The following is a 71,938-nucleotide window of genomic DNA, read 5'->3' as shown; positions in this document are numbered from 1 at the left end:
TTTTTTCAAACATTCTATTTTTTAATAGCCAAACGTTCTTTCTTATTCAGATTGTTTATTTTACACCGTTTCTCATTTAATGGATAAGATGTCTTCTCCTGTTTCTCTATGGGTATGAACTATGCTATTTTTGAAGTTTCGTTCGTTGTTTCCTCTGTTTGGGTCTTTTTCCTTCATGTTATAACTTTCCACAAACATTTGACGACCCTCGGCTGTCTGTTAAGATTTCATCATGAAGCATCAACAAAGCTGGTTGATGGTTTTGGGTACATGAAAGCAGCTTATCCACTGGGAGTTCTCAAGGGTGATCTGGCAGAGAACCAGCTGATTCACTGAGGAGAGATTCCCTAGTGTCTGAACCTGTGACCATCCCCCTTCCTTTTTTCCCCCCAAAAAAGAATTGTTTCCTGACTGCCAGTGTTCTGGAAACAGGGTATAGTAATTAGCCTGAGCATCCCACTCATGGGTGTGCAGTTTCTGAATCCTTAACCCCCTTGTTTTCATCCTCTTTAACTTACGGCCCACGATGACTCTCAAATGTCACAACCAACCCATTTTAACATGAGAAAATATTAAGAGGATTTCAGTCATTCACCTGCTGGTATGAATTCATAATTTCTGAATCCTTAACCCCCTTGTTTTCATCCTCTTTAACTTACGGCCCACGATGACTCTCAAATGTCACAACCAACCCATTTTAACATGAGAAAATATTAAGAGGATTTCAGTCATTCACCTGCTGGTATGAATTCATACCTGCTCCGTTTACTTTTCCTCTAGCCCTTAGCCGTTATCAGCTGCTCTGAGGAAATGGAAGTCTGACCGATCAGGAAGTGGAAACAAGTAGGTAATTTAGGGTCACGGAGTCCCTCAGCCGAGCAGCCTAGAGCACATAAGGCAGATTGTGAGCCATGAGATTCGGGCCCCGGGACCTGGATGCCACAAGGGAGGTGAGAGGATAAAAAAGAAAATGCACTTACATTTAAATTGTGCTGGGCTGGGGCTACACTAGCGAGAGTTGACTTGTTTCCTCCCTCTGGCACTGCAGACAGCTTGCCTTCAAAGACCCAGCACCGGGTACTCTACAGGTTGGGGAGTCCCGTGCAAGGGGAACTTGAGTGCCCAGTCACCCTGGGAAAGATAGATTTTTAGGGAAAATGCATTCTGCGTTCCAAACAAGCAACTTATAAACGATCTTTTGGACCAAGTCCTGCTTGCTAACTGAGGCTCGGTTTGCCTGTCCTTGGCCAGCTCGGATAGTGCCAAGTTGGGGAGGCCATTAGCAGAAATGAAAAGCAAGAGATCTTTTAGTCCATTAGGTTAAAAGAGGACTTTTCTATCTTTTATTATTTATGATTTGTGACTTCAGTTACTGTTTCCCGGAACAAATAAAAGGTTACAGTTCTACTTCGACTTACTGGAGCAAATAGATGCTTATCATCAATCACGTAGAAATTGCTAGGCAGTCTGAAGGCCTTTGCTGCTGTGGTCTCTTTGCAAGTCTTTGATGTCTTGTCAGGCAAGTTATTTTCTGTGCCTCAGACAGTTTCCAAAAGCTACCACAATCTGGGGTGTCTGTGTGTGTGTGTGTGTGTGTGTGTATAAACACACACACATGTGTGTTAGCTATATCTGCCTTGCAAATGAATATAGTCAACCCAATGAAATGAACAAAAACAGATCTAGGTTTTCCTTTAAGGATGCTGCTCCCTGAAAAATAGGACTCAGGGTTCCAAGGATCTCCCGTAAGCATTTAGGAGTGCTTGGGCGGGAGCCATGGAAGTTAGTGGGAGGGCAGGGAGAAAGGCTAGGTCAAGGGGGGCCTCATGACCTCTGGAGGGTGCCACCCCCCCACCCCCGGTGACTTCCACAGACCACCCCCACCCCCACGGCGGTCTCCAGCATCACAGCTACATCTGAGATGTTCAGTTTTCTTTCCCCTTCCGCTTTGTTCCCCTTTTTCAGTCTCCAAGCAGGGAGGGGGGTTGGGGGGCGGGGGGATGGGAGGAAGCCCGAACGAGACACAAACGAAAGAGGAAGTGTCTCGGCACTAACCAAACATCAAACAGCCCACTCAATCAGTGACCTCTATGGAAAGACTGAAGACATCCTCTGCGTCCTTTCTGACCTGCTGGGGGAGGGGACAGCCGACGCCCCAAAGCAGCTAGCTTCCCTCTGGCCAGGTCACAGTGGGGACCCCCAGGGAGACTGGAGACAGAAGGGGCACCTCCAGGCTTCCGAGGCGCGCTTTGAGGCAGGAAAGGTCTCCTTGCTCTCGTGTGTCCTTCAGGGCCTCTTCCTCACAAGCACAACCCACTTAGCTCACAACCCGGAGATGCCCAGCAAGTGTGAAACGCAGGTGCCACCTGAGGGGGCCTCCCCCAGGACCCTCCCTGAGCCCTTACCTCCGTTTCACGCTCCAAGGGAGTCAGCAACCACACACCCCCCCCCACTGACGCCTGCGGGGCCCCACTGGTGCTGCCTGAGGCACACGACGGAGGGCCTGACAGGCCTCTGAGGGAAAGAAAGGACGCGAAGACAGATGACAAAGTGGCGATTGATAGAATCAAGCGTGGGCACAGGAAACAGAAGGGAGAATGTCGCCAGAGGTGCCCCTTGAGGCGGTTAAAAAAACGCACACTTCTGGGGTGCCCGGTGGCTCCGTCGATTGAGGCTCCAACTTCGGCTCAGGTCACGGTCTCAAAGTTCGTGGGTTCGAGGCCCACATGGGGCTCCTCACTGGCAGTGCAGAGCCGGTTTGTTTGGGATTCTAAATAAATAAACAAACAGAAACACACACTTCTGTGCAACGTAAAAACACATCTGCTTGAGTCAACATGATGAAAGACAGTAGTGGGGCACCTGGGTGGCTCAGTTGGTTAAGCTGCTGACTTTGGCTCAGGTCATGGTCTCCCCGTTCGTGAGTTCGAGCCCCGCGTCGGGCTCTGTGCCGACAGCTCAGAGCCTGGGGCCTGCTTCGGATTCTGTGTCTCCCTCCCTCCCTCTCTCTCTCTCTCTCTCTCTCTCCCCCTCCCCCACTCACGCTCTGTCTCTCAAAAATAAATAAAAACATTTAAAAAATTAAAAATTCTTTTAAAGCTCACTTATTTTTGAGAGAGAGAGAGAGAGAAAGAGCATGGGCGGGGGAGGGGCAGAGAGAGGGAGAGGGAGACACAGAATCCGAAGCAGGCCCCGGGCTCTGAGCTGTCAGGACAGAGCCCGATGCGGGGCTCGAACTCACAAACTGCGAGATCATGACCTGAGCCGAAGTCGGAAGCTTAACCAACTGAGCCACCCAGCTGCCCCTAAAAAAATTTTTTTTTAAAAGAAAGACAGCAGTAAGACATACATAAAATAGAAAAAGGTCTTCAAACCAGAATCTACAACTTGAGCCTATTTATGTAACAGCATGAGTATATGTGTGTCAAGTCAAAGCCAAAATGTTAACGATGGTTCTCTCTGGAAGGAGGGCTTTCTGTGCTGTTTACTTCCTTTTTTATATCTTTTGGTACTCTAGATATTTATTGCGATGAGCACTTACTAGTTTTATATTTATTAAATATTCATACTCAAATATAAATCTTATGTAAATCAGTACTTATTGATGATATGAAATAGATCCATTATAAGGTGAATGGAAATGAGTTATAAAACCCATACGTAGTATGATTCCACTGTGAGAGTTTACATTTGTATACAAATGTGCATATTTTATACGTAAAATGTACAAACACAAAAATGTAGACATTTTTATTTTTTATTCAGTATAAATATTAAGTATCAAATTCACATATACATGTTAAATGTGTGCATTTAAAGACAAGTTAAAAAAATGTGTTCCCTTGTGCTTGCTTTTTAAAATAAGGAGGCTGTGTTACATTTTAAGCAATAATGATGTTTCCACTGTGTAGACAAAGAAGCAATACTTGGGGCTGAGTCTTGGAGGTGTAGGGACTGGCCAGTTCAGGACAGTCCAGGCAGAGGGAACAGCATGTACTGAAGGCACAAAGTCACAACAAAGCATGGCACGTTGTGGGCCGTTATCACCCCTGGCATCTGACTCCACGGAGCATTCCTGCCTGGAAACTCTCCTCCTTGCCTTTCTGAGTCACTCTTCTCTCTGGGCCGTCCAGTGGCAGCAGTCAGCCCAGCAGGCACGGGGGTGGGGGAGGCTGAGGAAAACGAAGCTCAGCCTAATACCCTTGGCGTGGTGGTGTGGACAGTTCCGTAGAGATCGTGAGGGTTAAACTGAGCTACTTCAGGGGCACCTGGGTGGCTCAGTCGGTTAAGTGTCCAACTTCGGCTCAGGTCACCATCTCATGGTTTGTGGGTTTGAGCCCTGCATTGGGCTCTGGGCTGACAGCCCAGAGCCTGGATGGAGCCTGCTTCAGATTCTGTGTCTCCCTCTCTCTCTGCCCCCTCCCCTGCTCACTCTAAAAATAAACATTAAAACATTAAAAAAAAAAAACAAAAAAAACAACTATTCTGGAAGCTCAGGCCTGGGCACCACAGGCAGAGACTCTAGAATCCATGGTCAGTGGACTTGGTTTTAAGTTGAGGCACCCCCCCCCCCCCGCCCCCTCAGTGGCCCCTCTCGGACAAAATACTTTACCTCCCTGAGCTTCAGTGCCTTTATCCACAAAACGGGACAGTAAGAACCTGTACCCGTAGGGTGGCTGAGCGGATGAAATAAGACTTGGGAAAGCCCCTTCCAACTGTTTGTGATCAGAAGAAGCTGACCACATTACGGACAGCGTGACAAAACCCCAAAGGCAAAAACGCAAAGCCCTAACATTTTAGCAGCCCGTCTCTGCTAAGAGACCGGCGCTCACGACAAGTCCTTGTGATACATCCTCGTGGTTGGACATGTCGGTCACAAGTTCTGATTACGGAAATGCTCTCTGACCAAACAGCCTGTTGGTGTGAGTCACCAGGGGTGGTTGAACTCTGCGGGCCCAGGACTCTCCTGGGAAGGGTTTGGGGGTATGTATATTCAAATGAAAGGAGAGCAGTGATTTATAATCCTTTTCATCCAGGGGATTGATTTACAGCCCTGACAGTGACAGGCTTCTGAAACAGCAGGTGTCCACATAACTGGCAAGGGGGGGGGGGTCTCCCCCCTGGGCTGCCTTCTAGACCCTTCCCTTTCCTGTTTAGAGTCTGTGGTTTTCTATACATACACACCTCAGTTGATTCAGGATCCAGCCTAGTAACCTGGGTAAAGCCTCTTAAACGGTAATTCAAATAACTTCGGCCCTCTCACAAAGCACAAAACACGAAAAGATTCTTAGTGTGGATGGCTGTGCAGTGGCTTTAAAACTGACTAGGCTTTTATTGGTGGCCTTGGATGTGATAGGGCTTGAGGCTGTTTCTTTTCAAGGCTGAGTATTTCTTACTCCTTAATATTTGGATTTCACCTCTGGAGTCTTCTTGAGCTTGTTTTTTTGAGTTGTCAAAGTCTCTGTTAACATGTAAAGCTCTACTCTGCGTGATTCTACGGCATGGCAGTTGGGACCACATACACGGAGGGATGTCCCCCAGATCTTGCTGAATTAAAAAGGTTCAAAACAGTGCATATAACTTGAGCCTATTCATATAAAAACATGGGTATCTGTGTGTGTAAAGAAAGATGCTTGAGGGGCGCTTGGGTGGCTCAGTCGGTTGAGCGGCCGACTTCGGCTCAGGTCACGATCTCGCGGTCCGTGAGTTCGAGCCCCGCGTCGGGCTCTGTGCTGACAGCTCAGAGCCTGGAGCCTGTTTCAGAATCTGTGTCTCCCTCTCTCTGACCCTCACCCATTCATGCTCTGTCTCTCTCTGTCTCAAAAATAAATAAACGTTAAAAAAAAATTAAAAAAAAAAGAAAGATGCTTGCAACTTTGCCAATAATGGTTAATAATCATAGGAAGAATCCACGGGTTTGAGTCCCAGTTGGGCCACGTATTGGGCGCGTGACCTGGGACAAGGTGTTGTTAAACCTCTCTTCTTGATCTCTAAATCTGAGATCGAGTTATTCTAAGGATTCTGGAAGAGATAGGAAGCACTTAATAAATGCTACTTATGGGGTGCCGGGGTGGCTCAGTCCGTTGAGCATCTGACTTCGGCTCAGGTCATGATCTCGTGGTTCATGAGTTCGAGCCCTGCCATCGGGCTCTGTGCTGACAGCTCAAAGCCTGGAGCCTGCTTTGGATTTTGTGTCTCCCTCTCTCTCTCTCTCTCTGACCCTCCCCTGCTCACACTCTGTCTCTCTCTCTCAAAAATAAACATCAAAAAAAAAAAATTAAAAATAAATAAATAAATAAATAATAAATAAATAAACAAACGCTACTTACTATGGCCCTGCACTTAGACCCTGAAGAAATGGATTCTGGGGGCGCCTGAGTGGCTCAGTTGGTTAAGCGTCAGACGCTTGATTTCCATTCAGGTCATGATCTCACAGTCCGCGAGATCGAGCCCGGCATCAGGTTCTGTACTGACGGTGTGGAGCCTGCTTGGGATTCTCTCTCTCTCCCTCTCTCTCTCTGCCCTTCCCCTGATCTCGCACATGTGCACGAGCGTACTCTCTCTCTCTCAAAATAAATAAACATTAAAAAAAAAAAAAGAAAGAAAAGAAACGTATTCTGCCATTTGCTGTAGCAGACAGCCCGCAAAACAGAGTGCAGTAGTTGAGATAAAACACAACTTACTGACCCTGGGTGTCACCTGGGGGTTCCAGCACGGAGAAAATGGTGTAAAAAGTCCCTGAGGCCATTTAACTGTTACCCTCAGAAGGCTGAATATAAATACATCCATTCTCAGACCAGAACATTCACTCCTGGGAGGGATGGGACTCCAGATTCTAACAAGTTTTCCCGGTAAACATGGGGACTTCGGGGTGACCCCAGTGGCCATGCAAAGGCCTGGTAAGTCTATCTCCACAATGAGCTCAGAGCACCCTCCATTTTCCATTGTGGGCCAACCCCCTTCCTGACTGGCACATTCTTGATATGTCACAATAGAAGGTTTGAAGTGTTTCTGTAAATACGCTTTCCTTAGATTCTCCAATTATAGTCAAGTCTTGCTGAAGGACCCATTCTGACTTCCTAATGTGACTTCACATTTCTTTTTTTTTTTTTTTCTTTTTTCTTTTAATGTTTATTTATTTTTGAGAGAGAGACAGAGCACAAGCTGGGCAGGAATAGAGAGAGAGGGAGACACAGAATCCGAAGCAGGCTCCAGGCTCTGAGCTGCTGGCATGGAGCTCGATACGGGGCTCAAACTCACAAACTCTGAGATCATGACCTGAGCCTAAGTCGGACACTTAACCGACTGAGCCTCCCAGGCGCCCCTCACATTTGTGTTAGCTTTATGGTTTAACTCTCAAAGCAGGGGTTGTCAGATACAATGCAAGATTCCCAGGTATTTGAATTTCAGAGAACCAATGAATAGCTTTTTGGCATAAGCATGCCCCAAGTATAGCTTTGGACATGCTTTATTCTTAAAACTATTATCATATGTATTATATATATTATATATTTATTATTATTATAATTTCTCTGAAGTTCCAATTAACTGGGCATCCTGTACTTTTATTGCTAAATCTGTTAACTTTATCTCCGAGGGAAATCTTATTTTCCTATCTTCAAATTCTTGGAGGTGGGGGTGACCTCATCGTTGCTCACATAACCTACACACAGTTCTGGAAAGAGAAGAAAGGTAATTCTATAGGCACAAAGACAAATTCCACACAAATAGCCAATACTTCCCCATGCAAGGCACTGGGCTGGGTGACTCAGGGAGAGTAAATTCTGGTAAATCACAAGCCCCACGCCCCCAGGGACCTTACAGCGTAGAACACGCAAGAGACCCCGTACAGGGCCCACGCGAGAGCCGCACAGAATGCGCTCCAAGTGTGCTAGGCTCAGAGGGGAGGAAGACCACATTTGCTTGGAGGGACTGGGGGAAGAAGGCACCTTGCAGGAGGAGCATTTGTATGAATCTTAAAAAAATATCAGCAGGTAGGGGCGCCTGGGTGGCTCAGGTCATGGGTTTAAGTCCTGCATCAGGCTCTGCACGGACAGCTCATAGCCTGGAGCCTGCTTTGGATTCTGTCTCCCTCTCTCCCTGCCCCTCCCCCACTTGTGCTCTATCTCTCTCTCTCTCTCTTAAAAAAAATTTTTTTTTTTTTTTTGAATATTGACAGGTGGAGAGAGCACGGTCTGGCGTGTTCAGTGGAGGGAATGATTTGAACACAAGTCAAGCAGAAGCAGAGGATGTATCTGGTGGTGACTTCCTTTGGGCAGAACATAGAAGACGCAAAGAAGAGAGTTAAAGTTGGAAAAAGTAGTTTCGGTTAAATAAACGTGCAAACAAAAAACAAGGCAAAAAAAGAACCCACGGTCACCAAATCGCTGCTCGAGTACAGTTTTCAAATATGGAGATGTTTCCAAATATTCTCTTGGGAGAGGAGGTGGGGGGTTATCTTGTCCTCCAAGGAACTAGTTTTATCACATTTAGGAAGCATGGGGACTTTGGGGTAACCCCAGTGGCCCTCACCCCAGACAGTGGCTGCCACCATGTGATTCATTTGGGTTCAAAGGGCGTGAGAAATAATCGGGTATATCCAATCAAAGCAGTGAGCATCTGGGTGAAGGTAGCCTGTGGAAGAAAATATGGATATCTTTTGTTTTACAGATTAGACATAGTCAGGAGAAGTTGGCTAGGCAATGAACTTCTGAAAAGTCAGTTTATTTCCCTATTTTTCTTTTCTTTTCTTTTTTTTTAAAGTAAGCTCTTTGCCCAACGTGGGGCTTGAACTCACGGCCCTGAGATCAAGAGTCGCATGCTCCACCAACGGAGCCAGCCAGGCACCCCTATTTCCCTATTTTTCAACAAAACACGAGAGTCCTGGGCTCTCAAGCCTCATCTCCTCCTTTTTTATGTGGTCGTTTGCAGAAATATAAGCTAAAAGCTCAGATGAGACCCAGTTCTCTGATGTGTAAAAGAAGGTGGCCCAAAGGCCCAAATGCTTCATTTCCCTGCAACCAATCCCAAGGAAAGCTCTTGGGGACACAGATGGTTCCCCTTCTCCTTTCTCAAGGAAATGAATGTGATGAAGCCAGCCAGTCCTAGGAGCCAGCCATTAGGAAGGGTGCTGAGGGGCAGAGCCACCCCTCCCCACCTCAAAGAACCACCTGGAAAGAAAAGGCATGGAGAGTAAGTCGCTACAGGGCTGGTCGCCGTGACCCACAGCCCTGGTATTCACCCCTCCCGGCACTCGTGCCTTCCTGGCATTGAACAGATGCATCCTGGAGTCTGGGCTGCCTAACACAATGGACTATGACAGAGGTGACAGGGAACCAGCACGAGCCTAGAAAAGCCTGGAAAGCTTGGTGGATTCTGCCCCGGCGTTCTTGGAGTCCCGAGGTACCACGGAACGAGCCTGTCTCTCCTGCTGCAGAGGCCACGTGGAGAGAGGGACAGGCCCTGAGGCTCTGAGAAAGAGGACTGAGGGACTCAGCCCAGTGTGTGCCCCTGTGCTGGCGGGTCCAGCCACCCCCAGACTTGGCTGGGAGCCAGGCCGGCTGAGACGCGCCCAACACGGTGGGGGAGGCGTCACGTTGGATGTCCCACCCAGACAGAGACCAGCCCCCCCCCACCCCTCCCCAGCCTTGTTTAAATTCACAGCCCACAGATGCAAATAGCATTGCTGTTGTTTCGAGCCACTGAGTTTGGGGTAGTCTGTTACGCAGCCAGAGGTAATGAAACCCCACGGGTAAAACACCCATAACAATGTCAGGAATCTGTGCCGTCCGGCTGGTCAGGTTGCTCAGGGTCTATGGAGGACAGGAACGCTTACTATTGAGGACCAAACAGGACTTCTCCGAGGTCCCCAGTTTTCCGGACTCTGGGGTGGGAACAGGTGACGGGCCCCCGGGGGAGTTTCTCGGCTCTTGGACACACAGCACCCTTGTGCTGAGGGGCTCCCCCTGACTTTGCTCCCCAGAGAGGCAATGACACAAACCGTCGCATTCGGAGTGGGGGCGCTTTGGGGCCACCGAGTCAGGGGTGCCTCTGCTGGAGGCAGTAGCGAAACCCAGGAAAGACAGGTGCAGCCAAGTGGGGATGGCGGCGGAAAGTTACCCTGGGAGGCAGCTGCCAGGGGCTCCTTCGATCAACCCATGGCAGGAAGCAGGACCGAGGTCGCAGAAGGGTGCATACCAGCCAAGGGGGCTAAATTCAGGGTCCTGGACTGGAGTGCAGGGCGTGCTTCATAGGCGGGGCCAGGCACTGGGCTTTGAAGATGGCAAGGAAGGAACCGGGTGCTCTGCACACAGGGGACGACCCCCCTGGACGTGCAGAAACATGAGTGCGGGCACCCCAGTCGTGCAGGTGGGCTCCTTGGGGCAGTGGGGGCCTGGGGAGGTGGCTGAGACACGCGAATGCCAGGCCACAGCAGCATGCCACCCAGACGCATGGTTCGCCATGTATCCCCCGCCCCCAACAGCTAGCATGTAATAGATGCTTAATAAATGTTTGCTGAATAGTTGAATCTGGCCTCTGCGTCACGGGGAGACGCTGAAACCATCTCCGCGGGGGTGACCCAGGTCAGGTGAGAGCAGTGAACCAAGGCTGGGGAGACCGGAGGAGAGGCCCCCAGGGGCTTCTGCAGCATCCTGTGGAGAGGAGGTGAGGGGAGGGCTGGAGAAGAAGGATGTGGCCAGCACCGTCCTCGGGACGACGTTCACCAGGATGGGCAGCCGGGGCCAGGGGCCCCCGGGGCTCTCATCCAGCCTTGGCGTTAAATCGCCAGGTGATGTGGACAAGTCTCCACGTCTCTCTGGGGCTCAGCTCTGTCTCTGTGAATCAAAGGTATTAGATGGGAAGTTTCCCTTCTGCTCAGAGACTTGGGGACTCTGAGATCTGTGACTCATAAAGTGTGGGTGGGGTGAGGTCTGAATAGGGAAGGAGCTGGAAGGGTCAAAGATAACTCCCAGGAGGGTGATGGAGAAAATGATGTGGCTGTCACAGAGATAGGGAGTCAGGAGGGAGCTGGACTGTGCGGGAAAGCCAGAGTGTTTGCTGTTAGGGAAGGTTGGAGCAGAGGAGGGCACATCTCCAGCAAGTGGGAGGGAGAGGCACCAAATAACAGCCAACTGGAACATTCCCTCCACGGCCCCCCAAAGATGTCCAAGTCCTAGTCCTTGGAGGCTGTGACTGGCACCACACGTGGAAAAAAAGGTCTTTGCAGGTGTGATTAAGTCATGGTCTTGAGATGGGGAGAACATTCTTGATATTCGGGTGGATTTGCTACGGTGACAGGTAGAAAAATAAATTCAGGAAGGCGCTTATAAACATATTACCTCAAAAAAGCAATACAAAATGTAGACATCTGCATGCAAAGATACAAAGCCAAAGGGTTGGGGAGAAAACCTGCTAACTGTGTACATTTGCCTCTGCTTTGTGCCCTGTGAGCTAGCAGGAGGCCCCGGTCCATCGTGGAGAATGGAGAGCCATCAAGGCATCCTTCAAGATAGGCAGTGAGGATATTCGAGCCCCTTCCAGGGAAAGCTGTCAGGACGCAATGTAGCTCTGGGGACGTGTTGCTCTATCCCATCTCTGTCTGTCTGTCTGTTTCCATTCGCCATTTTACTACAGGGAGCTAGTCTAAATAATAGCTTGCTCCCTGGGAGACCGCCATTATGAGCCACCCATCAGCCAATAGATGGGCCCACTCTGGTCAAGTGACCTCCCTTGATCAACTATTGTCTCCAACTTGCCCGAAGTGGATTTGCAAGGGAGTCCTCTCTACTGAGACAGGTCCCAGGAGCGACCCTAACTGAACCAGCTTCGGGCAGAAACCACATCATGTTCCCCCTTTTCACTCTCTAAGAGCCAAAATGAGACGGGGCAAACCTGGGACCCCAATTTCTCTGTATCAAACTTGCCTGAATTAAAAATGTTTGAAAGATGAGTGTAGGGGCGCCTGGGTGGCTCAGTCGGTTAAGCGGCCGACTTTGGCTCAGGTCATGATCTCACGGTCCGTGAGTTCGAGCCCCGCGTCGGGCTCTGTGCTGACAGCTCAGAGCCTGGAGCCTGTTTCAGATTCTGTGTCTCCCTCTCTCTCTGCCCCTCCCCTGTTCATGCTCTGTCTCTCTCTGTCTCAAAAATAAATAAACATTAAAAATAATTAAAAAAAAAAAAAAAGAAAGAAAGATGAGTGTAAAAGCCTTCGCCCACTGGGGAATGTTTAGCATCTGCCTGAACACAATACTAAGTTTTAAAAAACACCTAGTTCATATTTTCCTAGAGGAAAAATAGAACAGAGCTGCACTCTCTTGTCATTGGTCATTGATTTAATAATGCCTTCTACCTATAGTGCTGGGCCAATGATAAGATTAAAGTGCACATGTATTTTGCTTACAGATCCTTTTTTTTTTTTTTTTAATTATTTTTAATGTTTATTTATTTTTGAAGGACAGAGGCAGAACCTGAGCAGGGGAGGGGCAGAGACAGAGGGAGACACGGAATCTGAAGAAAGCTCCAGGCTCTGGACTGTCAGCACGGAGCCCGATGCGGGGCTCGAACTCACAAGGTGTGAGATCATGACCTGAGCCAAAGTCGGATGCCCAACCGACTGAGCCACCCAGGCGCCCCTACAGATCCTTTTTAAAAAATTTATTTTTTCAGAGAGAGAGAGAGAGAGAGAGAGAGAGAGAGAGCACGCATATGCACGAGAACGGGAGAGAGGGGCAGAGGGAGAGAGAGAATCTTAAGCAGGCTCCATGCTCAGTGCAGGGCCTGACTTGGGGCTTGATCCCAGAATCCTGGGATCATGACCTGAGCCAAAATCAAGAGTCAGACATTCAACCGACTGAGCCACCCAGGCGCCCCCGGATCCTTTCAACATAAGGTGTAATTAATACAAGATGGACTCCTCCGACCCCCAATCAAATGTCAACACAACTCCTTTCTCAGGGACTTCCGGTTCAAGAATCACCTCTGGATGGCCAGGGTAATATTACAGCGGAGAATTTCATACACTGGTTTCTGGGTTCTTTGAAGGGCAAATTGTTAAGGTGAAAAAAGAAAGAGGAAGATGAGAGAGAAGAAGGAAGACAAAGAAACTGAAGGGAGTACAAGAGAAAGATGAAGATAAAATCAAAATTTTTCAAAGGACAAAAATAATAATAGCTACCCCCAATTCCAGTTCCGTGCCCGACCGTGCCGTGTTTCTTCTGCATTTGATGTTTAATAACAAACTTACTGCAGTAGGTGTGATAGCCAGTGCCCAGAAAGGCTAAGTCATTTGCCTGAAGGCACACAGCTCAGTAAGAGCAGTCTGGATTTGAATCCAAGCACATCTTGCTTCCAAGATCAGGCTCTTCATCAGTCACAGAAGTGCCCGTGGTCGTTCCTTAAACAACCTTACAAAATAAAAGGAAACCGCAGCCTGCCAATTCTCTAGGAGAGCCACCACTGGGATTTGAAAGCTTGAGTGAAAACAACGTAACGAGCCCGTCCTGTGCTGAAATTGGCGGTTTGGACCTCCTGCATCAGTGAGCAAAGAGGCGATTACAGAAACGGATCACACACAGGCTGGTGAGAGCACACAGCCCCTTGGGGCTTCGCCGTAAGGAGGCCACTCGCGGGTTGCGGCTGAGATGAAAAGTATCTTGATGTCATGGATTTGGCCTAACTCAGCCCTCCATGCATTGTGGTGCGGACCCCGGTCAAGTGTAGGCTTTGAAACTGTTTTTAATACTTACACCACCACCCCAACAAGGCCACGATGTCTTTCTCCTTTATAGCTTTTTATTAAGAAAAATTTCGACTTACACAAAATTTGCAAGAACAGCACAATGTACAATTAATAGCTTGCCATTGGCTTTGCCTGTCCGGCTGCTCTCCGACCGTCTCTCAGGGAGAGTTCTTGCTGCTACCCCCGCTCGTAAGCTCCACCAGACCCCATGGCCTTTGCACATGCTGTACCCTCTGCCTAGGACTCCCTATGACTTATTCATCTTTTATCGTAGCCTTTCATATTTTTGTCTCCCCTACTGGACAGCAGCCTTCTTGGGGTGGGGGCAGGGGAGATGTTTCTCCTTCTTACTTCTAATGCCTAAAAAGGCTGCTCAGTGAGGGAGCTTTCTCACCCCTATGTTGTTCCAGCCAGCGAGCCAGCCAGCAAACAGCCTTTCCCACCGTTATGTCTGGGTATACGTAAGTCACCTTGGAAGGCTCAGCCCAAATGCCTTCTCTTCCACAAAAGTGTCCCAGATTCCATCTCAATGGAAGGAACTGCTTTTCTCTGAAGGCACACAGCAATTAATCTAGCCCTCTCGGGTGGTATTTCTTACTGTATATCTTGCTTTGATCATTTATGCACATATAGTTTCTCTCCTACTAGACTGTAAGCATCTTAAATTCCATTCCATAAGTGGTTCTCAGTGTATTCACAGAGTTATGCGGCCATTACTGTAATTTAATTTGAGAACGGTATCATCACCCTTGCCTCCCCCCCCCCCCCAGAAGCCCATATCCATCAGCAGCCCTCTCCGCTTCCCCGCTTCTCCTAAGCGACAACCAATTTATGTTCTGTGTCCATACATTTGCCTATTCTGGATATTTCCTGCAAATGGAATTATAGAATATGATTATAAAGACGAAGACTGGGGGGGCGCCTGGATGGCTCAGTCGGTTGAGCGGCCGACTTCGGCTCAGGTCATGATCTCACGGTCCGTGAGTTCGAGCCCCGCGTCGGGCTCTGTGCTGACAGCTCGGAGCCTGGAGCCTGTTTCAGATTCTGTGTCTCCCTCTCTCTGACCCTCCCCATTCATGCTCTGTCTCTCTCTGTCTCAAAAATAAATAAATGTTAAAAAAAAAATTAAAAAAAAAAAAGATGAAGACTGGTGTGTCTGACTTCTTTAACTTAACATAATGTTTTCGAGGTTCATCTATCTTGCAGCCTGTATAAATACATAAACGTTTATTTATTTTGAGAGGGAGAGAGAGAGAGAAAGAGTGGGGGGCGGAGAGAGAAAGGCTGGCGGGGGGGAGAGAGAGAGAGAGAGAGGGAGAGAGAGAATCCCAAGTTGGCTCCACGCTTCGCATATAACCCAACACGGGTCTCTGTCTTACAACCGTGCGATCACGACCTGAGCCAAAATCAAGAGTTGGAGACTTAACCGACTGAGCCACCCGGGCGCCCCTATTCATTTTATTACATAATATTTCATGGTACGGATATGCCACATTTTATCAATCCATCATTTGTGGGGCATTGGGTTGTTTCCACTTTTTATCTATTATAAATAATGCTGCTAGTAAACATTCATGTACACATTTTTATATGGAGGTAGGTTTTCATTTCTTTTTGGTCAGTACCTAGGACTGTAATTGCTGGATCATATGGTAACTCTATATTTAACATTTTGAGGAACGGGGCACCTGGGTAGCTTAGTCGGTTAAGCATCTGATTTCGGCTCAGGTCATGATCTCGTGGTTCATGGGTTTGAGCCCTGCATCGGGCTCTGTGCTGATGGCTCAGAGCCTGGAGCCTGCTTCAGATTCTGTGTCTCCCTCTCTCTGCCCCTCCCTCGCTCATGCTCTGTCTCTCTCTCTCAAAAATAAAAAAACATTGGCATTTTGAGGAACAGACACACTACTTTCCAAAGGGGCTACATACGGTTTTACCATCCCACAAGCAATTTATGTGGGTTACAATTTCTCTACATCCCCACCAACACTTACGTCCATTTTTTAAAACTCTAGCCATCCTAATAGGTGTGAGGTAGTATCTTGCTGTGGCTTTGATTTCTATTTCCCTGATGACTAATAATGTTGAGTAGCTTTGGGGCACCTGGGTGGCTCAGTTGGTTAAATATCCGACTCTTGATTTCAGCTCAGGTCACGTTCTCACTGTGTGAGTTTGAGCCCCGCATCAGGCCTGCTTGGGATTCTCTCTCCCTCCCTCTGCTCCTCCCCAACCTGTGCTCTGTCTGGCTCAAAATAAATAAACGTAAAAAAAAAATTTTTTTTTAAATGCCGAGCATCTTTTCGCGTGCTTACTGAAATCTCAAATCCTTATTTGGACGTTGCTACAAACACCTTAGTTACTTAAGGATGGTGCTGAAGACAGATATCAAGTCACTGGTGGATAAAAAAAAACTTGAGGTTTGGTAGCCGAGTGCTCTTTCTGGGAGCCGCTCATGGATAGGTTTGAGCTGGATTTTGTAAACAGTCATGAGGACATCCTTGGACATCAACCCTATATAGCTAGAGAATGTCCCTTGACACACAAAACTAATTTTAAAAGTCCCCCAAATCTAGGAACATGAGAAAAACTAAAGCTTCATTTTACAATGCAGCAATAAAATCACTGTTATTTTTTATTACTAAATGGGTAAAATTATTTACGATCAGGTTTTGAGATATCTTCTTTTTTTTTTTATAGGGTTTTTTATTTTTTTTTAATTTTTTTTATTTATTTTTGAGACAGAGAGAGACAGAGCATGAGCAGGGGAGGGGCAGAGAGAGAAGGAAACACAGAATCCGAAGCAAGCTCCAGGCTCCGAGCTGTCAGCACAGAGCCCAACACGGGGCTCGAACCCACAAACCGCAAGATCATGACCTGAACCGAAGTCGGACGCTTAACCGACTGAGCCACCCAGGTGCCCCAAAGGTTTTGAGATATCTTCCCCAAACTGAGAATTATTCATGCGCGATCAGTGATCCGCACAATATGGGGGGATCAGTTTTAGACCTTCCTGTTTTGTTCTCTGGTGCCTCAGCCACAGTGCGGTTCAACTCTCACAACAATATGGAAAGCAGAGATACTGGATTCATGAGAACGTTGGAAAATTTCGGAAAGAAGCGCTGGTGTCTGGGAGAAAAAGTTAGGTCCGAAACCATCTGATTTGTGAGCCTTTGAAAACGAAGGGGTGTCACCCTTGCTGCTGGTGTTCGCGTCTCCAGTTTGGGTGAGAAGTTGACGTGGAAAGATACAGGTAGACACTCAATGAAATACGCAAGTATTTAAAACAATGACCTTTGGGGCTTATGCTAATGACGTGTTACTAAATCATATGCGGGGAAAACTGACTAGGCAGAAATGTCAAAACTATTTACGGTAGTTGTGATAGCGTGGTAAGATTAGGGGCGGTTTTTCACCGAGAGTTTTTTTGTAGTAGATGAAAAAAAAAAATCATACCAAAAAAGGTGTCAAACAGAAGCTATTCAGAAACTGCAGCATCCTTATCTCTGCACTGATCGCCGAAAAAAGAGGTTCTTCTTGGGGTGGGGGGGAGCAGAAAATCAAGCTGGATTCAAGCCAATTTTGATAACATTTTGGTGACTGTTGAGAGCTGAAGGTCTGTGTCCCCCCCCCTCCCCCAGCCGCCAGCCAATTCGCAGGTAATCAGGTCATGAGGGGAGGGAGCCCCGATGAGTGGAAATTAGACAAAGGAGCAAAAGCTAGTTCTTTTCTGCCAAAGTGAAGCCAGCAGTCTGCAAACCAGAGGAGGGCCCTCCCCAGAACCCCAGCATGCTTGCACCCTGATCTCAGACTTCAGTCTCCAGAATTGTGAGCAGCCCTTTTTGTTGTTGTTGTTGTCTTTTGTAAGCCACCCAGTCTGTGGCACTTTTCATAGCAGGCTGAACTATGACAGTGGCCAGGGTACAAATGAATCTGAAAGTACCCATTGAGGGCTGGAGACTGCCAGGTCCTAACTTTCGGTAACTCGGGAGGACGAACACACTCGAGTATCTGCGGCCTGCTGTGGGTAAATTCCCCGCGAGGACAGAGTGCAGGGAGAACAAGAACAAAACACTGGGGTTTTTTCAAAACCTGTTGAGTTACCCTTAGCGCCTTTCAAGGCTATTTTTCCCCTTGGCTAGTCCCCCTCTTTACTTTTTTGTTTTGAGGAAAAAAATAAAGAATTTATCATAGGAACTTTGTACGATAGAGTATAACACTATATGCTTCTATAAACAATTTTTGTTATGTGCTGGAATATTCTAGAAGGCTTTCAAGAATCCGAATGTAGGAAAGGACTGGAGGCCATTAGCTCAACCTCCTGATGTCTCAGATCAGTAGTAGTCTAACCAGGTCATTCCTGCAACTAGCGACAGCCAACTCGGGGGGCCTCTTCCTCATAGTCCGGCTTTCCCCAGGCTCCTGTGACAGCTTGATTGCATCCGAGTCTCCTGAGAAGGGGGACTCTGTGTTGGTGACTCTTAGGAACAGTCAGATGTGTACGACGACGGGAACTCAGGGAGCTTAGCAAGAGCGTGAGCTCATGTCACAATCAGCAGAGGATCGGAGATGGGGACAGAAATAGCTCTAAAATAAGGCAGAAGGCTTGACGCGCCCTGAGGCAGGAATGAGGTGGGAGAGGGACACAAAGGAAGAAAATTGGTCTGGGTCGTGGGGTGGATGGCAAGCCAGCAATCTTCTTCCCAGACAGCTGGAAGATGAGTAGGATCTGGCCTGGGGGGCAAAGTGAACCAGAGAGGGGGCGTGCGGGAAAGGGCTCGCTAGTGTAGGTGGGTGAAGGCTGCTGGAAGGGAAGATTGGTCAGCGGGGGGCGCGGACGCTAGATGTCCTGAGTGTTGGGCAGGGGGCTTGAACGTGATTTTGTTGTGTGCACTTTAGAAAGGGTTATGCTGTACGGGATGCCTGTGTTAAATTGGTGGTGCTCTTTATTTTCATAAAGCTGGGCATCCAGCCCTTACCTGGAATGTATTCCCCATGACACCGATTCATAGCATCTTTCCCCAAACTGTAACCCGCTGCACACATGCCAGGATTGCACCTACAAAATTAACTTTAATATGTGACGTCACCAATATTGTTCAGCCACGGGCACTGTGATGCTTGCTCTCTTATGCAGGATAACGTTTCGACGAACTCGTTCTGGTGTTAAAATAAAGCGAGTTAAATCCCACGAGGTTTGCAAGAATTGGGATTTTCCCTGTAGAATAATAAAAGAGTGAAACAAACCACGTATATATACTTTTTTTGCTCCCAAGGTCAGCCGTCTGACCTTGGGCTTCATCTTCTGAGCATGTTCTCTCTCTTCTGTGGTGTTTGAACTGAAAATCAAACCTCAGTCTGAAGATGCGGTGTGCTTAATCACAAAAGAACGACGGGGGTACCGGGGTGGCTCAGCCGGTTGAGCGTCTGTCTTCCGCTCAGGTCATGATCTCACGGTTCGTAAGTTCGAGCCCCTGCGTTGGGCTCTGTACTGATGGCTCAGAGCCTGGAGCCTGCCTCTGATTCTGTCTCCCTCTCTCTCTGCCCCTCCCCCGCTCAGGCTCCGTCTCTCAAAAATAAACAAACATTTAAAAAATCTACAAAAAAAAAAAAAAAAAAGAAGGTTCAACCTTTAAAAAGACTTTGCTGCTTACATTTTCCTATCATGTACTTTCGTGGGGAAAAGAAAAACCAACACACTCCTCCACTCAGTATAAATGTTAATTCTGGACACAGCTTCCCTTAGTATTCTTTTGGCCAACGGAGAAGCTTCACACAGCCGCCTTGAATAGTTAGTTTGTATCGAATCCTTGTTTGAGCCTTTTGTTGTCTCCTGTACTTGAAAAGGGACCCTTGTGAAATACAGCTGCACAGTGTTTTCGCAGATACTCCATGCTGCCACGACAATACTGTATTTCAGTTGCCCCACTAATTTCTGAGGAAAAAAGTACAGTCTATTTTAAAACACGGTCCGCGGTCGTTAGTTTTTTGAGGATTTGCCAAATTTCCCGTCACCAAAACAAACCTCTGGTTGAACCTATAAACTCTTGAGTTTCCTGCATTCTTGCAACCAGAGTCTCTTTTTTTCTCTTGCAACAACCCACACTGTGGGCAACGGAACAGGTCATTTTGAGACCATCTCATGCCAATTAACCATGACGGTGCTAAAACATTTCACCAGACGACAGCTGGACTTTTAGCCATTTCCTTTGACAAAGGAATATTCTCTTTTTCCAACGACAGCATAAAAAATGTGTGTGTGTGTGTTTAAAGCCTTCTTTTGGGGATCCAAACGCTCACATGAGTTTAGTTTCAATTTTAAAAGATCTTAAATCTCTGAAAGCAAGCCTTTAACGACCTGTTTCCAAGGTACAGATCTGTAGAGATTTGTAGATATTTAAGTCCAAATTTCTCGATCTCAGTTTTTCTTGGAACCAACGGTGAAACTTCACATTAAAGGTGAGACCTTAGGGGCGCCTGGGTGGCGCAGTCGGTTGAGCGTCCGACTTCAGCCAGGTCACGATCTCGCGGTCCGTGAGTTCGAGCCCCGCGTCAGGCTCTGGGCTGATGGCTCGGAGCCTGGAGCCTGTTTCCGATTCTGTGTCTCCCTCTCTCTCTGCCCCTCCCCCGTTCATGCTCTGCCTCTCTCTGTCCCAAAAATAAATAAAAAACGTTGAAAAAAAAAATTTAAAAAAGGTGAGACCTTAGGGGCGCCTGGGTGGCGCAGTCGGTTAAGCGTCCGACTTCAGCCAGGTCACGATCTCGCGGTCCGTGAGTTCAAGCCCCGCGTCAGGCTCTGGGCTGATGGCTCGGAGCCTGGAGCCTGTTTCCGATTCTGTGTCTCCCTCTCTCTCTGCCCCTCCCCCGTTCATGCTCTGTCTCTCTCTGTCCCAAAAATAAAATAAAAAACGTTGAAAAAAAAAAATTTAAAAAAAAAAGAAAAAAGAAAAATTAAAAAAAAAAAAAAAGGTGAGACCTTAGTACAGAGTTTTCATTTGCCACTAAGGCCGGGAGCCAACCAGTGTGGGGGTACAGCCATGGCCACTGAACATTTCTGGATATCTGCTTTGCAAGTCCTATTGCGGGGAAGGACCCTTCCTTCCGCTTCGGGGAAGTACGTGCTCAGTTTTCAATACATGCCACTTCAGAAAAGGCAGGAACATGCCAGAAGTTATTTAACAACTTCTAATTTCGCTGACGTTGCAAAGAGAAAAGATGAGTGTTATGCTTGGATAGGATTTGACGAGAACAGCACTTTGCCTCTGCGGCCCCCAGCACACATGACCGAGCGTAATCGTGAGAAACACATCAGGAAGATCCCGGGAGAGGGGCGATCTGCAACACACCTGACCCGTGTCGCTTCTCAAACCCGCCACGGTCATCGAAAACAAGGAAAGCCTGAGAACCTGTCATCGCCGAGAGGAGCCGGAGGAGAGACCTGAATGCAAGCGGTAGCGCGGATGCCTTCGGGAGCCGAGAGGGACATCAGGGAAAAACTAAGGAGACCTGAATGAAGGGTGGGGCTTCAGTTAATAACAAAGTAGAAGTATAAAGATTCGTTGTGACGAATGTACCAGACGAAGGCAGGCAAGATGTGCATCGCGGCAACTACGTAAAGCGTGTGGAGCACCGGGGCACTCCACCACGGCTGCCACTCTTCCGTAAATCACAATCTAAAGAAAAAGGAGTGGTTAACGTGTGGGTTTGTTTTTAAAACACCGTTTCAATTACAACAGACCGAAGGGCATTATTCCCGCAGGTGGGACAGACTCCTGAAACGCCCTAGTGCCCTTGAAGGCGCCTTAAGGGGAGGGGCGCCTGGGTGGCTCCACCGGTGAAGCGTCTGACTTTGGCTCAGGTCACGATCCCACTGTTGGGCCCCGGCATTGGGCTCTGTGCTGAGAGCTCAGAGCCTGGAGCTTCGGAGTCTGTGCCTCCCTCTCTCTCCCTCTGCCCCTCCCCCACTTGTGCTATCAAAAATAAACAAACATGAAGCAAACAAACAAACAGATCTTAAGGGGGAGCGGAGAGGCAAACGAGCGGTCCCCATCTCACCATTCCCACGTGCAAACATGCTAAGTGTCTGGGAACTTCCTTGATGAAGCCCCCATCTCCATCTTTAAAGGTCGGGAAAAACGGACAGATTACGAAGGAAGGCAAACTATGGCTGGAGATCTGCCGAGAGAGACTTTACGGGCTTTCGGTGACTGCGCTCTGGCTTTCAAACTTTACGCGTCTGCTTTGCACTTTACGTTTAGCAAACTGTTGGTTTAAATAACATCGTAGTATTGAATAGTTTATAAATGTTTATTAAGTGTCAGTAATTTTTACAAAGCGAATATTAATAGCACGAGGCAAAGTTCTTGCAAAGTATGTACAAAAGTAAAAAGCCTTAATGACTAGCAACTCATTTTATAAAATCAAACCATCCTTTCCACTTTCAGACCTCCTTTAGAAATAATTTATTGCCAATCCCTGAACTAAAGCACGGACAGAAAAAAATTTACAACAACAGTATCAGATAATGTGCTTATTAGTTCCTGGAAAGTTATAAAAAGATATAATATGTATAAAAAATCCTAAGCCACAAATACTTTTATACAAAGCTAATACAAATCATGTTTTGTTGGGTACAGGATCTGTGAGGTTGTTACAAAATATACTTTTTGATAAGGCTTCTTGTGGTAAATGAGCTCTCATCACCGTAGAGTAGTACAGAAAAGCCATTAGAAACATTTTGCCGTTCTGCCTTCAAGTAAGAGGTGAAGCTGGTTGTGCTGTTACAAATACGTCCGAGAATTCACCCCTTCCTGCTCCCGCTGTGTTTCCCCCTTGGTACCATCGAATAGGCGTAACTGAGGACAAAGGTATCACTTATTATGGCAAGAGACATCATCAGCAAGCTTTCTGAATACAAACCCCAATCAGATACCAAGTAGCTAGCATATTTCTGTCACGACACCCACAGACTGAAAGGTGATGCATGGTGGGTCCTTGCATACTTCGATCCATCTGGCAATTTTTATCATTATCAACAGCAGATCTGGACAGATTCCAAAACCTCCCACCAACCGAGAAGATACTGCCCCATCCTTAACTCTTTTTTGTTCCATCTGAGCTCTGGCGTGCGAGGTCAGATGGTCTAGACCTGGATGCCACAAGAATGCACACGTTGACTTCAATGCTAACTATACGTTCAAGTAAAGACACAAGAACGATAGTGGTACAAACACCGCCCTTCACATGATGTTACTAATCACTTACCGGCCTAAGGCTAACATTGCCTTGATGGGACTTGAAAACGCCAAAGTCCAACCCGTTTCAAGTGTTCAGGCTTAGACTTACACTTCGATCTCTAGCATAAATTCATTAAGCCCTAACCTCGTACCATGAAATACTGGGTATTATACCGTCTGCCGTATTTGGAATGTGGAGACTCATTACCGCCACCCCCCCCCCCCGCCCCCCCAGCTCTCATCCATTCCCCCCTTCCTCGAGTTTACTGGGCTGGAAGGCCAGCCTGTTTCCTGTCAAGAAAGGAAAACCAGTCCCTGTACAGGCAGCAGCACAACGGGAAAATGACAGGAAAACGACACAAGGTGACCCCTGGACTAAGTCAAACTTTGAACTGAAAAAGACACAGGCAAAACTTCTGCTCTTGATTCCTTAAATAAAACTAAAAGCAGTAAAAAGGTTAACAGAGTGTCTTTCTCTAGATTTATTGGGGAGTTTGTTACAAATGTTTGACTAAGCTTTACAGACATGATTTCATGGATTTCAAACAAGAAATTCAGAGTTAACACTGATATTTAGCCTTCTTATTACATACACAGAAATGACATTGCTACAAATTGCAATGCAGAGAACCTTGTTTCAGATGGCTTGGTTTGGGGTTTTGTCTAAATGTATCATTACATAATGAAAGCACCAATTTGAGGCCTTCTCAAATAGTGACTGGAATCTCAGAACAGAACAGAACAGAACTTGGTAACTTTATTCTTCACGTAAATAAGGCATAACCGGTTATGTGGACTAATGCTGAAAATACATCTTATCAAAAGCATAAATACAAGTATTTGGGGTTACGCCGGAGGTCAAGATTTACTCATTCTCTCTTACGGGAAAAAAAAAAAAAAAAAAGAGCCCACGATTTCTGCTGCGTCCAAACTGACACTTCGAATCATTTCTGGTATCCGCACACTCTTAACTTCCTCCTGCTTTAAACCAGCCACCGTCACCGGGTGCGGGAGGACTGCCCCAGACAACCCCGCTTGAGAGATCGCCCAGAGGATCTTCACTATGTGAAATACCCACCAGGGCGACTTCCAAGAAAACGAAACAAAAACGGAGGATCTTTTTCATTCCACATCACCTTCTCTGGCCGTGGCTGCCGTCTCGCCACCCAAGTGCCTTTTCCAGACAGTAACACTCAAGCGAACACTTGCGATTCGTACGCTGTTTGGCAGAAAGCAACGATTCGGGTTATCAAAAAATAATATTTAAGTGGCAGGGGCAAGCCTTAAATGATGTGGCTCTTCGGAAAACATGTGACAAAACCTTTTCCCTATAAAAATCAAGGCCCAGATGCGTGGTGTTCTTTGACTTATAAGGCAGCTCTGCTCTATGTTTCTTCGAGGCCAATGAGGACACTTGTGTGACATTTTCAAGAATTAAAGGACAAGACATTCAGATTCAAAGAACACAACATAATAGAGGATCAGGCACATCTTACTGTAAATCATAACCAGTAAGACTTTGAAAAGCCAACACACCAAACGACTGCTCTGAGAAACCGGCGCGGTGAAAGCTACGAGCACCCTTTCGTTTGGTCCTGAATTTCACCTCCTCCTTCGCACAGCGGTGTTTCCAAAGGACCCAGTTTTCACAATACAGGTAGGAGACTCCTTCCGATGGTTTTCAAAAGGGTGGACCAAAGCCTTCAGACTGAGCCTCGCACTTCCTCTGTCTCAACAAGCGTGCCATTCAATACAAGTGATCTGCTGCCTCGGGATACGGCCTGGGTTTCACTTTACAAGAACGGTGAGACATCGGAGGCGGCACATCAGGAAGGAGAGCTCGAGAACTCCCAGGGACAGAAAATAATACCATTACGTACGAGGCGTTCTGACACTGCTTGGAGGCAGTCAAAAGGGGGTCACCGGGGGACTCGTCAGGCAACGGGCCTGCTCCGCGTGCAGATCGTCAATATTCAACAGGACTGAATAAACAAGACTGACTTGCCTCTTCTACAGGGAACGGACTCGAGCCTCCACTGGAGGCCGACGGTTTTGGCTAGGCCAGGGAACCATCTGCAAAATTCACACACAGACTCTCCAGCAAGAAGTCCCAATGTTACTGTGCACACATTCAGATACTCACTAGCACTGAGGTTGAATCCTAATTCTGTGAACTGGGACAGCACGCTCTTCTTGGCAAGAAGCACCGGCTGCAGAAGGACTCAAACGCGCATGGACTGCATACCGTGACCACCCGCACGAGGACGCGGGGCTGCGTGTCTGTGGCTCGTGCATCACCGAGGCACGGAAACTGCGAGGCTACCGCAGGTAGAATGGTGCCGGAAGCGCAGGAAGGGTCAGGAATGGTACGAGCAGTCCCTGGTTCGCTCCCTGCAAAGCCCTATTCTCCCGCCAGACAGCAAACGGACCAAGAGCCGCGGCCTCGGAAAGGCCGCGTGAGCCGTCATGCTGACCCATCTCGCAAGGACCTTCTAGGCAACGGAATACCTGAGAACACAGCTCTACAGTAAAGTGGCAGATATCACAGTCTTAATCACAATTTTCAGGAAAAGGCGAAAAGCTGCTGGACTCTGCCAACGGCCACCGGCCGCGGGCACCTGTCTCTCTAGTCCCGGTCGCATGCCACACAAGCGGCCGGGCGGTGCCCCCAGGACACCAGGCAGCCCGCTGAGCTCACGATGATCAGACCCGTCATCACGAGCCGCTTCAGGGGTGCGCCCGCGGGTCGGTGAGGGGCGAGGAGAGGTCAAACGGGATCCTCTTTCGGTGTGAACTGAAGAAATTACTATTTGTTCTTAGAAGCAGCCTTAAAACATTCCAAATGTACCTCAGTAAAGCTAGAAGTTCATAAGCAATAACGAGACAAGCACGTACGTGCTGCGTCTTTCAGAGAGCCACCGAGAATGAACGGGAATCTCAGATCATGCCTTCTTGAGTAGCTTGACAGGAAAACTCTGCCCTTGGCAAGCTGCCAAATAAACAAAACCTCCCATGAGCGCCAGGCTGGAGCTGATGGGAACAGGCAGGAGAGCAAAAGAAAAGAGGTCTGTGACGGCCACAACAGCTCTCCTCTACAGCGAGGACCCGAATCCTGGGACAGGACGTCAAAGTCCGAGAAGTGAAAGCACAGAACGTCCTGGAGAGGCTCTGTTTATCTAGAAAGCTCCCTTATCAAGCTACTTGCCATTTTCAGTTGCTGCTTGGCCAGAACGTTTCACATATGGCACATTTATTACATGAGATTTAAACATGAAAAGGGCAAATTATATTTCACTCGTTGCTTTGGATCAAAACACTATGTAAGGCATTTGCTTGCTCCCCGCCCCCTGCCCCGTACCATTCGTGAACTTTCGTTAGCATCAGACCAGGAATCCTCATGTAAACTTTAAAACACTAAGTAAGAACATTACCTTGAGAAACCACAGAAATTTTAAAATGAAACAACTGTTGGGTATATAAGCAATTAAAAACACACGAAGGCTGAATCTGCGCGCATCTACAGAATGCCAGTCCTTAGATCAAACTTTTTTCCAACAGGTCACCTTTCAAACAGGTCACCGTAAGGCTCGGCACAGGTGTCGCTGCCGTGGGCAGGGCAGATAAAAAGGGGTCTTGCTTGTTTGAGAACCGGATATTCTTAACCTCATCCCGAGAAACAGTCAAGGGCACCTTCTCTACTTGGCACTACAGGAGAACTCAGCTGGAAGAGGGAAGAAGCTGAAGGCTGAACTGTACCTAGGAAGACGCTCGGCAGGAAACTACACCCCCCTCAAGTGGAAGCCACAGCGAAACAGATCAAAGGCTGAACTCTGACAGGGATCGGCGTGTGCTATTCGGCAGCTTTGCGCCACAAACCAAGGTCCGCAGGGAGGACGACTAAGGTTTCCTAGAAGTTAAACTCAGAATCAAGACTCTTCTAATTCCTGCTGTAAACTGCTATGTTAAGAAACAAAACACACAGAAAACAATCAAAGGGACACAAGGTATGAAAGCAGCCAGTCTTCTGCACGTCACTGCAGCATGAGCTGCTTGAGGTTGTCATGAAGAATAGTATCCTTGACGTCGCGGAAAACCAGGCGGATGTTCTCCGTGTTGATCGCGGTGGTGAAGTGGTGGTACAGGGGCTTCTGCTGCTGGTCCCGCCGCTTGTTCCGGAAACATTCCACCAGGAATTTTTGGACGTCTCTTAAGCAGTGGGGATCCCCTTCGAATTCTAAGAAATAGTCTTTGATGCTCACAATTCGCACCTTCTCCTCAAGCAAATCTGTCTTGTTTAAGAAAAGGATTATGGAGACGTTGCTGAAAACCCGGTTGTTGACGATCGTTTCGAAAATGTTCAGAGACTCTGTCAGGCGATTGGTCAGTCGATCTTCCATAAGCACCTGGTCGAATTCACTTGAGGACACAAGGAAAAGTATCGACGTCACGCTGTCAAAGCACTCAAACCACCGCTTTCTTTCTGACCTCTGACCGCCTACATCAACCATTTTGAAAGGAACATTTTTAATTTCAAAGTCGTACTCATGAATGCCTTTGGTGGGTCTTCTGGCAAGCAGAATATCTTGCTGTGATGGGATGTAATCCTGGAAAAGAAGACAACGCTTTAGACTCGGGAACCTGGAAGGAATGAGAGTTTCTAACGTACTGCTGCCTGGTCGAGGGAGTGGATATGCAGACAAACTTGCCTTCTGGAGGACTTCTGGCTGCCTTCCTCCAAGCATCGGCACGACTAGTCTCATCACAAAGCGCCAAGGTAGAGTGAACTGTCAGCGAACAGAGACTGGTTCACAATACGCTGCAAACGAGCAGCGCGGGCTATTTTGTTCACCCCCGCTATTCCGGCAGACTTAGGTCTTCCCGACCCGCGGCCTTCACCCCCCGCCCGCCGCTGTGCCTCTACCTTTAGTACCAGCCCTCACCGCCCCCCACCCCCGACCTTCCTGCGCACGCGCCCGCCTGCCCACCTGCCCACCTGCCCCTCCTCGGAAAGCAGTGAGGGCTGAAACGCCAATTCGTGCGGGTCACTTCCCAGTGCGGGGTTCTGCCCACCTCGCTCTAGCTCATTCCAGATGCTCCCTTACTAAGGGACTAAGAACGTGACTAAGAACGCTGACACGGGTCACTCCACGTTAGGACTGCGGCCACACCACGCGCGTGGACAGAACTTGCCTAGCACAGCTAATACACTGAATTCGCCCTGAGTCACCTCCTGGGTTTGCTTCCAGGGTCCGGCCACGCAGCTGGGTCCCAGTGACGGCGCCCCTGCCTGTCATACGAAGGAGACCACACCCGGCCCACCTGCCTTAAAGGGACGGCTTGCGCAAAGACCGAAGGGGCCCCGACCTGGGAACGGGACCAGGCAGCCCGTGACCCCTACAGGAAGCTGCTTGTCTCACGAGTCCCCAACTACCCCTGACGACGTCCTTCCTGATGCACTAGAACTGGTTCTTTCTTCTCAAACTAGTGTTTTTCCAGAACTCTGACGTAGCTCTTCGGCGATACTGAACAGGAGAGCTCTTGAATGTTCGTTGTCAGGGTCAAACTGTTTTGTTTTGTTTTTTTTAAGTTGAGGCAAGATTATTTTATTTTATTTTATTTTATTTTATTTTATTTTATTTTATTTTATTTTTTTAAGTTGAGGCAAGATTTTAAAACAGTGCTAATTGTCACGATGCTGTATTTTATGCTTTTCCAAATAGCGTAATATAATTTTGAAATTTTGTCACAATGTGAATAGTTATCTCCTCAAAATGGTACAATGGAGTTAAGAATAAAAAAAAAAAAGTAGGCGGTTATCTGTAATCCACACCTTTTAGGACATGACTCTAGGGCCTTCATAAACAATGTCGGGTGTTTCCAGGTTTCCTTTTAGCTTGTGTTCACATACTCACTACTTTCCTTATAACCAGCACATCCACACAATTTTCAGCCTGCCCCTACTTTTTGGCTTAACATTTGATCATGAACGGTTACATGTGCTGATACAGTTGTATTTCATTTTAAAGCAGTATAAAAACACCAACTGGATTAATGGTCTGTAATTTACATAAACATTCTCCTACTAGTGCTCGTTAAGGTTGTTTCTCCAATTTTTTGCTTTAACACAAATTTTGCAATTAAAACTCTCACACATATACTTTTTTTCTTCCTTTCTGGACTATTTCCTGAGATAAAATAACCAGGAATAAGCTTATGAGGTCAAAGATTATGAACATTTTGGTGACCCTGGACACTCAAAGCCTAACTGCTTTCCAGAAACAGGGTACAAATTTACCGCGTGTGCCCGTGCCAGCTGCCTCAGAAACACTCCAGCCCTGGGGTGCTGGGGTGGCTCAGTCATTAAACAACCAACTCGATTTTGGCTCGGGTCGTGGTCTCACAGTTTGTGAGTTCGAGCCCTGCACTGGGCTCTGCACTGACATTGCAGAGCCTGCTTGGGCTTCTGTCTCCCTCTCTTCCCTCCCCTGCGTGCTCTCTCTCTCTCAAAATAAATTTAAAAAATAAATAAACTTGAAAGAAAGAAAGAAAGAAAGAAAGAAAGAAAGAAAGAAAGAAAGAAAGAAAGACACCAGTCCTAAGGTGTTTTGTTTTTTTAAACTTCTAAGTCTATAGAAATTAAAAGTTCTTTACTACTGCCTCACTTGGAAGCTCAGAAGCTAGTCAGGAAGCTAAAAGCTAATTCCTATGAAGCCTCCAGACCAGGACAATGCGATCAAGTGCTAAGTGGCCTGGCAGAGTATCAGCGATCGCGACTGTGAGTTCCAGAGCTCGTGCTTCACACGAGCTGTGTGGCCCTGGGCAGGTCACCGAATCCTGTTGTGTCTCCGCATCCTCACGGGTGAGATACGGGTCGTATGGGTCACAGGGGCCTCGAGGACTAAGTGAGGTGACCGTGCGGGGCACCCAGTCCAGCTGTTCTGCTGCGCCTCCCGCCAGCGTTGCTGGGCAGAGAGGGAATCCAGAACGCTGGGACCGCCAGGCAAGCTCCCGTCAGGTGGCCCGCGTCTCATGTCTAAAAGCTCACTGCTCACTGCGCTTGGTCATCTACTCGCACGCACACGCGTGCACACGCGCACGCACACACACACACACACTCAATCAGAAAACTCATTCTCTCCCCAGCCGACCCCTCTGCACCACCAGCACGCTTTCCTCCCTGCTTCCTGCCCTCCCGGGCCACGACCTCAGAGTTCTTCTAGCCCCCCTGTCACCGTGGACTCTGCCCTAGCATCACTGATTCTATTTCCAATCCTGTTTCTCCTTATTTCCGCCATCCCCCATTTTTTCACCTCCTCCGGTGTGGATTGCTATCTCTCCACTGAATCTCCCTCCCTGCCCTGAATGCCTCGCACCTCTTGGATCTGTCCCTACACCACTCAGACCAACCCCCCGGCACCGTGACTTCAGAACTTACGGTGAGGTTCTTCACTGCATCCGGTCCACACTTTGCTGACTGGCTTTCAAGACCCTCTTTACTCCTGGCTCTTCTGGAACCGGCAGGCTCTGCTCTACATTGTCCAGGCTTACCACAGAGCTGAGATCCAGATCTGCCCAGAGCTGCACACCCTGATACCGTTCCCCGACCATCCACTTGCACAAGTGCAACTGCAAGAACGATGCATCCAAACCCCAGCTAATGCCTTCTAGGAATCTGTTTTTATAAGTCAGAGCCAAGACTGTCACGTGTCCTTTGTCAGACGGATGTGCCTCCTAAAATTAAACACACCCAGCTGTCTCCCATCTTGGGGGGCCGCAACTCCTCTTCTAAGTCCGCCTCCCCCTTCAGACAGTTCAGATTCATATACCCTTACGGCCCAGCTCCAGCCTCTCCGGTCAAAACACCTCTCTCTGTTCTAGGAACTAACACCATCTTCGTGATCAGTACCATTTAATTGTCCTCTGCGTGGTTGTGTGTATGTGGTAATTCTGTCTCTGACGAGAACGAGTTTCCTACAATCAGGGATCAAAGAGCAAAACAGCCAACACCGAGCACTTCCTACATGGAAGGCACTGTTCCCAATACCTTACCGAGTGCTACGGACTGAACTATGTCCCCCCAAAGTTCACACGCTGGAGCCCTAACACCAAAGTGGTTGTACTCTGGGACGGCGCTTGGAGGACACGAGCAGGGATAAATGAAGTCCTAGGGAAGGGTCTCGATCACATAGTCTTGGCGGTCTTAGAAGAAGAGTTAAGAGATCCCTGTCTCTCCATGTGTATGTGCCGAGTAAAAGCCATGTGAAGAAGCCACAGAGAGAAGGCCACAGTCTGCAAGCCAGGAAAAGTCCTCACCGGAGAATGACCACGCTGGCCCCTTGATCTGAGACTACCAGCCTCCAGGACCGTGAGAAGTGAATGTCTGCTATTAAACCACCCGGTCTATGGTATTCTGTCTCAGCACGATGAGCAGACTAAGACACAGGGTTTATTTCACGTAACCATCCCATAGCCCCGTGAGGTCAGGTCTCGTACGATGCCCATGATATCAAGAAATTCGGGTTTAGAGATGCCTCTGCTCACACAGAGACAGGCTGTGGGGAGCTGGGATGGGGACCCAGGTGGTCTGGCTGCAGAGCCACGTCCTGGACTCTGTGCTGTTCTACCTCCCAGAGGGTCAGGGGGCGCACGGCTGGGCTTCAACACCCCTGGTACTTCAGAGACGGAGAAGCAAATGCAACCCTGTGACGAGGCTGACACGCCAGGATGAATGGCCAGCCTGTAGCACAGCCAGCTTTGTTTTCCCTCCTTTACACCGACCTACTTACTGATCGCAGCGCTTTTTCCGGTTTATTCCAGATGTGGCCTCGGAACTGTTCTCAACCTAAGACTCTGAGCAGCCAGTACAAAGGGGCCTACAGCCATGCATTCAGAAGTTATTTGTTCAGTGCCTGCTGTATGCCACGCATCGTCACTAGGCATCAGGAACTCAACTCTTCACCATCAAGAGATGAGATACTTGCCCTTATGGCAAGAGGTACAGGTAGAAGACAAGCGAACACGGAAATCACCAACTGTAGAGAGAGCAAAGATCTTTGAAAAAAGCAAGGGCTGAAACTGAATACAAGACGAGGGACCTACTTTGAATGCTGTGCTCAAGGAAAGCTGATCTGAAAAGGCAAACTGAGAAGAGCAGGTCAAATCAGCACCGTTTGGTTTGGAAAACATGCGGTAACTCTTAAAAATTAGTTTCCCTGCTAAGGCTCTCTCCATTTGGCCTACGTGTAACTTTTTTAAGGCTTACATTCTAACCAGATGGAAAAGAGACCGCGAAATCAAGTCTTACTACGCAGACTCATACGGAGATTCCCGACTTCTGGAACACATGTGTCCAGGAGACAGGCAAGAGAAAAACAAACGGACTTCAGGGCAGACAAGTACAATTTGGCAAAATCCAAAATAAGAGGATGTAAAGTTTATCTTGCAAAAAGAAGGTACATTTTCACATGTCCTAGATACATCAGTATGCCACTTTCCTACTTGCGGCGGGTTTTTCATTGCGTGTTTTCTTTCAGTTTTACTTTGAAAGGTAACCTCAAAGAACCCATGAGACTATACTACAACGTATTAGAGAAATGTGCTTTAAAGAGGAGGCAAAGAACGCTGCCGTAAATCCAGCAGGTGCCAATGACTGTGGGGCCATGGCCTTCACACGTTTTCTGAGCGGCAGCAACCTGTCTTCCAGGGAAGTCTCTGGCGTGAGACCGGCACAGACAACAGAGCACACGCCCTGCCCGCGGCAGGCCCGGGAGCCACAGCCAGCCACGGTGCCAGCTGAGAGGCAAATCAGAAACTCTCCTTCCCGGGGTGACTCCTTCTCCTACTTGGTGGTCTCTTCAGCCGGCCTTCAGAATCCAGCCCTCCCACACTGTAACTCAACGCAAAGCGCTTCCGAGCTGAAAAATACCGTTTGCTGAAAGGTTTTGAAATCAGTCAAACAACCCACCGTGTCCCGTTTCTGCTTACACACACACACACACACACACACACACACACGACACTGAAGTAGAATAGATAATGTGCAACCTCATTTTCAAACATAAACTTTCTCTAAACAGTTTTATGTTCACGAACCAGAGGACAGGCCATTCTTCAGGGGAAAGGCAGCGATCTGGATGACAGAGGGAGACAAAATGAAGCTGGAACGGTCCGAAAGCTGCCGCCAGGATGAAGGAAGCAGCAAATAGCTCGATACATAATTTTTCTAAACCTCCTAATAACCTATGGCTTTCAAACAGCAATAAACATAAACAAAAACTTACTGCTTCTCCAAGTTTATCCAAGTTATCCAGGAAATATTTTACGGATTCACCCTAAAAGAAGAAAAAAATAAATAGTTATTAGGGCTTAGAAATGGAAGATTTTGTTACAACAGTTTATATTAAACTGTCTGGCTGCACACTTAATCCAAACATACTTTGTTTAGTCACAAAATTCAGAGTGAACAACTAACCCCACCGAAAGCATACACAACGTCTACTTCTGGCCGAGTGTGGTAGCCTGGCTAGCTTCACAACTGCCTTCCCTGAGCGGCACCCAGTGACCTTCAGCGTGGACGGCCCTGCATGGATGCTTAATGATAGAACTATCTGCGTATCCAAAGGGAAGATGGAATTAAAAGGTGAAAACTGCTTTGGAGATAAACGTACTACTACAGTTTCAGTGTCTGCATTTCTTCCCCCTTAAGTTTATGCCAACGGGGGTCATCTTTAGTGTCAAGAGCAAACCAGAGAGGAGGTGAGAACACCGTAAAATCTTCTGGGACAGGCACTTGCTTGGACAGACATGCCTTGCTCTAGAAGGTTCTGAGAACTGCTGCGGCTTCGCGCCTCCGTCAGGTCTCTTCCTGAGCGTTCACTCAGCCTACTCTCTCCGAGCCCAGATTTCTACTAGAGCTCCAGTCAATTTCCAACACCTAAACTGTACGATATACATTCTTAAGAGGAAATACCTGAACAGAGGACAGACAGCTAAGAAGAGGGGAGCCATTTGGGGCAAGAAGGGCTCTGTCTTTCTCCCAGGATGCTCTCCCTGGGCACAGCACCCACCCTGCCCGTGACTGCTTCCACAAGTTCCGGAAGGCAGCGCTTCTGTGATGTTTAGGGGAAATCACCTGAAGATCCTAGTTGACTAGAAGTTCTGATTTGGAAAGGGGAAGGGGGAGAGGTGGGCGGGGGGGGGGGGGGGGGGGGGCGGGACAGGCAACCAACCAATAGTTTCTACAATTCAGGTGATTTCTGGGACATCGAGTTACAGGCCTGAAAGCAGCAATTTTCCTTTTTTTTTTGGTTTCAGAATCCCTTTACATATCTTAAGACTCTTGAGGATCTTCTTCATGCGGGTAATAGCTATTAATATTTATATTAGAAAGTAAAATTGAGAAATTTTTAAAATATTTAAAAATTCCTTTAGGGGCTCCTGGGTGCCTAGTCGGTTGGGTGTCTGACTCTTGATCTCGTGGTTCATGGGATCAAGCTTCATGTCAGGCTCTGAGATGGTGGAGGGGAGCCCGCTTGGGATTCTCTCTCTCTCTCTCTCTCTCTCTGCCCTTCTCTCGCTCGCATGCTCTCTTTTTCTCAAAATAAGTAAACTTAAAAAAAAACAAATGAATAGAAATTCCTTAAAGAATACCGATGATAAACCCATTCATTGTATGCTAACATATTTTAGTATGGCTCATAAAAGACAGTGAGACATTCATTTGCTTCTGCATTTGCACCTGCTACTATAGGTTGTTCCGGCTGAGTATATACATAAAGCCTGGCCTTTCACAAAAATGTAGCTGGAAAAGGGAGTATTTTAATCAAATATTTTCAGATAATTATAGATATTTTTGCTACTATACCAAAACTTGACAAGTGGTAGTTTTTAAAAATGTTAGTTCACTGTGTTACACGAAAATTCATTGGCTTACACTGCATTTAGAATGGATCTTTGACCCACCCGCTATTTTGTAATGCCAGGCACTGGTCACAGGGAAGATGGCGGGCAACTAAGTAACAGATCTTCCAATGTTGGCATGCTTCCTTACACAATGTTAAGAAAACCATAGTCATCAGGACCTCCTTCATCTCATCAGAAGTCTCACGTACTGGGAAGCTGACAAGCTCACAGTGGTGGGCCAAAACAAGTTTTCTTCAATTTTGATTTTCACTTCAAAGCTCAAGTTTTATCAATGGCAGCAAATACTCCCTCTTCTTTTCCTTGAGGTGACAGGCTAACTTCATGTATTTTCTAAAACATGTATTTTCTGTCCAATGCCCAAGTCTGAGCAAGTTGATGGTTTTCTCGAGTAAAATGGCATTCCGTGAAAAATACAGTTAGTTCAGCTCCCGGTCCAACGAGCTGCAGAGTGCTTTTCACCTACTTCCGTGCCTCCATCCGCCTCCCGCTCTGTCGTACAGAGGTGTGCGCTCTTAGGTGGAGATTTTTTTTCGGGGGGAGACGGAGAGTGTGAGCAGGGGAGTGGCAGAGAGAGAGAGAGAGAGAGAGAGAGAGAGAGAGAGAGAGACTGACTCCCAAGCAGGCTCTGCACCATCAGCATGGAGCCTGATACCAGAATCGAACTCACAAAACCGTGAGATCACGACCTGAGCCGGAATCAAGAGTCGGATGCTCAACTGACTGAGCCACCCGGGCACCCCTCAAAGGCTGAGATTGAAAACAATAATTTTTCACGCTCCATTAAGGCTCATCTTAAATGAAATTGGTGTGTGTGTGTGTGTGTGTGTGTGTGTGTGTGAGAGAGAGAGAAATGGCAGCTGCGTGGTGGTAAGAATACCACTTTTGTTTGGAGCCGATGTGTGGATCCGTGCTAAGGTGCTGGCTCTTCACAGCCACTGCTGCTCTTCCTCGGCCACGGGTGCAAGTGGGAACGCAGGGGGAAGGGAGGCGTCGTCCTGGTGTCGTCATAAATCTGAGTGCCGACTCGAGGACGCCCCCGGAGGTCTGTGGACCCCACCTGGACAATCGCCGCCTTCTTGCGCGCCACGAGCAAGTACACGGGTGTGTGCTTGTGGGAGGGGTGGGGGTGTGGGGGAGTGTCTGGCTGATCTCATGATTTTAAGCAGTGACAGACGATTTTGCTTTTTTCTGCACCTTGTACAGCACTGACAGCACCTAAAGATGACTTTTAGGGGCGCCTGGGTGGCTCGGTCGGGCTCTGTGCTGTCAGCGCAGAGCCTGGGGCCTGCTTTGGATTCTGTGTCTCCCTCTCTCTCTGTCCCCCCCACCCCCCCCCTCACCAAAATAAACATCAAAAAAAAAAAAATGATTTTTAGGAGACGGGAAAAAAATCTTCAAGGAATTCATTTCAGATCAATGAAGAGATTATCTGGGCAAACCTGTATGGATATTTTGCATTATATCACAAATTTTAATGTAATATATAAGCCAAAGGGAATTTGGGCTTAATCTACAAATAACATCAATATCCACATATAGGATTCTTCGTACAACCCAAAAGTATTTATCTTTTTATTATTTTTATTTGTTAATGTTTATTTTTGAGAGACAGAGAGAGGGAGACAGAGAGAGGGGCGGGAGGGGCAGGGAGAGAGGGAGACAGGATCTGAAGCGGGCTCCACACTGACAGCAGAGAGCCCAATGTGAGGCTCAAACTCACGAATGGTGAGATCACGAGCTGAGCTGAAATCAGACGCTTGACTGACTGAGCCACCCAGAGGACCCACCAAAAGTATTTTAAAAGTCAAATTCAAACAGATAATAACAATTCCGTTATACTGAAGTAGAGCCTCTTGGACAAATACGATAAAAGATAAGTCACTCTGTTTATATATGACTCAGACTAACAAAACTGTTACCCTTTCAGTAATGTGTATATTGAATACTTATGTAATGTCAAACACCTTAAATGAAATTTAGTGAATTTCTAAAAAAGGTGTTTTCTGGACTGGTAGTATTGTATATCGCGTTTATTGGCTTTCTCCTTGATTTTGGATTTAATATAAATTCACTGTGGAAACTGGTAACTAGAAAAAGGTACAAAGAAGGAAAGAGGCAAGGGCCATCACTTCCACCATTCAGGGGCGACCACGGTTAACATCGAAGATATTTTCTTCCAATTATAGCTGAAACAATACAAACAAGTTTGCATCCTGATTTTTCCACTTAAATAACTGGGAGGTAAATTTAATGGTCAAAATAATTCCTAGTATTTGTTATACAAAAAGCTAAATAAAACCACTGATCTAATGTTGTGTATTTCAATTCTTTTTTTTAATAAGCACTTTTAATATTTTGAAAGTAAATGATACTGTGATAAACAGCTGTATGTGCTCCTGAATCATGTCCTGAGTGATCTCAGAAGAATTACCAAGGCAGAGAGGTTAGGCATTTTTAAGATACTCACTACTCACTGCCACAAAGGTCCTACTGATTTGCTCCTAGCCAACAGTGCGAAACTGTGATGGAGATGAACTGAGCAGGGGTCACAGGAGATTGATTCGCAGATGTGTCTGTAATAAATTAAGGTGCAATCTCGGAGAAGCCCCACATAGTGACAACTGACGCTTCTCATTTCAGAAATCCCAGAGCAAGGGGGCTGTGTGTGCCCAAGAAAATGATAGGTTCCGTATCCAAATCCACAGCAAAAGTTCAAGTACACAAAAACCTTATCTTAATTAGTACTGTTTATCTTAACTGAGGGTCAAATAAAAGAAAGTTAAAGTCACCTTAAGATGAACACATCATCTAAAGCAGCCAAGCTCCCCCTTTCCCTTTAAAAAAAAAAAAAAAAAAAGCCCAACCCATTGTTTCTGGGGGTCTAGGGAAGTTGGTATGCTCTTTCTAGTGACCTTGCGAATTCAAACTTTTTAGAAAATTATGAGTAGTATGGGTGAAACTTTCAACGAACTTTTACCCTTTTTTTTTAAGTTTATGTATTTATTTTGAGAGACAGAACTGTGTTTGTGAATGGGGGCAGGGGCAGAGAGAGAGAGAGAGAGAGAGAGAGAGAGAGAGAGAGAGAGAGAGAGAGAGAGAAGATCCCAAGTAGGCTCCACAGTCAGCACAGAGCCCCACATGGCTTGATCTCACAACTGTGAATTCATGACCTGAGCTGAAATCAAGAGTTGTACGCTTTACCGACTGAGCCACCCAGGTGCCCCTGAACTTTCAACCATTCTAAGGAATTTATTAAACATAAATAAAATGTTACAAACAAAAAGATATTTTACTGATCGCTACTTATGACGGCAAGATTTGGAAGTCCATTTTTCCACTTAGCATTAAGGTAATGACTTAATACATTTTGGTATACTAATATAATAATAACATTATATATCATCCAATAATTATTTTAATATAATTGCCACATATGAAATCTTTACACCATTAAACCATAAATTAAAGTAGGAGACCACAAAGTAAAGACTACAAAGAAATTACAACCCCTTATCTACAACTTCTTTTGGTAAGCTCGGCCCCCAACACTCAACTGGGAGCAAAATGACCTAGGTTCTTTAGTCTTTATTTCTCCTACTTGGTGAAACTATTCAGATGTTTCGCTGAAAAAAAAACCAAAACAAAAAGACCCCTGTGGGTATTACATAATAAACAGTACATACACGGTATTATCTTTCTGAAATCCAAATGTTCTTAATTCTGTTAACAAATCTGGATCCAACGATTTATAAGAATGGGTCTGTATTACGTATGCTTTAACTATTCTATTTAAATATGGAAAAGGTAACTTTGTACCTCAATGAGTACCTGTATTCTCTTTTCAAATAAAAAAAAAGAGAAAATCATTCCTATTTGTTCTTCTCTTGGTATTACAAATAGAAAAATAAAAAGTTAAGGTCTTTTCCCTGTCATGTCCTGATTTAACTGCATTCCCTAGACCTTAGATCTTTTAGGTTCAAATTACCACAGGTCTCTGTTTATTGGGGATTCATAATCTCACCCAAATCAAATGATAATAGAGAAATATGCATGTGTTCTTATTAAATTTCAACTTCCACCGAAGGAAGTTTCATCAGTGTAATTTACACAGTCCCTTGTGCACTTGAGATTGTAGAAAACATTTATAATTCACTTCCACACATGTGAATGTGTGGATTATCTCTAACAATTATTTACAGTCCCAAATAAAGTGCCCATCTGCCAAACGACTATACTTGGACCAAGCTTTGCCTTCTCCACTATCACTCAGCCAGTGTCTATTCAAGGTGTAAATACTTTAAAACATTATTCCTCTGAAAAAATACAGTATGGTTAAAATAACTCCCTGAACATAAAAAGCTATGTTAATTTACCATTTTAGACCACAGGTGAAACTACTGATCCTTCCATTAGTTGGAAAACCCTGAGTGGGAGGCACGGGAACGGTTCCAGAATCTTTTACTGTGCGCGACTGCAGACTAAAGCCTCCTTCTGTGAAGAGGTCAGCCCCCCCCCCCCCCCCCCCCCCCCCGGTTAAGCGACTGTGAAACAATTTTAAACCCATGCACACACAGATGCCCACACGCGTGCGCCTAAGTGTGTGCAAACACACGTGCTAATAAAAGGATGAATACTTTTCTGAAGTGGGTCATTTAGGGGAAATTTCTTAGTCGTTTTATAGAGAGGGGGCTTTACTGAAAAAAAGAGAGAGAACCCGTCTTTCTACAATCTCAAAAAACAATTCCAAATTAAAGATATAAAATATGTCTCACTTGCGGTCTAATTACGAAGGACGTGGAAAATGAATACGGGACTCTCTGTTCCCAGGAGGCCGGAGCTTCCGAAGACGACCCTGCCCTGTTCGTGCTTCACAGCCCTCGTGCAAACGCACACCTAGTTCAGCACAGGCCCCCGGGGGCCTCCTCTCCCTCCTGCCCCGGAGTGTGTGGTGAAGGAGTATGAATTACCAGGGGGAAATTTCCCTCAAGTATTTTTTCCCAACAGAACGGTTTCAGAAGTGATCCCAAAGTCTTCTAGTGTTCTATTATTAACGTTAAGGAAAAGATGTGAATTCGAGTCCTTTTTCTAACACCGATCTGGCGAGTTTCTAAACTTCTCCAGGCCTCAGTTTAACCGTCAACAAAATGAGGAAGTTCCGTGGTCCGATGGATCATTACTGAAGTTCTGCTCTGGGCACCGATTTCAGTTTGTATAACCGATTTCAACTTAAGTTCTCCTTTCCCTGTATCTCGGTGTCTATGAATCCTAAACCCACTTGTGCTGTGACTCATTATTCAAGTTACGTTGCTCAGGCTCTTGGCTAAGACAGAAGTAACTAATTTCGGGTATCAGGCCAGAAATGCCAGGGGTCTGACACTCACTTTCTGTTGGTTATGACTTGAGACTGCACTGTAACTTTCCCCAGTCTGTCTGATGTTACCGAAGAGAATTTTTCGTAAAATTGTGACGAAAAGCCATTTCATACTTACGACTTTTAAAATTTAAGATGTTTTCTGTCATCCCTTAGATCTTTTTTTCCTCGGTTCACAACACTGACAGACTATTAGTTCTATGAACTATATTTTGTAAGTTGTGTCTGAACTAGGAAAAGCTTAAAAAAAAAAAAAAAAAGAAGGAAATAAACTAGGAATAGCCTCAACGTTATCCCTCATTCCCAAGAATCATGTTTCATTAAGATTCTTTGCTTGCAACAAAAGAAGTTAAAGGCCCTGAGTTTAAAGGTAATGGAGAAGCTGAGAACACAATTTAGAATATAGTTTTTATTAAACAAATGTGCAGTCACAGGAAAGCTTGGCAGTTTATTTGCCCAGTTACTGAAAAAGTGACAAATTTATTCAACGCTCTCTTCTGCACAGCTAAAATGTATAAAGGACGGCATTTAGAATCTGCAACTTTAAAAGGATGTGGAATTTAAGCTGGACTTAACTCAGATTTGTTTGTGAAAAGCAAGGCATGCATATTCTAGAAAGTAACTTGGCAATGTGTTAACAGGAGCTTTAAAAATGATCCTCCCCGCAGAACTATGGTAAAGTCTATGCAAGTACAGCGGTGGTACATTACTGCTGGGGCACAAGGAACGGCTGGCCGAGAACCACTGATTATTCCTCTCATGTAACCATATTCTAGAGCAGGGATCCTCCAATACGACCCGCACGCAGGCCAAGTCCTGCCCACCGCCTGTTTTTGTGTGGCCCATTTCTAAGTGGTTGCAGGGAAAAATCGTAAGAAGACTTCATGACATCTGAAAATGATATGAAATTCAAATTTCAGTGTCCATAGATAAAACCGTATCGGAGCACGACTCTGCTCATTTGCTTACGCACTGGCTTGGGCTGCTTCCATGCGGCCACAGCCACAAGTGGTCGCGACACAGGCCTTGCGTGTAGCTCTCTTCACTTTGCACGACACGATGCACTGATGCAATTACAGCCTGAAAATGTCCCAAATGTCGCCGTGAGTGCCTCATGATTCTGTTGTTGTTACTAGCGCATATCCGTCAAAACAAAAAGCAAGAGAGGACTTTTCATGTCCCGCCTTTGAGGCACAATGGGATGTGGATCGTTTTGCTGAACAAAATTCAATGGAGCAGCACTGTGTTTACTATGCACAGACATGGTGGCTACGCTAAGAGAATACGATGTAGTCAACGTCACCAGACTAAACACTCTTCCACATCATCCCACTCCAGGGCGCCCGGGCGGCTCAGTTGGATAAGCATCTGACTTCGGCTCAGGTCATGATCTCGCGGTCCATGGGTTCGGGCCCCGCGTCGGGCTCTGTGCTGACAGCTCAGAGCCTGGAGCCTGTTTCAGATTCTGCGTCTCCCTCTCTCTGCCCTTCCCCTGCTAGCGCTCTCTCTCAAAATTAAACATTAAAAAACAAAAACTATCCCAACTCACAGGAAAGGGACAATCAGAAAAACCACAAAATTTAAAAGGGAAAAGTTCATCACATCACAGCAAGATTTCCTCACAAGTAAGAGATGGAAGGAGACTGAAACTAATGACAGTTTCCAAGCGGCTCAGACTTGCTGGCCATGCAAGGACCACCACTGACTGCTCAGTGGCCTTTTACTCTAGGAATCAGTGCCGGGTCTACAGGGACTAGAGAATTCGCCCGTATGAAGAGTCCGCGTGGGAGAACTACAGATGGGAAGACTTTCAGGGGAGCTGAGAAAACTCTCAATCAGCACAACCTCAATTATAATATGCCACGGGGTGTTACAACTGATGGTAGTCAACATATGTGCGCAGCAGAAAAAAGACAAACTTAGAAAGACCGTCAAAATGACCACACGTTGTATTATTAGGTGCTCTGTGGGAAGTATACGGATCTGTCTTGTGTTACTGAACCAGAAGTGTCAACAATAAATTTAATTGACTCCCACGGACTTAGCCGTCATCGGTTCCATGAATTTTTGTAAGAAACAGAAGCCGAATACGCTGATTTGTCCTATTACCCAGTTCAAGAACTTAGCAGACGTGAATTTTTACTGAGATTTTTGGAACGAACAGGAACTACCTCCTGTGCCTATTGCAGACCACTGAACGGCTATGGAAACTGGCTTTAGGGACTTGATGACACACACACCTTAAGGAATTCAACCCCAAACTAAAAGGCCGAGCAGTTTTTGCAAAACTTACACGGTGGTAATTCGACAAGTGGCATTATTTTAATCAGAGGCAATGTCGAACTGCTTTGCAGGATTTCTCTGTCGGAAGGCGAAACAAGAGGTGAGGCCTCCGTCCCCGCACTAGGTCTGCGGCAGATCGATCTTTACGAAATTAAACGGCAGTTCCAGTGCTCACGTTGGCAGCGCACGTACAGATGACAGTTCCGGCAGCATCTTTCAGAGCCCGATGCGAGTGAAAGGGACGCTTTCACATTTCCAAAATCCACTTCCCTGTGCACGGAGGAGCCGCTGCCTGACCCTCCACTGGAAGTGATAACCTGCGATGCCAGGGACGCCGTGCCAAGAGGCAGCGTCGAGAAGAATCTAACAATTCCAGAGATGTCTTCCAAGCAACGACTGTGCTCAACTAAAGTCACAGGCTCGGGTGGCAGTACCCACCTGTGTGAACAGACTTTTCTTTTTAAGGATGAAATATATAAAATCTCGCTACAAAGCAGCCTTCATGAATGTTTGCAGTTGATTTTCATGATAGAGAACACTAACACTTGAAGCCCTTATGAAGCAAAATGTCCATCCCCAAAAGAATCCCATTCTTCTCGTTAGTAAACCTATACTGCAAAACACTGTCCACAATTTTATTATTCTATTTTGAATTTCATTGATTAAAAAACTTGTAGAAATCTGTTTTCTCGTTATATAAATACCTACATAATGGCCTTAATTTTGTCTGTTGGCATGCAAAGTTTAAAATATCATACTTCAGCTCAGGTCATGCATGACCTTGTGGTCCGTGAGTTCGAGCCCCACGTCGGGCTCTGTGCTGACAGCTCAGGGCCTGGAGCCTGCTTCCGATTCTGTGTCTCCCTCTCTCTCTGCCCCTCCCCTGCTTGTGCTCTCTCTCTCTCTCTGTCTCTCAGAAATAAATAAATATAAAATAATTTTTTTTTTAATTTTTTTTTTAACGTTTATTTATTTTTGAGACAGAGAGAGACAGAGCATGAACGGGGGAGGGTCACAGAGAGAAGGAGACACAGAATCCGAAACAGGCTCCAGGCTCTGAGCTGTCAGCACAGAGCCCGACGCGGGGCTCGAACCCACGGACCATGAGATCATGACCTGAGCCGAAGTCGGACGCCCAACCGACTGAGCCACCCAGGCGCCCCTAAAATAAATTTTTTTTTTAATAAAATGAAACAAAACATCACACTCACACTACCTGGCCCTTTTTTTTCCAAAACAATTTTTAATGTTTACTTTTGAGTAAGAGAGAGAGGCAGAGACAGAGTGCGAGTGGGGGAAGGGCAGAGACAGAGGGAGACACAGAATCCCAAGCAGGCTCCAGGCCCTGAGCTGTCAGCACAGAGCCTGATGTGGGGCTCGAACTCACAAAACGTGAGATCAGGACCTGAGCCAAAGTCGGACGCTTTAACCAACCGAGCCACCCAGGTGCCCCATACTACCTGGCCCTTTTCAGAAAGCTTTCTGACTCCAGTTCCAGACCCACGGCCTTATGCCTGGCAGTGCCTCAGCACTTCTAACGTGCTTGCGAGGAGATTCCCAAGCCCACCACGATCTACCAAATCAAAATCTTAACGAGCTCCAAGAAAAGGGACTCTGATGCAGCCATTCCAGCATCGGTTCAGATCCGGACATTCGTTTTGCTCAAAATTGGCTTATTGGCTTTTATGTTCATTTCAAGACTTTTGGTGTTGACTACACAAAATCAGTTGTGGGTTTTTTTTAAGCCTTGCAAAAATGCCAAGAATATTAAGAAATGAGAGTAGAGACCTATTTAGCTTTATCTTATTGTTAAAGTAGGTTTCGAGTATCACTTATGTTCAACTAGGTCTTACATGTAGAACACATCAGGCCTTCAACGGACAGCTCTGAATTGCGACATAAACAGTGGAATTACGCCTACGAGTAGAGCCTTCTCTTTCTTTCTCTTTATTGGTTTGCTCACTCAGACATACTTTCCTACCATTCTAGCTGCCTTCCTGTCCACATCCTTAGAGCCTATTTTCAAATGCCTGTCATAGTCCACAGCCTTCAGAGCTAACGCCCCAAGATTTTTATGGTCAAAAATTGATGAACCTGGTAATCCAGTTAGAACACTGTTAAACTGCTACAAAAGCACAAATGAGAAAAATCAGGACTGCCGCTTTCAGCATAGGATCCTAAAGAACTTGTTTAAAATCTCAATTAAACTTACAAAATGAATTTGCTTCGACAACAGACACCCAAACTTTGCATGGTAAGGTAAAGCAACACAAGGTATTTAATAGGAAGCACTCTACTTTTTTTTTGTAAGTTTATTTATTTTTGAGAGAAGGAGGGGCCGGGGGCAGAGAGAGAGGGAGAGACAATCCCAAGCAGCCTCGGTTCTGTTAGCACAGAGCCTGACACGGGGCTCAAACTCACGAACTGTGAGATCATGACCTGAGCCAAAATCAAGAGTCGGACGCTTAACTGGCTGAGCCACCCAGGAGTCCCTAGCACGCTACCTTTTTACCTGATAAACAGGTAAGAATTACCCTGCAGGATGAAAAGGTCAGATGAAATTCGATCAAGTGCAAAGTCTAAATAATGTATAAGATTTTACTTTGCTACTAAATAAACTGCATCGTTTAAGCTTGTAAAGTGTCTAGAACTTAACTGCAGGACAATTCAGCATGCCTGTAAGTGGCAGAAAACACTGACAAAAAAAGTCATTTAGGAAAAAATAAGCGAATTAAAAAGTATCCCATTTTTACGTGTTGAAACCTTTTATTATGAGACCAGCATTACCTAAAATAGTTTTCGGTTTTAAAAATAAACATAACAGTACAAGAAATATTAGAGAAAATCTGTATTACCAAGGTAATTAAGCAGTGAGACACTGTCTTCTGAAATCTAAGTATACATGTGATTCTGAAAATGACAGCATACCTCAAAGTTAATTTCCAGTTTCTCTTTATATAGGGAACCAACCAGCAAAGTGCTGGTGCTATAAACAGCAAAACTTTCCCGAAGAAGTACCAGTAAACTACAAAATAGATGTCTGTGTTCTGAAATGGCTAAGTCCAATGGCTTAAAGCTGTTTACATACTTTCCATGCATAGTAAGTCGGTCTCCATTTGCAAGTTTGGAATATTTCAAAGAGGAAACAGGATCAAGAGATGAGAGCAAACTAGAAGCCGGTTTACTCCTCACATTGATTACACCTGTAAGTCACACAGCCAAATTGCATCGCCTCGATCGCCACAACAAGGTTTCGGTATGCGTGTAACATGCCTTTCTTTATTTCTCATCAGTCTCTTAATTCCCCAAACTAAGCTAGATCAAAGTTTTCCGAGTGTTCGTTAGGCAGGCTTCATTAAGCATACTTTTGGAGAAATCCATTCAAAAGGAAACATCCATTTGCTTTTACAAGTGACCTATATGTTTTTTGGGGGGGTGCCTGGGTGGCTCAGTTGGTTGAGCGTCCGACTCTTGATTTTGGCTCAGGTCATGAATCCAGGATCGTGGGATGGAGCCCCGCATCGGGCTCTCCACGGAGCATGGAGCCTGCTTAGGATTCTCTCTTTCCCTCTAACCCTCTCCCCAGCTGTGTGTGCATCTTCTCTCTCTCTCTAAAATAAAAAATTAAAAAACCTAAAAAAAATATAAAAGTGACCTGTATGTTTTTTAATCAGTAATTCATATTTGTAGACACTAGCATTTCAGCCCTGCAAATATCACGGTGAAGCCATATCTAAATAAGAAGCCTTTAGGACAACATTCTACAAACAGACTTTGCGTAATGTAAGCCTTTCCACCTGGCATTTACTTATGTAGGTTTACAGTTAAGACTCAAATGCCAAATATAAATAAGGTACAAACCGGAAAAGTCTGGGGTGAAAGCTGGTTAATGAATCAAGACTCTCTGTGTCAATCTAAGGATGTGGCTAATAACGAAGACAGAAGGTAGTAGTTTTTATTATTCAAAGACTCAATTTCCCATCTTATTTGTCCTTTCTTTCTTTTCTTCACAGAGTCACATGAAATATGAAAGTTACCATATTGCTCTGCTCACACTATTTATCTAAAATCTAAGATTCTAACATTATACTTAATTTCTTAACATTATACCTAATAGCCGGCCTAATGATATTGTAAGAGTTTGTTCGCAGTTTTCAAAATGACTCTAAAATGAAAAGAGCTTACAACCATCCAAATATTTGAAATATACCATCTCTACAAAAGGTTCCATGTCTTTCCCCGCCATTAATTTGGTCTTCAAACTAAACATGACAAAGAGGCCGGCTCTACATGGGGTGGGCACATCGGGCACCCCCCCCCCCAGCTGTGTCACGGAACAGCCCCACCTCTTCCTCCATTTAGTGCCCCCCAACACTCCACTCTGCCCACTCTTCTCAAAGACCCTATTATTCCATATCTTTGAGATGACCTACCTTTTTTTTTTTTTTAAATGACTTTCCCTATTCATTTTCCTCTAGAAAAAAAGGATTATGAAGTATTGATGGGATACACAGCACAGGTTTTGAATAGGGTCACAGCATCATCTGTATCGTGAGAGCATATTTAAAGCACTACCACCCATGCCTGCTTGGTTCACAAGGAACAAGGCAGCATTCACTTATACTCAAAAATATACAGGCAACTCTTCCTTGTCAAAGGAAAACAGGTCAATATTCAGTAGACTTCAAGTGAATGCACAGTTTCAAGTTTCTTGCTAGCATTTTCTATGTGCATCACTTAAAAATGCCACAAGAGCCAAAAATTAGTCAGTTACAACATTAAAAACGACCCCAGTATTTGAAAGTATTTTTTTTCCAAAGGAAATACCTTTCCAAACTAATCTAAGGTAGTTTATAATAGCCTAGATATAATTTCCCCCCAAAATGTTTGACTAATTTAGGCAATTAATTTCCATTTTTTCTTACATGTAAGCTATAAAAACAAACCAGGGCACAAAATTAAAAATAGGACACTTTTGGAAAGAACTAAGTTATCAGTTTATTTTGTAAACTGCCTTTTCCTTGCCATTGCTCACAAATTAATAAACTCCTTTTTACATCCGGTTTCTCAATCAGACTTCTCACCAAAATAACTTAAAGCTAATAGACATATTTTTCTAAGAGTTTTCCTACAGTCCTACCAAATCCCAATTTCACACTCAACACAAAACGTACGCTGCGGTTTAGTAATTCTACCACAGAAGTCATAAAAAAGAAGAACCTGACTTTTTTTCATCAAAACATTTCATCCCAAAGAGAAAAAAGTTTAGCTGTACGCTGAGTATTTACAGACACATCTGTATCTTAGACTTATGTACCTTATAGCATATGTACCTTATACATAAAAGCTGTTCAATTCTGTTAACTTAAAATATCAATTATTCTCCAAACATTATATAAAAACGACAACCCTTCCTTAAAATAATACAGGTTTCAGAGTGGAGGTCAGCATTCCTTTTTCAAATCATTCCTTAAAACTTAAATACAAATTTTACATGTGAGGAAGAAGTTTAATACGGAAGGGATGAGGGGTTAGTTCCCACACAGTATATAATGTTATTCAACTGGGCAGCAACATAGTAAGATTTACCCTATACTCCATGTTACCAATAAGCAGCACCACGTTTTGTTCATAAAAATATACATACAGGAAAGAATTTTCCATTCAAATAATTCACATCCATTTCTAGATGAATGCCTTATCGGTTCTCTGAGAAAATCACCTCCTCCAGGAAATGCTAACGTTGCAACGTTAAAAGAATGGGATATAAAATTGTACAGAAAGTATAGAAAAGTTTATCTCCGCATCCAATATTGTATTCAAATATTAGCAGGAAATATACCAAAATGTCAATAAAGATGTCTTAGGATGGCAGTTAAGGGACTAACTGGATGATTTTCTACAATAGAGAAATATGTTTTAAAATTTAAACTTTAGGAGCACCTGGGTGGCTCAGTCGGTTAAGCGTCCAACTTCGGCTCAGGTCACGATCTCACAGTGCGTGAGTTCCAGCCCCACGTCAGGCTCTATGCTGACAGCTCAGAGCCTGGAGCCTGCTTCGGATTCTGCATCTCCCTCTCTCTCTGCCCCTCCCCTGCTCACACTCTGTCTCTCTCTTTCAAAAATAAATAAACATTAAAAAAAAATTATAAAAGAATAAAACAAAATTTAAACTTAAAAAAAAAAAAAAAAAAAGCTAATTTGGGTTCTGGAGCCTGTAAGGAATTCCTTCAAAAAACAAAAACAACTTTTTTACTTTTCAGTTTCCACCTAATGATAACACTATAAAGCATAAGAGTTTTCAGCTCTGGGGTGCCTGGGTGGCTCAGTCGGTTAAGTGTCTGACTCTTGGGTTTCGTCTCAAGTCATGATGTCACGTTTCATGGGTTTGAGCCCCTCATCAGGCTCTGTGCTATCAGCACATGGCCTGCTTGGGATTCTTTCTCTCCCTCTCTCTCTGCCCCTCCCCTGATTGCTCTCTCCTTCAAAATAAATAAACTAAAAAAAAAAAAAAATCAAGAGCTTTCAGCTCTGAAAAATTCTTCAAAGTTAAAATACTCTTTTAAAAAGGGTCATAGACAATCCCAACAGCATGAAGAAACGTTGAGCTCTGCCAGAACTTCTTCGGTAGTACTTTTGGTTTTTTGATTCTCAAAAAGCAACGACCTCAGTTGTTGACAAAAAGGTAAAAAAGAATGCAGTTTTCCAATCCAGAACCCACTTCCCAAATATGGTTTCCATTCCCCAGCCATCTCAATAGAGGGGCCTGAAGAATCCGCGTGAACGTACACTAGATGGAAAGTTCTGCTCTGTGATGATGTGCTACAATGCATCCTGAAATCCCCACAACTCAAACCTTGTGCAACAATCAGTCGCAGCATTAATCATCATTAACAATCAACATTCATAAACTAATTCTATGCTTAGAATCACACAGCAGAGGAGAGGAAAAGCCCAGATCACTTTATTCCCAGGTTAGTGTTCAATCCATCATCCTAAACTCTCTTGGCCACAGAGAAGCCCCCCTCCCTCTCCCCCCCCCCCCCACCACCCGCAAGAGCATTAACTACCATCCATCCCTTCACCCTCTGCCAATTCATCAGGTCAGCCAGCAAAGCAGTGCAACCTGCGAGTGTTTCCGAATACTGACAAATGTGGGAAATAGTTCAGAATGTATACCGGCAGAGCAGTTCGCTTCCAAATCTCTGCTCAGTTAATCGTGTTATTAAGGGATGCAGGAAAGCGCGCAGTGGGTACAGCACGGGCCATGGGGTCCTACGGCCCGAGTTTGAATCGCGGCTCTAATCAAAACGAGCTGTGACTTTACCTTCTATGGACCTACGTACCCTATGATTTATGTACAAAATGAAGTGAACTGGACCCACGTACCCTCTTGGGTCTTTTCTAGGTTAGCAAACACTTAGTGATTCTGCGTATTCTCGGCAGAAAAAAGATCAGCAAAGGCAGGACACTACAGCATTTATCACATCACGGGCAACCACTGGTGGGGGACTTATCCGGCTCCCACTAGATTTAAAGCCTCCATTAAGGCAACCAGACACGGTGACCTTGAGTCCCCGGGGCCTGCGTAGCCCAGAACATGGTGTGCACAGGTATTCAATACATGTCTGCTGAAGGAACGAAGGAATGAACGTTATTTAATGGCCAAGTTATTGCCCTCACTAAACAGGATACGGTCATAAGTAAAACTATCAAGCAGAGTGAAAAACTCTTCTGTGTTTTTCTGGCCTAACGTTAACATTATTAAGTGGAATTAACTCTGCTTCTGAGACAGTGACATTCAAAGAAATCGGTTGATATAAACACAATGTCCTCTTGAACTTTGAAAAGGCTTGAAAAAAACCCAGCCTGCTAAGCCAGATGGTTGAAAGTACAGCAAAAGGGAAATGAGAACAGTCGGCTAATTTCAAGTGAACCTTCTCTACTTCCTCACCTCTCTTCCTTCGTCGAGCCCCTCCAGCCTGGCTTCCCCCTCCCCGGGTCACCTGCCACAGCAATAGCCCTCCTGTTGCCAAAATCAATGAACACGCTGGTCTTCACCTTGCTAGGCCTCAGTGGCAGGTGGCACTTCTGTCCACTTTCTTCACTGACACACTTTTCTGGCTCCCGTGGCATGACACGTTCCTGAATTTCCACCTTTCCAGCCATTTCTGCCAGCATCCCCCTCTCTGAATATTCTCAGACGGTCTGCAGGTTCCTAAAGATGCTGTCCTGAGCCCAATTCTCTCTTACTCCCTGCCTTCCCTTGGGTACACATTCTAGAGACTTTAAATATCACCTGAATACAAGGAACTCCTAAATTTCTACCTACGGCCCAAAGCTCTGTTCTGGATTCCAGACTCATGTATCAAACTGTTACTTTGATTCCACCCACGTCTCACAGAGATCTCAACCCAGTATGCCCAAACTAAAGTCTTCATCTTCTCTGTCAAGTCTCTTTCTCACACAATCTTTTCATTTCAGCAAGAAGCACCACCATTCACCTGGTTCTTAAAATCAGAAGCCTGAGTCACCCTTAACGTACGCGCCTCCCTGCCCCCCGCCATCTCATATCCAATTTATCAGATCCCCGTGATTTGCCCTACAAAGTGTACCCCAAGTCCACGGTCCTCTCTCCATTTTCACGGCCACCGCTTGCGACCAGCAGCTCGTTCTGCACTCATCTCCTGACTCGGGCACCGCTCTGCATCCAGGGGATCTCGATAAATATTTACGGACTGACGACTGCTCTTCCCATTTGCCTCCAATTTCCACACTCCGGCAAGCTTTTCCCCACACACGTCCCGCACACACGGTCTTCCTCTGCCCGCCGAACCTTCCTTCTTCTCGCCTGGCTGACCCTTTCGCGTCCGTGGGGTCCTAACCTACGGGTCCCCCCTCGGACCATCCTCTTGTTCCCTCACGGCTTCCTTTTCTTGTCCTTCAGAGTATCCACCGCATGTGATTACCGATTTGTCTGCCTATCAGTGTAGGCTCCTGCACCTAAGCAAGGCCAGTGGGAACAGAGATCGCTTTCATTTGGTCCACTAGCAACCTTCCGGCCTGCAAACAAGTGCCTGGTCGTTAACAGGTGTTCAATTAAATGCTACTGGATGGCTGCTGAGAGCTGCCAGTTAACATTATCAGACTTGTTAAAGAACGGATCTCCTGAAAAATCTGCTGCTCAAGGCCTTCTCATCCACATTATATTCTTGGTTTGCTCTCCACGTTCCCTATTTGAGAAGAGAATTCAGATTATGGACACTCAAAATGGACACGCAAAGCAGTGCTCTAAACCTTAATACTTGCATATAGTACAAAATACAATTACACATAAAAACAGAAGATGAGCATACACACTCCCTTGAAAAGACTGTGTTTCTACAGAATGAAAGTTAAACAAACAAAACAAAGAGCCTTCTTTTTCAAAACAAAGCCATCTTACATTACGGCCCAATGTACAAACTGCTGTTTCGCAGATGAAAACCTTGGTTTCTTACTAAATTGTAACACTAACCTTAGAAAGGTTTACATTTGCTCCTAATTCAAAAAGTCAAGGGAGAAATGAAGCAAGTACATGTAATTCTCCTTGCCCTAGTCTAGAACTGAAATGCGTAACATCTATATGGTATAAAGTCCCTGTAACGTTTGAAGCTGTAGCTAAGGAACAAGGACACTTTACTGCACATGTAGTAATTAGCAGCAGTTAAAAATAGCAAATCATGGGGTGCTTGGGTGCATTAAGCTCAGTCCATTAAGTGTCCAACACTTGATTCTGGCTCAGTCATAACCTCACAGTTGTGGGACTGAGCCCCACATCAGGCTCTGTACTGACAGCATGGAGCCTGCTTGGGAATCTCTCTCTCCCTCTCCCCGTCTCCCTCCCCCAATCTAAGTAAATGAATAAACTTAAATTTAGCAAATTATTAGTACTGCAATATCTTAACTGGCTAAATCACATTATTCTTTAAATATTTCAACTAGGATAAACAATGCTTGCAGTTTTGTGAATATAGAGCATTCACTTACTTAGGTTTTTAAAAAAATCAATAAATAGGAATTTATTTTTTTTTAAATTTTTATTTATTTTTGAGAGAAAGAGGCAGAGCATGAGAGAGGAAGGGGCAGAGAGGGAGAAACAGAACCTGAAGCAGGTTCTGGGCTCTGAGTGTCAGCACAGAGCCCGATGTGGGGCTCGAACTCACGAACTGTGAGATCATGACCCGAGCCGAAGTTAGATGCCCAACCGACTGAGCCACCCAGGCGCCCCAAAAAATAGGAATTTAGAGACCATCTTATATCTGAATGACAATTTAAAGCATAATCTTCTCATTTGTTAGGCCTCTCGTGGCACACAGCTGACCAGGCCGTAACTCGTGAGTGACTCTTCAGCGACTCTGAAAACCTGGTGCTGTTTGCTCACTGCTAGTAGCTTCCATGAGTTTCCCTTTTACTTTGTATCAATAAACGGATACAACCACACTTCCTATCAGGAGGCCCATACAACTCTATACAAGTCCGACTAGTCAGTCTGTCTTATTTAACAGAAAAATAACTTTTAAATAGATTATCCAGTGAATAAGAAAAGAGTAACCAGGATATTGAAAAGGAAAGTGAAAGTCTCTTACGTCCGCGCACCAATTATTCATTAGTCCAGCTCTTGTAACCCCAGAGGAGAAAAGTTCTCTTCGCAGGCTAAAGGGTTCCTATTCTCTGGCTCAAGGAACCCAAAGACACTGTTACATCTTAGCTAAAGGGTTTTGTTTGTTGACTAACATTGTTTTTAAATGACAAAATCAGTAACATGGTTTCTTTCCTTAGGGGAGCAAATCTGAAATTTGTTTATTTTGCTCCCCAAGAAAACAGAGTTCTGTTAGACTAGTGTTTTTAGTTGGCTTTTATACGAAATGATCAGAAGTTATAAAATCTCACAAAAAGGGACATGAAATCTTTAAAAAATCGTTGTATTTCGTAAGGAACTTTTTTTTTTAATCCTTGGAAAAGAAGCCCAAATACCCTCTTCAACAGGCATCCTCGCAGAGCCTCTACCAACTACAGGCCCAGGAAACAGAAGGGGGGGGGCGTGCAGGTGTGTGGGCAGAGGGTCCGCACAGACACAGAAAAGGAGGGAAGGAAAAAGAAACACGCACATTCAGTGGGAGTGGCTGGGGCACCTGCACCTATGCCAGAGGTCACCTCCACGCCGCCAGCAGGAAGCTAGGATTTGATGCGTTCCGCCTACACATCGGCTTGAAAACCAAGCAAAGTGACAGGAGAAGGCAACAAGACCCAACAGCGCGATGCCAGCTCGGTTCCCTTCAGTAGAGACGACATCCGGTCTAGTGAGAACAGAAGTCATAGCCCGCGTATTTTAGAACTCAGGGTTTTTATACTGGTAACCAACAGAGTGAATCAAATCAATGCTTACAGGAATTTGTTTTTTTAAAAAGCTACTTATGTAAAAGCTACTTATGTAAAAAGCTACTTTATGTGCATGTGGCGTATGAGGAACACCAAGAGCTAATGTTAATAATATGGCTAATATGAGCCGGGCACTGCGCCAGAGGCTTTACTTTACATGGATCATCTCACGTAATTTCTGTAACAACTGGTAATAATAGCAGGCCCTCAGATAGTCCCCATTTTACCATTTCAGAAACAGAAAAGGCTGGGGGACTTGTTCAAACTCACACCATCTAGTTCCATGTTTCCCAACCGTAGAGCAGGTGACCGCAGCGAATTTTAAGGTCGTCACATTAAAACCATTTGTAAAAATGTCTTGTAACATGTGAAATGAATAAATCGGTAAATTGGAATATGGTTATTTTCGAATTTGCTTGGAAGATACGTGGAGCAAATACCAACTACACAGGTCTTTTGACTTAGACCTAAAGCCAAGAAAAGTCAACGAAGAGTAATTCCACTCAAGTTTTCTGCATCTATTTTATAATAGTTGGGGAGGAAAAAGTTCATCGACAGCACGGATTTTAAAAATCTTTTTTATTCATTTTGCAAAAAGAAGAAAGCGATTAAGTTGGAAAGATTAAGATAAATAAACAACTACTGTTGCAACAGATTGGTAACTTTAGCCAAGGCCACTGAAGTCCTGACCTCAAAACAGTATTACTATTTCGTTGATAGCTATCAACCCATTCTAATAAAGCTCTGCTAATGTGGATGTTAACAAATTCTCTTGAAAAAAGGCATCTTGCAAAAAAAAACCTTTTTTTCACAATGACAAAAGTAAACTCTATCATACAGCTCACACACACACACACACACACACACACACACACACACACACAGTACTTTCAAGCAAGGAAATGAAATTAATTGTCAATTTCCAGATATATTCAATTAAAAAAATTGGTAGTTTCTAACTGGAACAAAAACCAACACAAACCACGATCTGGAATGCTCATAAGCAGTATAAAAACTGTGACAGCTACCTAAGAAACACTGCAAAGCTGGGGCGCCTGGGTGGCTCAGCCGGTTGGTTAAGCGGCCGACTTCGGCTCAGGTCACGATCTCACGGTTCGTGAGTTCAAGCCCCGCGTCAGGCTCTGTGCTGACGGCTCAGAGCCTGGAGCCTGTTTCAGATTCTGTGTCTCCCTCTCTCTCTGCCCTTCCCCTGTTCACGCTCTGTCTCTGTCTCAAAAATAAATAAACGTTTAAAAAAAAAAAAAAAAAAAAGAAACACTGCAAAGGAGCTCATGAAATAACAGCACAGGTGTCCCGACAGCCCCTTCTCCACACCAAGTGCAAATCTGGGCAACCATGTGCTGGACACGGGCCCGTTCCCAAATGACAATTTCTTAGAAAAATACATAGCTGCCTTTCACGCTGGTTGCCTCTAGGCTCTCATGTTTCAGGGTACACGTTAAAAGACACGTTCACTGACGGAACATCAGCTGAGGCTCACTAGTACACGTAGTTTTCAAGGATGTGAAGATTCAAACAGCCTTTATCATGATGAGCGGCGGTGGGGATGAACTGTACCGCTAAGTTAGTAACTCTACCATTAAATGTCATCTAAGATTATTACATCATAACTATGACCTAAGTTAATAAAGTAAGAAAGGAATGACACAGGGATATTACGCAAGTTCAGAACGCGGGAACTGTGACTACCAGTGCAACGCTATGTATTCTTTTTTTTATGTTTATTTATTTTTCAGAGAGAGCACGAGCCAGGGAGGGGCAGAGAGAGAGGGGGCAGGGGATCTGAAGCGGGCTCCACGCTGACAGCAGCAAGCCCCATGCGGGGCTCAAACCCACAAACCACGAGATCACGACCTAGTCGAAATCGGATGCTCAACCAACTGAGCCACCCAGGCACCCGATGTATTAATAAAACCTTACACATACTCAAAAGAGAACTTTCTAGGGGAGTGTTAATTATCTGTGTGTATGCGTGTTGGCCAGAGAGGCTGGGAATGGAAGGAAAGAATGCTCCATGGACATCACGCTTGAGTGCTTCACAATGGTTCAGTGCCCAGTGCTGTGGACCGGCAGTCAGCAGATCAGGGCTCCAGGGTCTATACTACCATCTTTTACCAGCTCTGTGAACCAAAGTATCAAGAAACCTCTCGGCATCTAAGTTTTCTAATCTGTGAAATGGAGACAACGGCATGTATTCTATTCCTCTCAGCTTTTTAAAGGATTATATGACAATGTAGCTGAAAGGGCTTTAAAAGGTACAAAGCAATTTTTATAAAACATAAGGTATTAAAAAGTGATATAATTATCAGCCCTTGAATAAATTTTCTGGAGAAAGAAACTGGCACCTGTTTGGGGCTAACAGGACTAGGTACCCCAGCTTGGTGGGGCCTCTGCCTGTCTGTGAAAGACGAAGAGGGAATATTCCATCCAGGAAGCCTTTGGCAATTACGGTTTTCTTCAACTTGAGCTCACAACCCTTTCTCCCGGGTTAAATGTACTGTAGTACGGAATTCTGAAACTCAAGCCTCGTTTTCACAACAAAACGATTTCCTCGCTTCATCCCGTGGTTGTTTAATGAACATTTTCAGAGCAACATAAATTACTATACCACTAGCTTTATTTAGCAATAAAAATAATAGAGAAAGCAGCACAGTATTTTACAATATCCCTTCAGCACCCAGAGCCTAAACATCCCATAGCTAGTTAAGCTATAGATATAAACACGAACACACTGACACAATATATCAAGAGATACGTATCCATGTAAACGCACATGCACACACACTATCTCACAAAATTGTGTTAACATTATAAGCACATGCCAAAGCACCCTCTTTTTTATTTTTTACTTATTTTTAAATGTTTACTTACTTTTTTTCAGAGAGAGCACATGCACACGCAAGTGGGGGAGGGGCAGAGAGCCAGACAGGGAGAGAGAGAATCAATGAGGCTCTGTGCAAGAGCCCGAGGCGGGGCTCGATCCCACAACTGCGAGCTCCCAACCGGAGCCAGTATCGAGAGACGGACACTCACCTGACTGAGCCACCCAGGTGCCCCTTCTTTTTGTTTTTAACGTACAGTCCTGTAACTCTGGGTTTCTAAGATGTGGATCAGATTTCATCTGATCAAATTCACCAAAAAGGAAATTGTATCTACAGAAATCTAAATTTTAAAATCTCTACAGTTTTTAATGTTACATATAATCCCTTTGTTACGTATGCTGAGATATTTTACCGTGATCCTAGAATCAGTAGACAATAGGCTTTTTGCAACTTGGAAGTCAAAGTCCTGATTTGAATTTATTCATAAAGGAAAACAGACCAATTGTTTCTCTAACAGACACACGGTATTTTCAACAGACGATGGTAATTGATTCCCTTTTTAAAGCCAACCCAAATTACTGCTAAAGAGTAAACCAGTGCCTCTCACTCTATAGTGTTTCAAATCCATTTTGCCATACAAATAAAGAAATAAGTATTTTAGCCCAAACTGAAGTTCCTCCTTTACTTAGCACTGGGCTGCTCGGCACAGATCGATGCCTGAGGCTAAACAGTTACTCTGTTACACAGACTGACACAAGTTCTGTCCTCACGGATAAACCACCTCATCAGCTCGGAGAAGCGTCACTGTCATGAAGCACAACCTGTACTACTTGGGTAAGAAAGACTAAGTCTAACTGAAGGTACCGTGATTAAAAAAGAAAAGAAAAGAAAACAAAAACAACAACAACAAAAAAAAACCCCAGCTTTGGTTTCAGGGATTGCAAAGAAAGACTGGTCATTACAGGAAGTTGTATTAATGCTGACAAGTTAAAGTGTTTATAGAAAGTAGGAAGCTCTAGAATGTCCCTCCCACTCACACTTTCCTGCCCTATATGACCAGTTCCATTAACGGTGTTTCTATTTCTGAGTAAGTCACTGTGTATTAAATATTCAAAACAATTAACTGGCAACGATTCCTGGCCATTTTGTCAGGTTTGCTCCGTATCTGCAGTTCTATCGGCTCCCGGCCAAGCCCTGTCTCCCATCTCTAGTCCTCGAAGTTACCAAATTCCCCGACTACAGTCACACAAGGTGTTCCAGAGGGTATCTCATCTGTACCGCGGCAGGCCCCAGTGAACATACTGCAAGGCACAGCGTCACGAACGTTCGATCCAGTACTAAAGGAGACCGCTTCTGAACGATGTGTTATCCCGTGAGCTCGTTTCTAAGAATTAGGAAGGTACCTTAAGCCAGCACAGCAATGTAAATCTTAGATTTTTCTTCTTCCACAGTAAACTATTTGGCTTACCCATAATGAAACTAACCAGAAAAGGAAATGTTTGCCTTTGGGAGCTTGGGAAAGAAAACATTCGTGTTTGCACCCGAAGTTATTCCTAACAAATGAATGGCTGGCTAAAACCCCAGGCTATGATACCACTACCCCATCCCTTGCTCCAAAGACTGGTTATAAAGCAGTTGTTCATCTGAAGGAAGAAAAAAAAAAAAAAAAAAAAGAGCCATAAAGAGGTTTAAAAACCGTTCCCATTTGTTTTCTGCATTTCAATTTGCATCAATAAATTTAATCACCAATCATTAGTTGAAGCAAGCAAACAAAAAAGGCTACTTTTATTCATCTGCTAACTCTACCCTTTTCCCGATGGTTTACTTTTTCCATCCAAGATTCAAGAATATACATTGTTAAACGTAAAAAGAAAAATTATGGTTTTGTAATACAAGGACTTCCCATCTCCTAGAAAAATTAACAAACTAGGTACGGAAATGATTCCTATTTCCCAGAAGAAACTTCATGTGAGATGTTTCTTTTTTTCTACAAGAACCTTATACTTCAGAATGTCTAGAAAATGAGTTAATGACAGTCAGGCCTATGCTAGTGAGTGAGAAAAAGACAAGACGTGCCAAGAGAGCCTCTACTTCAGTGGGAGGACCAAATACAAGTGGCAACGAGTGGAGTACAGGCGACCCAGGGGGGCCAGAAGCAAGCACACGGAGGAGAGAAGACAGGGCAGGGAGCCGCGTTCCAGTCGGGAGGGCTGGACAAAGTCCTGACCCTGAGGCACTGTTCCTCAGGGTGGCCAAGGAGCAAATTCATCCAAATCACGGAGGACTGTCTGCTACAAATAAATACACATCACTGGGTCCCATTCCAGGTTCCTGAATCAGATCCTCCTGTGATGGGAGTCTAGGGCTCTTTTTGTTTTGTTTTGTATTAAACAAGCACTGATGCAAGGGGTCCAGGGACCACATTTAGTCACATTAAAATGTGATTACCATTCTTCTAGGTCAAGGGTAAGAGCTAATGAATAGATACAATAATGAAAAACCCTGACAGACCTTGTACAGACAGCCGAAGCAGCAGAAAATCAGGGTATGTGGAAATCGAGAGGTTACAGGATGTGCGAAGTAGTCTAATGAATATATGGTTGGAATCACAGGTAGGCTAGCTAGTCTTGACTCAAATAAAGAAGCTGAACTCTGTTCTGGACGTAACGGAGAATGAGCATAGGTTTCTGAACCAACCCATGCTATGTCTGAACAAGATTACTTGGGAGTCCAAGCAAGAGGTACCAAGAAATCAGTGTAAAGGAGGAAAGGAGGAAATGGACGCCAGAGATTTTTCAGGGGGTGGAAAAGACAGGACTCAGGGGTTTCTGTGTGTAGAGAAAAGGAATTGAAGAGAACTGTCAGGAAAATCTTCAGTGAGCCAGCTGCCCTCTCAGTGTCCAACGCTACCCCAAGCACCACACAGCCTCCAAAAGTCCAAGAGTCATGAACTCAGGGCAATAACGGGGCACCTTCTATACGCGCCAGGCACCATCAACAACGCCAAGTACACCCAGGAAAAAACTTCCGGTCCTCCGGGAGTTTAAAATTACATCTCTCCCGGGGCACCAGGGTGGCTCAGTCAGTTTAAGCGTCCAACTTCGGCTCAGGTCACGATCTCATGGTTTGTGAGTTCGAGCCCCACGTCGGGCTCCGTGCTGACGGCTCAGAGCCTGGAGCCTGCTTCCGATTCTGGGTCTCCTTCTCTCTCTGCCCCTCCCCCACTTGCACTCTGTCTCTCTCTCTCTCTCAAAAATAAACAAACATTAAAAAAATGTACATCTCTCCCTGGTCCTCTTTTCTTCCGTCCCTACTTTTTAGGAGGAAAAGAAGTATCTCTGGAACTTGTCTCTCCTTGTGCTTGACGCCTTCTTTGCTACAAAGCATCAGCTGGGTCAAGTCACGACCACGTGGGGTCCTGAGCGGTTGTAGGGATTTATTCCGAATGATGGACACTTAGGAATGCTTTCTCAACTAGGACGACATGGCAGTCTTGACACCAAACTGTCAAGATGTAAATGTCCAAATTCAAGCGTCAGTGGAGCCCAACTTCAATTAAATGGGCTTATGGAACTTTCCTACAGAAAACTTAGAGTACAGCTGTTTGTTTATTCATCCAACCAATATGAACCATATGCTTTTAAGATGGATGTTTCTTCCCTGACCAGGAAGGATGAATAACATCCTGAGAAACCTTGGAGAGAAAGTGTGACTTGTCAACAAAATGAATTCAGAAGAAAGGAGAGCAAAGCAGCACTTAAACCGGGAGAGATGGGGACAAGGGACGGGAAAAGGGCGTATGGAGGAACCATCAGCTCTCAAAGAACAAATACTAACCAGGGGGCAAAATTCCGCCACACGTCTGAGAACTGGATGGAGGTCACTTGTCAAGTGAAATTCCCGATTTTCAAAATGTAATGTTGCCAACTCCTCCATTTTAACAAGAGTGTGAGACAGGCTTTGCCTCCCGCTAATGGACAAATTACTGGACAAGACACACACAGTCTTGACGAGAACGACGTGAGACGTACGTCATCCAGTGCTCAGGCTGCACGGAGCCCGTGAGAACCATAATTCAAAGAAAATAAAGATTCAGAATCAGTTTTATAAAAAACTAGCACGAACACATTTCTAGAACTTTGAATAACCAAGCCTGGCTTCTGAGTATGAACTGAAATGGCAAAGACTCCTAGCTGTACATCTTCTTGTAGCCACACCCATAACTGTGGATCACTTTAAGGCCGATGACCTCATCGAACCACTTTCTAAGCAGTTTTACTTTTTAACTGTCACTTTTTTTTTTTTTATTATATTATGGTAAAACACTTCAAATCTGTACTGCCTCCAAACTGCATACAGTCTAGATTGTTATTCCTGGGATCTCTCCGGTCTTTGGCAAATAAAACTCAGAATACAATCAAAGCATTCACAGTTAAACTGCAAAACACTTGATTTCAATTATTATTTGTGTACCTTTAACCCCAATCAGATCCTTTCTTTTCCACCCTACCTTCAGCGCTGGGTAACAGTTACAAAGTTTTATGATATTCTAAGATTTTTTTGCTTTTTAAAAAGAAACATTTTGGGGGCGCCTGGGTGGCTCAGCCGGTTAAGCATCCAACTCTTGATTTCGGCTCGGGTCATGATCTCACGGTTCGTGAATTCAAATCCCGCATCGGGCTCTGCGCTGACAGGGCAGAACCTGCTTGGGATTCTCTCTCTCCCGCTCCCCCCCACCCCATCCCTCCCCCACTTGTGCTATCTCTCTCAAAATAAACTTAAAAAAAGAAACCTTTTGTAAAAACCTTTAAAAAACACACAGAGAAAGCAGATATATAAAAAGCACAATGACTTAAATGTTATCAAGAACTTTAGTCTCTTTATATGTTTAATTAACCTGTATCATAAAATGAGTACCTTCAAAGTCTAAATGACACATTTGAACAACTCAGTTCAGGTACTGAGCTCTCAGTCCAAGACTAAAAGATCCATTTTTTAGGAGGATGACTTTCATCGTGGCAATTGAGAGGATATTATTTTCAAAAGGAGACTAAAATGAGGAGAAAATACCCATGAAAATCACTATCATCTTATTTGCGAAAAGAAAAAAGTGACCGATTAAACACCTCTGCGTCACCAACTCTATGGAGTTCAGCTTATTTTTATCTTGCTTAGTCAGAAGCTCATCCATATAGCAACCCAACTTTTCTGAGGCTAAAATTCTAGACGGATACATTTTTGTCGTGGGAGTCAGGGAAAACAGGTGTTATTACAACCAGCTCCCGATAAATGTCACTAAAATAAATCGACAACAACGTAAAAGGACAAATCTCTTACCAGTTGGAATTCTCGACGCCGGTCATAGGCGTTCTGTATGCCGCTGTCTGCCCACAATGCTCGTATAACCGGGAGATACTGTAAAAACACTTGACTTTCCACCATTCCCTGGGCCGCCATGGAGGACCGTGTGTCGAACGCCATCATCTTGTCCCCGTTGACTTGGTTTGAGTCGTCTCCCCACGGGATATGAAGCTTCTCACGCGCGTCCACCAGCACCCGCATACCTTTGTTCAAAAAGAAAGGAAAAGAGGAGCTAGGAGCCACTGCATACTCTCACCGGTGCTATCCCGGTATTACTTTCCGAAACTTCATAACTACTGCAGGCCTACCTCCTCCAAAAACCCAGACCAACATCAAAACACCCGCAACTCTGCAGAGCTTAAAAAGCCGCTTGTTCACAGTCATAAAATTAGAGCCTGGAAAAGCAAACACTATTCACACAATTGCTCTTTCTGGAGGATCTTAACACGTTCTAATTTATAAGATCACTTTTTACACAGTTTTAATAGAGGGGAGTCACAAGAGAACCAGAGCTGGTGAAGGAAAAAGAAATTATGCTGCAGGCTCTGGAAGCAACCGCGGATTTTCTGAGCCCCTCAACAAGACATTTATGAAATGTCGAGAATCAAACATCATCACTCAGAGTTCCGTTCGTTCCCCAGGCATCCTGCTTTAACCCGACACCCAGTCTTCTAAGAGCACCTTCAAAACTCAAAGACTCCCAAACCAAGCCTCAAATCAGGGTAAGTCACGGGAAAGCCTTCGATTTCCCAAACGGGGAAGAAGAGCAGCTGTGAAAAGTGTATCAAAACAGAGCGTTCAACTCGCACCGGTTAATTCAAACCGAGTTATCTCTGATCACTGCACTGTGACCTTTGGTCCATCTATCTTAACAGCCACGGGACTACTCGGGTCACTTGTCCGGATAACTGAAAGCCCGTTTTTGCCGTCCACCTTCTAATCACGCCAACTCAAAAAAAGGAGAGGTCCTGTGACTCACTTCATCTCATTGCCAATGTTAGAGTAGGGTCACATCAGGAGCCGGTGCACAAGGACCAGGTGTTTACCTGGCTCGTAATCAGTTACCATGTTGACTCTATTTATTGACATAATTCCAGAAGTTCGGCTGCATCAGGATACAAAGGTACCTTCAATTAAGGACTGGCAAGGCGGAGTCTGCAGCCTTGAAAGAGCCCTCAATTAGCTTTGTGCTAAACATTAAGATGGGACAAATACAACTGTTTTACACAGCTTAGCTGCAGGGGTACCAAGGCTCAGAGCTGACTCCTCTCCCCTCATTGCCCCTTGATCCCCACTCCCGGGGAGAAGTTTTCCTCTCCTCAATCCTGGGAGAAAGAAAAAGAAAAAAAAAAAAAAAGAAACAAAGAAAAAAAGAGTGACTGAGAAGGAGTTGCTTAAGAACTTCCTGAACAACAACAAAAAAAATCCCACTTGAAAAAACACTGCTTGAAAATCTGCTGAAATCTGTAGCAAACTCCGGGACAACTGCTACCCAGATGGGAGTTTCCTGATGCACCTGAACCACCAGGCCCTGTATCTCAAATCTGCCAAAATGCCTTTCATAAAAAGTAGAAAATATTCGATACTAAGAATAAGGAATATAATTGTCGCTGAAATAAGAATCACCTTCTCCAATTCTCCGAAAGTGCAGAAATAAAATTCACTTAAGAGCAAAGTTCAGCTTTAAAAATGCTGTCAAACAGAAGCAGAGTCTATGATCCAAGACGACAGTGATTCACTGACTCAACCTGCACAGGCTTTGCATCACTTTTTAGGCCAAAGATTCTTCATACCGACGCACAGTTTCATTTAAATAGTACAGCAAGAGGTGGAACCCCCCCTCTCCTGCCCCCACTTATTAAGCAAAAAGGAGAGTGGAACGTGTTGCATACTGATTACAGGCAAAACATCCTGCCCCGCCGTGACAATGGGGCGAAAAACCACTGATGCTAATTTTTTCAGACTAACTGCATGGGTTTACTCTTTCCTGATGCCAGCACAGTGCACAGGACTCCCTGAAGTTTCGTATCTTTGCCCCAAAGGGCCCACCAACTGTCACCCTTCGCCCTTGACAAGTCTCAGGCAAAAGTTTCCTTACTGAGACGGTTCCAAAACTCCCTTGCTTAGGAGGCAGCCAAGGAAGCAGGGAATTGGGAGCAGCCCCGACCCCATGTGACTCGGGTCACCCACCCCGGGCGGCGAGGTTGGGCAGGCAGCGCCGGGGCGGGGGATGGGGGAGTGTAGGTCTGGGGCTGGCCCTCGGGTCTTCTGGCCTCGTCCGGTGGAAGACGGGAGCGATCACCCCGCACCTCGAGGCACTTCCCTCTCGGAGGCGAGGCCAGCGGCGAGGCGGGGGTGCAGGGGACCTGCACTCGAACGGCAAGGGGGAAAGCGGGGCGCCCCCGGGCATCCTCTCCCCTGGCGGGTCGAGGGCACCCCGGGCAGGCAGGACCGCCGCCCAGGGTGGGCGCGCCCCCTTCCCGCCCGCCGGGCCGGGTCCTCTGCCCGGGAAGGAGCGAACGAGGGCGGTGCCCGGCCCCGCGCCGGCCGCCTCCGCCCCCCCCCCCCCGCGCCGGCCCGGGCCCGCGATCCCCGCGGCGACCCCCGCTCTGCACCTTTAATCACGTTGCTGTAGATGGTGGGGCGGAACTCCTCGCGCGCGCGCTGGTCGAAGTCCTGCCCGTGGATGATCCGCATCTGCTTCAGGAAGGTGGACTTGCCGCTCTCGCCCGCGCCCAGCAGCAGGATCTTCACGAGCCGCTTCACGTAGGTCTTCTCCCGGGACAGGCATTTGTCGATCTCCTTGGACTTGCGCTGCTGCTCGGCCTCGCCGCTCGTGAGCACGCAGCCGGGGAAGCACACGGACAGCACGGACCGCGACGGCAGGAAGTCCGCCATCTTGCCGCCGCCGCCGCCGCCTCGGCGGGCCCCTCCGGCTCCCTCCACCTCCTCCTCGGGCGGCGGGCGGCTCCTGCTACGAGGCTCGAGGGCGGGGAGCGCTGCGGCGGCCCGAGCGCGCCCGGGGAGGGAGGGAACCAGAGAGGTGACTCGCAGGGCGGGCCGGGCAGGGCAGGGCGGGCCGGAGGAGCCGGGGAGGGAGGGAGGGAGGGAAAGAGGGCGGGGCCAGGAGGGGCGGTGGCCCCCCGGGCGTGCGCGCGCCCGCCGCCTCCCGGGGGGCGCGCACGCACGCACGCACGCACGCCGAGGCCTCTTCCCACCAACCCCGCTCCAACCCGCCGCCTCCAGCCGTGGGCCGGCGAGTCGAGCTCTAGCCCCGGTGCCCGCGGCCGCCGCTCGGCGCGCGCGGGGGTTGGGGTGGGGCTGGGAATGGTCACGTGGTCTCCGGCCAGCCTGGGCGCGCGCTTGGAACCCGACTTTCTGTTTCCCTTTAATTAGCTGCGCCCAAGGACTGGCAGGAGGGCCGCTTCCCCGAGCCCGAGCCCGGAGGCAGGAGGCCGGAGACCGGGTCCCAGACCCTGCCCTTTGGGGCTCTCCTACGGCTCTCACTGCTGGGTTACGTGCCCGCCGCCTGCTGTCAAGATTCGCGCGCCTAATTTCGAGGCCACTGGCTGGGGTGCTATTCAGGCCGCAGGCGCGAGTCTGGAAGGTTTTGGGGCCTTTTCTTGAGGTGGTTTCTTTGACATCCTGCTCTCCCAAGCCCGGAATGATACCCACACATCATCAGCCCCCCTCCCCACGCCCCCAACTCTTTTTGGCATTCTCAGACCCCGCAAAAGAGAAGATACTGGAGTTGATGTTAACCTGAGATGTGCGAGGAGGGGTTGCTAATGCCTCATTCGTGCCGCACCGAAGTCAGTGGATGGTAGCTGCAGGAGGGTGAGGTCATGGTGAAAATCCCCCTAAACCGGACACAGTGAAGCAGACTCTTCCCTACAAGGAAGCAGATAAGCTGTCTGTTTGACCTAGGACTGGAGCAAGCAAATTTTAGGTTTCCTGCCAGATTACAGAGGATATGACCAGCCAAGGGACTTTTTTGTGTCCTAACAGCAGATTCAGGCCCGGACACCTGAAAGGGCTGCCAGGGGACAAGCGACAAGTGACAGCTGGGGTGGCAGAGAGACTGTGCAGACAGGACCCCGGAAGCCAGCTTCTTTATTCTCAGTGTTTAGTTTCAAGTGGAAGCAGCCGTTTTAGTCGGTCTCTGTTCTGGGCAGTGCAAAGGTAACGTTCCTTGATTTGGGGCCCTGTGTCTCAGAAGCCACCCTTGTGTTAGGCAGTTGTGGTTAAGAGGTTAGCACTCCGAGAGGCACAGGGCAGGTTTAAATTTAGAAAATCAGTGCCAATCAGTTTGCTGTCCGGTTGGCTTCATGGCTGAGAAGCCTCATGAGTCAGTAAATAGGCTTCAGTAAACATGGCTATAGTAGGACTGTGTCCTGTTGTCCTGGCCAAGCCCACAGGGTGGACAATCTACAATCTACAAAGCAGGATAGGTTCACCTCCAGAATCTATGGATTGATAGAGTCAGAATCACCAGGCGGTGCCTTCCGGCAAAATGTACGGTAAAAGTCTACCCTGGATGGAAAAATCTCTCTAGTCTCCATAGTGTTCAGGAGGCCCTGTTCTCCAACCATGAAGCGGCTGACCTCAGCCCACAACAGGGGAGCAGGTGTGGCCCCCACGCACCATGTCTCTGCGGACTCCAGATGCTGATCTGAACTCATTTGCAAAAACAGGAGGGAAGCCTGGAAGTTAGGTAGTTAACATGTTGCTTTTCTTTTTCCAAAAGTGTGTGCAGCATAATGGAGAAGGGAGGGTGTCTAGGAGTCAGGAAGGTATTCCTGCCCAGCCGGTTCATGTTGTGACATGCAGAGCAGCAGAGAAAGCTATTCAAAGCCCTGCCTGTAACCCTTGGTTGGCTCAGATCGAGTCTAACTGGCTCTGGTCAGTGTTTCTGAGAGACATCGTTGGGCCTAGCCTGAGGTTTGCCGATAGCGGTCCAACTGCTTCTATTTAATAGTCAAGCCACCTTGAAATTATAAGTGTAAAAATGAGTTCGAGGTTTGGTGGTTCCTCAGAAAGTTAAACACAGAACTGATGTATGAACCAACAATTCTACCTATAGGTCAAAAATAATTGAAAACAGGTATTCAAACAAAAAATTGTGCACCTGTGTTCATGACAGAGCACTGTTCAGAAGAGCCAAAAGAAGAAAACCCGCCCTATATCCATCAATAGATGAGTGGATAGGAGGGCCTGGGTGGCTCAGTCGATTGAGTGGCCGACTTCAGCTCAGGTCATGGTCGCTCGGCTCATGGGTTCGAGCCCCGCATCGGGCTCTGTGTGGACAGCTCAGAGCCTGGAGCCTGCTTTGGATTCTGTGTCTCCTGCTCTCTCTGCCCCTTCCCCACTCATGCTCTCTCTCTCTCTCTCTCTCAAAAATAAATAAACATTTAAAAAATTTTTAAAAAATAGATGAGTGGATAAACAAAAATGTGGTATATCCATAAAATGGAATTATTCACCCATAAAAGGGAATGAAATACTGACTGATACATGCTACTACCATATAGATGAACCCTGAAAACATTATGCTAAGTGGAAGAAGCCAGTCACAAAAGGCTGCATATTGTGAGGTTCCATTTATATGAAAAGTCCAGAATAGACAAAGCCATAGAAACAGCAGGTTAATAGTTGCCAGGGGCTAGGAGGAGGGAAGAATGGGGAGTGACTGTTTATGGGTTCAGGGTTTCCTTTGGGGTGATGAAAATGTTTAGGAACTAGAGGTGCCTGGGTGTCTCAGTCGGTTAAGCATCCGACTCAGCTCAGGTCATGCTCTCACGGTTCATGGGTTTGAGTCCTGCATCCGGCTCTGTGCTTACAGCTCAGAGCCTGGAGCCTGCTTCGGATCCTGTGTCTCCCTCTCTCTCTCTATCCCTCCCCCATTCGTTCTCTCTCTCTCAAAAATAAACAAACATTAAAAAAAAAAAGAGGAAGAAAATGTTTAGGAACTACATATTGGTGACAGTTGCAGAACGTTGTGAATGTACTAAATGCCCTGAATTGTATACTTTAGTCAAATGATGCATTTGATGTTATGTGAATTTTATCACAATTAAAAAAAAAATGAAGTGAGGAAAATAATATTTTCTGTAAAAGAAAAGGCATCATTTAACACTGAGGTACCCACAGTGTCCCACGTTCAATGAACGAACGTGTGATTGTGTTTGTTTTAAAATAACAACGTAAGGTGGGGCGCCTGGGTGACTCAGTCGGTTGAGCATCCGACTTCAGCTCAGGTCACGATCTCACGGTCTGTGAGTTCGAGCCCCGCATCGGGCTCTGGGCTGATGGCTCAGAGCCTGGAGCCTGCTTCCGATTCTGTGTCTCCCTCTCTCTCTGCCCCTCCCCCATTCATGCTCTGTCTCTCTCTGTCTCAAAAATAAAATAAACATTAAAAAAAATAAAAAAAAAAATAACAACGTAAGGTATATGTTTGCACCAGAAACAAATCCACTCTAGCAGTTGCTTCGGGTTACATTGTAACGGTATTAATGCTATTTTAATTTCCAGATAAATTGTTCCCTAACTAAAAAAAGAAAATCCAAACTGGCTAAGGGAGTACGGAGTCCTTGGTTAGAACTGAATCTGCTAGATTTCCAGAGGCCCCAGATGTGAATTCCTTGGAAACATATTGCTGCTAGCCACATGCAAACTGCGGATTCTGATGCCCCAGAGGAGCTGTGATAAAATGGTTGATTAGTTGCCATGCTCTATTCTTTCTGCAAACCCAAGGTCTGGTGGCAGTCTTGTGAGATAAACAGTGAAGCTGTGACTAAAAATGTAGAAATCCATTTCCAAATAGCTCTTCGTCTGTGACGTAGTCACTTCAGGAAGGACACGGGCCCTTTCCAGTAATCCTGGCGATGCTTGAAATCAATTACTTGTAACTCTTTTGTTGGAATTGGAAGATAGGCCTCCTATCTTACAGTCACAGCTTTTTTGCAGTGAAAAAAAAAAATGGTATTGTTGAGCTCATTTACCTACCCTTCGTGCCAAATAACTTTGGGCTATTTACAAAAATCAGTATTATCCAGAAAGGACAAAAATTTGTCACCCTCAGACATGCACATTCCAAAGAATATGCCAGAGGCTGTAGGAACAATTCCAAAAGAGGAGTTACTTTTTTTTTTTTTTCCAAATGATGAGAAATCTAATTTAAATAAGTGTTTCCCCTGCCCAGGTGACTACTCACCACTCCGGATAGGACAACGCCCGCTTAGGTATGTTTATTTAAAAATCAGTCACATTGCTTGATGGTTAAACCTGCGGTTAATTTTCTAATAAGGGTAACAACACAGCGGGCATCCTTGCTACACAAGTCTTCTTTTGCCTCATCAGTGATATACGATAGGTGGATTCTAATCCTTTCTTCCACATAAACACAGGCATGGATTTTTCGGATCTTCGTTTCCGGTCCTAGAAAGGGAAGGGGATTCCCTAGCCCTCCCGCGACACCAATCCCTGCCATGTGTGTAATGTTTTCAAGGCCCCGAAGCACTTTGACCTACTTGTCCTCATTCTCTTCTCTGCTCACAAGAGCCGGACTAGGAACACCCAGTGTCAACCTGCTCCCCTCCTGTCTCACCCTGAGTAGCTGATGGGGAAGAAAAGGTTTGAGGTGACACAACGGAAGCCTCATCCAGCCTGGCCACTTACAGAGCCAGAACGAGGACCACCGCCCCCCCCCCCCCCGCCCCCCGGCTTTGGACTCTACATCCGGTGCTCTTTCTGATATGCCAAGGTTGCAGTTGTGCCCCGAATGTCCAGCTGGATGAAGTTCAAACTTAAGCAGCTAACTGTGCTTAACCAGGAGGCACCACAGAGTCCCGTAGTTTTTGGTGGTTGGCGGGTCTGTTTTTCCAGCCCCTTTGCAGCTGGCTGTCATCGGGAAGTTCACCAGCTCTTAGGCTGACTCTGGTAAGATGTTCCATACGTTGAACCCAGCCTCTAGTTTGTAAAATGTTCCAGGTGGCTGATGTAGAAATCAGAAAAGAGGAGCCAAGCTTATGGCAATATTTACATGATGCGTAAACCCCAGACGTTCCCTTAATGTGAGTTAGAGATGAGAAGGCACCTTTTTTTTTTTTTTTTTTTGGCAATGAAATTTGCCTCTCACGTGGAAAGTTTTGTGTGAAACTAGGCATGCAGAGTTGTGTTGCTGGTGGGGCTTTTTGTTGTTGTTGTTATTAATGGAAAACATGACTTTAATTACTGGCTGTACTTTTCTCAGCCTCCGAGAAAGATCCATGAGTTGCTGTGGACCAGCTGTGACCTCACTCGGCTTATCTGAACTCAGAAGCCTGTGCCGTCTTAAAGACACATGCCGGCACCCGTATAAGCCCTTACACCTTGCATAAAGCATCGGATTCATTTACGGGCAGTCTATTTATATGACACTAACAAAAAGCTTTGCCCGTAAATCTGAGATCCTTTCTGAGAAACTCAAAACATCTTGCTCAGTCCCTCCCCTTTATTTTCCCTCACAGCTTTTTATTTGTAATTTTTTTTAATGTTTTATTTATTTGGAGAGAGAAAGAGAGAGAGAGACAGTGTGTGTGTGTGTGTGTGTGTGTGTGTGTGTGAGCAGGGGAGGGGCTGAGAGAGAGAGACAGACCCAGAATCCGAAGCAGGCCCCAGGCTCTGAGCCCGATACGGGGCTCGAACAAGTGAACTGCGAGATCATGACCGGGGCCTCAACCGACTGAGCCGCCCAGGCACCCCACCCCTCAGAGCTTTTTAAAGATGAGGGATCATCTTTATATTTTATTGCCTGTAAAGGGACTGCCCGTTGCCAGAAACAGGTAAGGGCTCTTTCACATTAACTTCTGTTTCTCTAGGGAAGTTTCATGCTGTGAAGCCTCAATTTATTCCTGCGTCTTAAAATCCTCTGCTCCCAATCTGGCCGAAGAAGTTTTCTTTCACTCAGAATGCTGGATTACAGGCTCGGGCCTATTGCTTCCAGGAACCACACTCCTGGCCAGCTGGCTAGCCAGGTCGCATCACACATCGAGGACTGTAGACCTCGCCTTGGCCTCAGTATAAACGCTAGGGTGGGTCAGTTGGTCGAGTTGACCATCAAGCAGTAAGGGCTCACACACAGGGGCACTGAGAAATTAAGTCCGTGTAGCCTTTGAATGCAGCATCCTGGCTCACGGAGCCCATAATGTCATCAGCACATCTGTCTCCAAACTCCTGGGTCAGCTGCTAAGGAAAAGCTGGGCTAGCTTATGGTTGGATTCTGGGAAACGCAGCCAACTGCTGAGTCAGAGTCCTAGCCTGGAAGGGTCTAGAAAAGCTGAAACACAGCCATCAAGGTCCCTGTCTCTTGCTTTAGGAATTAGCTTTCTCCTGGCTGTGGGAGGGGTATGCCAGGCCTGCCTGGAAGATGAGAGGCAGACGTAAAGGCAAAGGGAAACCGCTCGCCTTGTCAAGCTATTGTCTCCAGTCATTCTGTACTTAACGATGGTTTCCCGTCTCTGCAAATAAACAGAACCGGAAGAAGAAAAAGTCTCTTCGGTAGGGAGGTCATCTGCGTTTCCATCCAAACCACACAAATCGTATCAGATGGTTTGCTCGTCATTTTGCAGCAAATATAGTGTGGGTGCAGGAACTTGGGAAGAACTCAACGTATTCGAGCCTTGCCCTTCGTATCTGTAAAATGGGAGTGTTTGAACATAAAGATTTGTCTTGAGGATTAAATTACAAGATAAATCCACTCCATTTCTGTCCATAAATGAGAGGTTCAGTT

The 71,938-nt window shown here is 46.0% G+C and overlaps 1 protein-coding gene across 1 annotated transcript; it reads right to left on the bottom strand.

The window, feature by feature from the left end:
- Positions 1–23,435: 23,435 nt before the first annotated feature.
- Positions 23,436–65,237, bottom strand: GNA13 (G protein subunit alpha 13). The gene is made up of 4 exons (XM_042965370.1): positions 64,785–65,237; positions 62,146–62,372; positions 33,249–33,299; positions 23,436–27,572 (listed from the first exon to the last, which is right to left on the bottom strand). Exons 1-4 carry the CDS (start codon positions 65,065–65,067, stop codon positions 27,000–27,002), a joined length of 1,134 nt encoding a protein of 377 aa, XP_042821304.1. The 5' UTR covers positions 65,068–65,237; the 3' UTR covers positions 23,436–26,999.
- Between the last annotated feature and the right edge of the window lie 6,701 nt (positions 65,238–71,938).

This window comes from Panthera tigris, chromosome E1 (genome assembly GCF_018350195.1).
Source record: "Panthera tigris isolate Pti1 chromosome E1, P.tigris_Pti1_mat1.1, whole genome shotgun sequence".
Lineage (NCBI taxonomy): Eukaryota > Metazoa > Chordata > Mammalia > Carnivora > Felidae > Panthera > Panthera tigris.
This window is presented reverse-complemented; position numbering and strand designations above follow the sequence as displayed.

Excerpts from the sequence above, each read along its gene's own strand:
- GNA13 (XM_042965370.1), bottom strand. The coding sequence starts at position 65,067 with ATGGCGGACTTCCTGCCGTCGCGGTCCGTGCTGTCCGTGTGCTTCCCC. Across the intron at positions 62,373-64,784 it reads CTACAGCAACGTGATTAAAG|GTATGCGGGTGCTGGTGGAC; the intron begins GTGCAGAGCGGG and ends TTTTGAACAAAG. Across the intron at positions 33,300-62,145 it reads GGCGTCGAGAATTCCAACTG|GGTGAATCCGTAAAATATTT; the intron begins GTAAGAGATTTG and ends TTCTTCTTTTAG.